At 44.8% G+C, this 66,611-nt stretch overlaps 3 protein-coding genes across 7 annotated transcripts in view; 1 reads left to right on the forward strand and 2 right to left on the reverse strand.

Annotated features, from left to right (window-relative positions):
- The window catches only part of LOC139559796 (rap guanine nucleotide exchange factor 4-like), a 43,330-nt gene extending 22,655 nt beyond the window's left edge, over positions 1 to 20,675 (reverse strand). For 2 of the 3 annotated variants that reach the window (XM_071376152.1, XM_071376151.1), the window contains exons 1-2: positions 4,367 to 4,600; positions 3,004 to 3,150 (exon numbers count right to left, since the gene is read on the reverse strand). In XM_071376152.1, coding sequence (XP_071232253.1) covers positions 3,004 to 3,150; positions 4,367 to 4,585 — 366 coding nt within the window. In that variant the 5' untranslated portion in view covers positions 4,586 to 4,600. Of the gene's footprint in view, positions 1 to 3,003; positions 3,151 to 4,366; positions 4,601 to 4,643; positions 4,787 to 20,514 lie in introns of those variants that run through there. The other variant, XM_071376154.1, reaches the window with a different exon arrangement.
- Positions 20,676 to 26,038: 5,363 nt separating this feature from the next.
- On the forward strand, positions 26,039 to 41,584 carry LOC139560071 (neurabin-1-like). Of its 2 annotated transcripts, none has more exons than XM_071376562.1 (19): positions 26,039 to 26,271; positions 26,614 to 28,772; positions 31,895 to 32,027; positions 32,183 to 32,303; positions 32,408 to 32,512; positions 32,622 to 32,718; positions 35,669 to 35,812; positions 36,023 to 36,076; positions 36,567 to 36,667; positions 36,804 to 36,932; positions 37,052 to 37,148; positions 37,229 to 37,301; positions 37,394 to 37,530; positions 37,680 to 37,930; positions 39,078 to 39,152; positions 39,291 to 39,492; positions 39,753 to 39,863; positions 40,126 to 40,314; positions 40,564 to 41,584. In XM_071376562.1, the coding sequence occupies exons 2-19, from the start codon at positions 26,757 to 26,759 to the stop codon at positions 40,786 to 40,788; spliced, it is 4,260 nt and encodes a 1,419-aa protein (XP_071232663.1). In that variant the 5' UTR covers positions 26,039 to 26,271; positions 26,614 to 26,756; the 3' UTR covers positions 40,789 to 41,584. The 2 variants fall into 2 exon arrangements, with proteins under 2 accessions (XP_071232663.1, XP_071232664.1); XM_071376563.1 differs by having other exon boundaries at positions 39,081 to 39,152.
- On the reverse strand, positions 41,229 to 60,717 carry LOC139560074 (integrin alpha-6-like). 2 transcript variants are annotated; one of them, XM_071376565.1, is made up of 25 exons: positions 60,284 to 60,717; positions 50,090 to 50,217; positions 49,877 to 49,956; positions 49,496 to 49,757; positions 48,801 to 48,932; positions 47,987 to 48,200; positions 47,557 to 47,750; positions 47,235 to 47,457; positions 47,012 to 47,101; positions 46,862 to 46,923; positions 46,561 to 46,730; positions 46,204 to 46,341; positions 45,935 to 46,050; positions 45,689 to 45,848; positions 45,500 to 45,583; positions 45,342 to 45,421; positions 45,174 to 45,251; positions 44,924 to 45,026; positions 44,613 to 44,789; positions 44,375 to 44,476; positions 44,169 to 44,279; positions 43,667 to 43,765; positions 43,453 to 43,578; positions 43,138 to 43,236; positions 41,229 to 42,394 (listed from the first exon to the last, which is right to left on the reverse strand). In XM_071376565.1, the coding sequence occupies exons 1-24, from the start codon at positions 60,463 to 60,465 to the stop codon at positions 43,162 to 43,164; spliced, it is 3,186 nt and encodes a 1,061-aa protein (XP_071232666.1). In that variant the 5' UTR covers positions 60,466 to 60,717; the 3' UTR covers positions 41,229 to 42,394; positions 43,138 to 43,161. The 2 variants fall into 2 exon arrangements, with proteins under 2 accessions (XP_071232666.1, XP_071232665.1); XM_071376564.1 differs by lacking the exon at positions 43,138 to 43,236.
- Positions 60,718 to 66,611: the final 5,894 nt, after the last annotated feature.

The raw sequence follows: 66,611 nt of genomic DNA on the forward strand, positions 1-66,611 counted from the left end.
ATAGCTTGAAAATTCCAGAAAATGATTTAAAGGTTTTAGAAGCTTCTGATAGGCTAATTGACATCATTTGAGTCAATTGGAAGTGTACCTGTGGATGCATTTCAAGGCCTACCTTCAAACTCAGTGCCTCTTTGCTTGACATCATGGGAAAAGCAAAAGAAATCAGCCAAGACCTCAAAAAAAATTGTAGACCTCCACAAGTCTGGTTCATCCTTGGGAGCAATTTCCAAACGCCTGAAGGTACCACGTTCATCTGCACAAACAATAATACGCAAGTATAAACACCATGGGACCACGCAGCCATCATACCACTCAGGAAGGAGACGCGTTCTGTCTCCTAGAGATGAACGTACTTTAGTGCGAAAAGTGCAAATCAATTCCAGAACAACAGCAAAGGACCTTGTGAAGATGCTGGAGGAAACAGGTACAAAAGTATCTATATCCACAGTAAAATGAGTCCTATATCGACATTACCATGAAAGGGTGCTCAGCAAGGAAGAAGCCACTGCTCCAAAACCGCCATAAAAAAGCCAGCCTACGGTTTGCAACTGCACATGGGGACGAAGAAATAAATAATTTCTCTACTATTATTCTGACATTTCACATTCTTAAAATAAAGTGGTGACCTAAGACAGGGAATTTTTACTAGAATTAAATGTCAGGAATTGTGAAAAACTGAGTTTAAAGGTATTTGGCTAAGGTGTATGTAAACTTCCGACTTCAAATGTATACTGAGTCAATGTGGGGGGGTACAGGTTATTCGAGGTAATTTGTACATGTAGGTAGGGGTAAAGTGACTATGCATACTGCAGATAATAAACAGCGAGTAGCAGCAGTGTAAAAACAAAGGGAGGCCATTTGATTCATTGTTCAGCAGTCTTATGGCTTGGGGGTTGTAGCAGTTAAGGATCCTTCTGGTCCTAGACTTGGCGCTCTGGTACCATTTGCCGTGCAGTAGCAGAGAGAACAGTTTGACTCAGATGACCATAGTCTTTGTCAATTTTTTGGGCCTTCCTCTGACAACGCCTAGTATATAAGTCCTGAATGGCAGGAAGCTTGGCCCTGGTGATGTACTGGGCTGTAAGCACTACCCTCTGTAGTGCCTTATGGTCGGATGCCGAGCAGTTGCCATACCATGCGGTGATGCAACCGGTCAGGATGCTCTCGATGGTGCAGCTGTAGAACTTTGAGGATCTGGGGAGCCATGCCAAATCTTTTCAGTCTCCCAAAGGCATTGTTGTGCCTGCTTCACGACTGTCTTGGTGTGTTCGGACCATGATAGTTTGTTGGCGATGTGGACACCAATGGTCTTGAAACTCTCGACCCGCTTCACTACAGCCCCATCGATGTGAATGGGGGCGTGTTCGGCCCTCCTTTTCCTGTAGTCCACGATCAGCTCCTTTGTCTTGCTCACGTTGAGAGAGAGAGGTTGTTGTCCTGGCACCACACTGCCAGGTCTCTGACCTCTTCCCTATAGGCTGTTGTCAGTGATCAGGCCTACCACTGTTGTGTCGTGTTGGAGTCGTGCTTGGCCACGCGGTGGTGGGTGAAAAGGGAGTACAGGAGGGGACTAAGCACACACCCCTGAGGGGCCCCCGTGTTCAGGATCAGCGTGGCAGATCATCTGTGGATCTGTTGGGGCGGTATGCAAATTGGAGTGGCTCTAGGGTTTCCGGGATGACGGTGTTGATGTGAGCCATGACCAGCCTTTCAAAGAATTTCATGGCTACCGACGTGAGTCGTAGTGGTAGTCATTTAGGTAGGTTACCTTCGCTTTCTTGGGCACAGGGACTATGGTGGTCTGCTTGAAACATGTAGGTATTACAGACTCAGTCAGGGAGTGGTTGAAAATATCAGTGAAGACACTTGCCAGTTGGTCAGCGCATGCTCTGAGTACACATCCTGGGAACCATCTGGCCCTGCGGCCTTGGGAATTTTGACCTGTTTAAAGGTCTTACTCACATTGGCTACGGAGAGCGTGATCGCACAATTGTCCGGAACAGCTGGTGCTCTCATGCATGCTTCAGTGTTGCTTGCCTCCGGCGCCATTATCATTCTAGTGTGTAAATTCTAAGAAACATGTTCTCAGGTAAATAGCACTGAAAAAGTACTGTAACAAATAATGATTACATTTATCATTAAGTGAATGGCTAACCTTTCCTCTGCCGCCTCTTATTCCACAAGACAGAAGTTGACACACTTTGGGGTGACTATGTGGGGTTGAGATGAATAGTATGTCTGTTAAAAGTGGTGGCCCTGTCCAGCCATGTCTCTGGACCCCTGTAGTAATACTATTGTATCATCTGTCAAATAGTGTGACTCTCAGTCTGTGTGACCTGGCCCTGGGGATGTGTTATGACAGATCTAGCTTTCAGACACTTTGTGGTTTCCTCTCCTTTAACCAGCGTGATATGCTACTTCAAGACAATGGCAGCAGTAAGAGACTGGCACCAAGGCTAATATCCCACACTGTTACACTGTATGAATCCTAATCTCCTCCTGTGTCAAACACACACACACACACACTTGACATGAGATCAAAACACTGAGGTTTTTATGTCCATTGTAAGAGCTACAGCCTCAGTCACGCTCTCTCTGATCTATCTCTAGACTCCTAAAATAGACACCGGAGAAGAGAGAGAGCTGAGAGAGGGAGAGCTGAAGAAAGACAGCCAGGGGGAGAGTGCACTTAACACAGAGACAAAAACACTCTTAACCCACTAGTGCTATACTTCCTACACATCCTACTCCGCCGCTCAACTGCTGGACACGTTAAAGACCCCCCCCCCCCATGCTCAAAAACACTCACATGAGGACTGGTTCAGTTGTAGCATGTATCATCCCAATGCCCCCAGGCAGTGAAAATGACAGCAGGTTCCACAAGCTCACACAAACAGGACTGTACTGAAGGCCTGGTATTAACAGTGGACAGCCCTCTTGTGGCCAGAGCATGAACCACTTCACAATTTGAATTGTGTGTCTCTCTCTCTTCCTCTCTCTCACCTCCCATAGACTCTTGAACTCTCTCTGTTCAATGCGGAGCAGTTCACTGGTCTCTCTGCTGACGATGGTGGCGTGGCGAGGAGTATTATCCAGAATCGACTCTCCAAACGCCGTGCCGATTCCCAGCGTGCAGATAGTGACAGCATCCTTAGGCACACACAGGCAGAACACACTCAATTTCATTAACTAGTTAGACTGCATTTACACAGGCAGCCCAAATCTGATATTGTTGCCACTAATTGGTCTTTTGACCAATCAGGTCAGATCTTTTGCCTATAATTGAGCAAAAGATCAGAACTGTGCAAATGCAGCCTCACACAGAGACAGAAGCTTGTTCAATCCAGACCCACTTCCTATCTAAGGCTGTGTTTACAGAGGCAAATTATTGGCAAAAGAGCTGATCTGACTGGTCAAAAGACCAATTAGTGGAAAAATATCAGAATTGGAATGGCCGTGTAAACGCAGCCTAAGAGTCAATGATATAAGGCTAGTAGTTCAAATCATACTAGTGGTTAGAACGTGTTATTCTAGATTCCTGTCTAGCATGGCCACATAGAACGTGTTGTTCTTCTGGCCTTTCTAGCATGGCCAGATAGTGACCCAGATACAGCGGATACTCTGAACGTGGTCTCTCTGTGAGAGAGCTGGCGGGTTACCATATTTTAATATATTCATGTGTGAAGGGTTCTCGGGTTGGATTTTCTCGTTAAGAACTCACCTCAGGGAAGACCATAATCTGACCACTCGGACAAGGTCACACACACACACAGTCACATGCAGACACACACAAGCACAGTCACATGCACACACGTACTCACTTTCCTGCACGTGTGCACACACTCTCTCCCTCATGTCTAATATGATAGGAGGGGACTTATCTTCCTACTGTCCCAAATGACATTTCAGAAATGGCCATCAGAACTAGGCCAGGCTACGCCAATAGACATGAACATGGCAAACGGGTACAGGGACTTGTAACTGGACATTTAGTTCCATCTCAAATTTTAACAGCCAATCCTGCACGCTCTATCTATTCTGTCTGTCCGTCGCTCGGTCTCACTATAGCATCTCTGAACCCTCCACACAGTAACTAGCTCAATCCTCAGAGGAGCGTTTGAGAGGCAGCGGCTTCGCTCAGAGCTAAAAACCGGAGCGCGCTAGCTGCTAGCCCAGCGTGCATATTTTAACATGGGAGTATTGTAGGCAATGCACTCCAAAACATTCATCAAGGCTGTAATGGGACTACACAAGGAGCAACACGAGACGAACAGCGCAGAGAACTCAGTAGGGAGAACATAACCTTCAAGAGAGGAGGAACCCCGAATAGAGCTGTAGTCAAATGTATCAAGCAGAACTGATTTACCTGGTGGTTGGCTGTTTCCGACACCTTGACGTCCAGAGAGCCAGACAGAACAGCATACCAGCTGGTCCCGATGTCACCCTGGCGGAACACTGCACAGAGCATACCACCATCACATAACAGCTTATAAGCCTTCATAAAACGATCAACAGTGAAGTGACGAGTCATAGTAAAGCTGAAAGCCAACGAAGTACAGGGCGAGGCCTTTACCCAGGGGTTCATACCACTGAGTGAGTGTGTCAGTGTGTGAGTGTGTGTGTGTGTGTGTGCGTATACTTCCAGGTGATGCCTTTCTCCAGGTATTCGTAGAAGGCACAGGAGCAGATCTGCAGCAGCAAGGAGGGGTGGAACCTCTGGAAGGCTTTAACCCCTTTTAGTCTGGTCAGAATAATATCCACATCCTCTCCGGAACGCTCTGCAGGCCTACAGAGAGAGATTGGGGATGTAAGTGTGTGTGTGTGTATGTGTGTGTGTGCTTTGTTCTGTGTTTCTCTGCTGTTCTGTTCTCTGTGAATAGCTGTAGGCGTTTTGAGCTTGGGACCCCTGCAGTGTGGATGTAAGAGCCCATTAATACTGTTATTTCTGAGACACTTAAACAAACACACACACACACACACACACACACACACACACACACACACACACACACACACACACACACACACACACACACACACACACACACACACACACACACACACACACACACACACACACACACACACACACCTCTGATGTAAGCTTAAAAGACACAGGTCTCTGATGTGTTGAAACACTGCCGAGTCAATCATACAGAGAAAACGCGGGTGTCTGTTCACATCGCTTTCTCTCTCCCATCCCCCTCTTTCACCAGCTCTCTCTCACACACACACACACGTTTGGCCGTAGATGGCGAGCCACCATTCAAACCCTATGACCTACAGCTCTTCTCTGACACTGGTGACTCAATGGTGAGTGTGAGTAGCCTACTGAATGGCTAATACATAGACCTGCTCGTACAAATACTAGGCTTTCTATCTCTCCCCTTCATTTCCTTTCTCCTAGCCCTTGGCTTATTTCTTTGTCTCTAATCTACCTTATTTTCTTTCCATCCATCATTCTTCATTCCAACAAGCTCTCACAGTCTCACATCAGAATTACATGTTCATCCATGTTTCCCAAACGTCAAATTTCAAGGTTGTTCAAAATGTCAACATGTTTAAGGTTACGTTTAGGCATTGACTCCAAATGGTTACGGTACGGGTTAGGGTTTGGGAAAGGCTTCAAATAAAGATTTCAAAAACAACAAAATCGCTGGATTCAAACATGCAGCCTTTGGTGGAACCAGAGGTAGATGCTTACAGAAACCTACTTGACGGTAACAGCACTCACTGTTGCCCCTAGTGGCCGGTTTCCACGTCATCTCCCGACGTCCTCAGACATAGATGGACGTTGAATACAGACTTGTATCACGGGTTACCTGCCTGCTCCATTCATAATTCTCCTTTTTTCCTCAGACCTTTTCTGTACAATAACATTTGTCTGTTAGCGGGACACATTCTGTCTGAAGGCCAGAGCCCCGAGGTTGTAAATCGCTCTCGTTTTCTCTGACTCCTCACTGCTCCTCTCCTGTCCACTCTGACTCATCTCCCTGGTCCTCCTCCTTTTTCACCATCCTCATCATTCCATATCTCTTTGCCACTGTAGGGTTAATCTGTTAGACAGGTGGAACGGTTAGAGAATCATACAAGAGCAACCCAACCATTTGAATGTTCCTCAGCATTGACCCAGATGTCTAGAAGACAAAGAGAATACAGGTGACAGACTGAGGTCACCTCCCATCTGTCCAACTGTCTTCTAAAATCTCTCTCTCTCGTACCCCTCGCTCTCCAGCTCTCTCTCCCAGCATCATACAACATATCCAGTAGAATGAGTTTCTTTCCAAAGCTGATGTGGTCTGAGAGCAGCTCACGCCACCTTCCACCTGTAAGTCACATGATTCATTCTCCTGTTACCCTCTCATCTCTTCTTTATATTATCCCTCTCCCTCTGTCTATAGTGATCTCAGTTCTCCACCTCATTTTACAGCTAAACCATTACGACACACACACACACACACACACCTCTGACTAAAGCTGAGCCACAGTGAGAGATGGCTGACCTATTCCTGCAGTGGTACAGATGAGAGAAGACAGGACAGGAGAGAGCAGAGAGCTCTAGAAGCTTCTCTTACTGTATACTACAGCACAAGAGTTCCAAAGTCTCTGTTCATTACTGTATCAAAATATATACTTTGGTTTTCCAAACTAATAGTTTTCTATTTTTATCATTTCAACCAAATACAGCTAGTGCCATTTTACATATTTTTTTACAAGCAGGAGCTGCACTTGAGAGGACATTTGCAGTTCCAACAATCAAGTGGCCTCCACGCCACTGTTTCGGTAAACAACTGAGCGATGGGGCTGGATAAATTTACATTTACATTTAAGTCATTTAGCAGACGCTCTTATCCAGAGCGACTTACAAATTGGTGCATTCACCTTATGATATCCAGTGGAACAACCACTTTACAATAGTGCATCTAACTCTTTTAAGGGGGAGGGGGGGGTTAGGAGGATTACTTTATCCTATCCTAAATTTAACCACTCAAACTCAGACAGAGCTGTGGATACAAAGACTGACCATGATTGATATAAAAAAAATGTAACCATGTTTTGAGGCTATGGATCAACACAGTAAAACAACCTAATATTTGTGGTTCTGACGGTGTATGACAGTTGAACTAAGCTCCTCAGGCATTTACAGTGCATTCGTAAAGTATTCAGACCCCTTCACTTTTTCCACATTTTGTTACGTTACAGCCTTCTTTTAAAATGGATTAAATAAAATTGTTCAATCTACACACAATACCCCATAATGACAAATCAAAAAACTTTTATATTTTTTCTGTTTGGAAAATTATAACAAATAAAAAATTGAAATAGACCCTTTACTCAGGACTTTGTTGAAGCACCATTGGCAGTGATTACAACCCTGAGTCTTCTTGGCACACCTGTATTTGGGGAGTTTCTCCCATTTTTCTCTGCAGTTCATCTCAAGCTCTGTCAGGTTGGATGGGGAGTGTCGCTGCACAGCTATTTTCAGGTCTCTCCAGAGATGTTCGATCGGGTTCAAGTCCGGGCTCTGGCTGTGCCTCTCAAGGACATTCAGAGACTTGTCCCAAAGCCACTCCTGCGTTGTCTTGGCTGTGTGCTTAGTGTTGTCCTGTTAGAAGATAAACCTTCTCCCACAGTCTGAGGTCCTGAGCGCTCTGGAGTAGGTTTTCATCAAGGATCTGTCTGTACTTTTCTCTGTTTATCTTTCCCTCGATCCTGACTAGTCTACCTGCCACTGAAAAACATCCCTACAGCATGATGCTGCCACCACCATGCTTCACCGTAGGGATGGTGCCAGGTTTCTCCAGACTTGACGCTTGGCATTCAGGTCAAATAGTTCAATCTTGGTTTTATCAGCCCAGAGAATCTTGTTTCTCATGGTCGGAGAGTCCTTTAGGTGCCTTTTGGCAAACTCCAAGCGGGCTGTCATGTGCCTTTTACTGAGGAGTGGCTTCAGTCTGGCCACGCTACCATAAAGGCCTGATTGGTGGAGTGCTGCAGATGATTGTCCTTATGGAAGGTTCTCCCATTTCCAGAGGAACTCTAGAGCTCTGTCAGTGACCATCGGGTTCTTGGTCTCCTCCCTGACCAAGGCCCTTCTCCCCCGATTCCTCAGTTTGGCCGGGCGGCCAGCTTTAGGAAGAGTCTTAGTGGTTCCAAACTTTTTACACTTAAGAATGAGGAGACCACTGTGTTCTTGGAGACCTTCAATGCTGCAGACATGTTTTGGTACCCTTCCCCAGATCTGTGCCTCGATACAATCCTGTCTCGGTGCTTATATTGACAGCCTTTCCAAATCATTTCCAATCAATTGAATTTACCACAGGTGGACTCCAATCAAGTTGTAGAAGCATCAAGGATGATCAATGGAAACAGGATGCACCGGAGCTCAATTTAAGTCTCATAGCAAAGGATCTGAATACTTATGTAAATAAGGTTTCAGTTTTTTATTTTTAATACATTTGCAAAAATGTCTAAAAACCTGGTTTTTGCTTGGTCATTATGGGGTATTGTGTGTAGATTGATGAGGGGGGGAAAAAACAATTTAATATATTTTAGAATAAGGTTGTAACGTAACAAAATGTGGAAAATGTCAAGGGGTCTGAATACTTTCTGAATGCACCGTATAAGTTCTATCCTTCATTGTAACGATGTGCGCTGAGATCATTGTAACGATGTGCGCTGAGATCATTGTAACGATGTGCGCTGAGATCATTGTAACGATGTGCACTGAGATCATTGTAACGATGTGTGCTGAGAGTCAGGAAGTTCAGGGAGTGAGTGTTTCAATAAATAAACGCAACAAAATACAAAACACAAACATGAAACTGAAACAATGACGCCCGGGGAAGGAACCAAAGGGAGTGAAATGTATCGGGAAGGTAATCAGGGAGGTGAGAGAGTCCAGGTGAGTCTGATGACGTAACGATGGTGACAGGTGTGTGCCATAACGAGCAGCCTGGCGACCTAGAGGCCGGAGGGAGCACACGTGACATTCATGAATCAATGGGTATACAGTAGATCAATTATTTAACAGTCCAAAATGGATGAAGCAATCACAGATTGACCCTTTTTTATTCTGAGATAAATGTCATGTTTTCACCTCCATTGATGTTGTGTTGTGTTTCTGTCACCTTCTGTATTACAGATCAGTTCTAATCTAATGAAGTTAAACTTAAAGCCTGTTAATAACTGAGGTCAGATCAGATTTCATGTAAAAGCCTACACTTATTATCATCCACACACACACACACACACACGTGATGAGTGGGATGACACATAACCACATCACCTGCAGTCCCCACGGTTATATCTGTGGGGCGGGCAGGTTTAGGGTCATTAAATATTGTGTGGATGAAGGGCAGGTGGGTGGCGGGAGGGATGAATAAAGGGAAAACAATACCTTAAAAATCCATAACGGTATAATTATTGTGCAATTTATATCTAAAAGGCTGCATTGAGGTTTTTCCTTTCATTATTCTAGGCTATCTGGCATTAGTGTGTAACCCTCAAGCCCTAACTGTACTCAAGAAATCCAATTAGCATGCTTAAAAAATTAAATAAATAATGGCCATAAAAATAAATCGGTCAATTTAAGCTAGAGATATGTTTTTTGCATTGGATGCGTCTTAAATCCACCTCATTTGCCGATGTCGCACTTCCGCATCTGCGGTCAAAGGTGACAGCGCTAGAGCAGTGTTTTGTCAGACCATGAGACATCCCAAAAGTTGGTATTCTCACAAAATCGTCTGTAGCGTCAGAACGGTTTGGCCTTCAAATTGACCCCTCCATCGAAAGATGAGACTCTCACGAACACGAGTGTTCTCCATTTTACTCTACAACCACAAGCATCTTGGGACTGGTCTGAAGTCAGATATGGGGAACTGTATATACAGTACCAGTCAAAAGTTTGGGCACACCTACTCATTCAAGGGTTTTTCTTTATTTTTTACTATATTGCAGAAAAATAGTGAAGTCATCAAAACTATGAAATAAATCATATGGAATCATGTAGTAACCAGAAAAGTGTTAAACAAATCAAAATATATTTTATATTTTTCAAAATAGACACCCTTTGCCTTGACAGCTTTGCACAATCTTGGCATTCTCTCAACCAGCTTCACAAGGAATGCTTTTCCAATAGTCTTGGAGTTCCCACATGCTGAGCACTTGTTGGCTGATTTTCCTTCACTCCACGGTCCATCTCATTGCAAACCACCGCAATTGGGTTGAGGTTGGGTGATTGTGGAGGCCAGGTCATCTGTTGCAGCACCCCACTCTCCTTCTTGGCCAAATACCCCTTGCACAGCCTGGAGGTGTGTTTTGGGTCATTGTCCTGTTGAAAAACAAATGATAGTGGGACTATGCGCAAACCAGATAGGATGGCGTATTGCTTCAGTAGCCCTGCAGGTTAAACATGCCTTGAATTCTAAATAAATCAGTGTCACCAGCAAAGCACCCCCACATCATCACACCTCCTCCATGCTTCACGGTGAGAACCACACGTGGAGATCATCCGTTCACCTAATCTGCGTCTCACAAAGACACAGCGGTTGGAAGCAAGAAACTCAAATTTGCAAAAACCATTGCTCGTGTTTCTTGGCCCAAGCAAGTCTCTTCTTCTTATTGGTGTCATTTAGTAGTGGTTCCTTAATAGCAATTTGACCCTGAAGGCCTGATTCACGCAGTCTCCTCTGAACAGTTGATGTTGAGATTTGTCTGTTACTTGAACTCTGTGAAGAATTTATTTGGCCTGCAATCGGAGGTGCAGTTAACTCAAGTGAATGTATCCTCTGCAGCAGAGGTAACTCTGGGTCTTCTTTTCCTATGGCGGTCCTCATGAGAGCCAATTTCATCATAGCGCTTGATGGTTTTAGCGACTGCACTGACATTTTCCGGATTGACTGACCTTCAAAGTCTTAAAGTAATGATGGACACTATTTTCTCTTTGCTTATTTAAGCTGTTCTTGCCATAAAATGGACTTGGTATTTTACCAAATAGGGCTATCTTCTGTACATCACACCTACCTTGTCACAACACAACGGATTGGCTCAAATTCATTAAGGAAAGAAATTCCACAAATCAACTTTTTACAAGGCACACCTGTTAATTGAAATGCATTCCAGATGACTACCTCATGAAGCTGGTTGAGAGAATGCCAAGAGTGTGCAAAACTGTCATCAAGGCAAAGGGTGGCTACTTTGCAAAATCTCAAATATAAAATATATTTTGATTTATTTAACACTTTTTTGGTTACTCCATGATTCCATATGTGTTTTTTCATAGTTGTCGAAAATAGTACAAATAAAGAAAAACCCTTGAATGATATATATACAGTTGAAGTCGGAAGTTTACATACACTTAGGTTGGAGTCATTAAAACTCATTTTTCAAACACTCCACAAATTTCTTGTTAACAAACTATAGTTTTGGCAAGTTGGTTAGGACATCTACGTTGTGCATGACACAAGTAATGTTTCCAACAATTGTTTACTGACAGATTATTTCACTTATAGCTCATTGTATCACAATTCCAGTGGGTCAGAAGTTTGCATACACTAAGTTGACTGTGCCTTTAAACAGCTTGGAAAATTTCAGAAAATTATGTCATGGCTTTAAGAAGCTTCTGATAGGCTAAATGACATCATTTGAGTCAATTGGAGGTGTACCTGTGAATGTATTTCAAGGCCTACCTTCAAACTCACTGCCTCTTTGCTTGACATCATGCGAAAATCAAAAGTAATCAGACAAGACCTCAGAAAAAAAAATTGTAGACCTCCACAAGTCTGGTTCATCCTTGGGAGCAATTTCCAAACGCCTGAAGGTACCACGTTCATCTGCACAAACAATAGTGCGCAAGTATAACCACCATGGGACCACGCAGCAGTCATACCGCTCAGGAAAGAGATGCGTTCTGTCTCCTAGAGATGAACGTACTTTGGTGCGAAAACTGCAAATCAATCCCAGAACAACAGCAAAGGACCTTGTGAAGATGCTGGAGAAACGGTTACAAAAGTATCTATATCCACAGTAAAACTTCTATATCAACGTAACCTGAAAGGCCGCTCAGCAAGGAAGAAGCCACTGCTCCAAAACCGCCATAAAAAGCCAGACTACGGTTTGCAACTGCACATGGGGACAAAGATCATACTTTTTGGAGAAATGTCCTCTGGCCTGATGAAACAAAAATAGAACTGTTTGACCATAATGTCCATCGTTATGTTTGGAGGAAAAATTGGGAGGCTTGCAAGCCGAAGAACACCATCCCAACCGTGAAGCACGGGGGTGGCAGCATCATATTGTGGGGGTGCTTTGCTGCAGGAGGAACTGGTGCACTTCACACAATAGATGGCATCATGAGGTAGGAAAATTCTGAGAATATATTGAAGCAACATCTCAAGACATCAGTCAGGAAGTAAAAGCTTGGACACAAATGGGTCTTCCAAATGGACAATGACCCCAAGCATACTTCCACAGTTGTGGCAAAATGGCTTAAGGACAACAAAGTTAAGGTATTGGAGTGGCCATCACAAAGCCCTGACCTCAAATCATACAGAAAATTTGTGGGCAGAACTGAAAAAGCATGTGCGAGCAAGGAGGCCTACAAACCTGACTCAGTTACACCAGCTCTGTCAGGAGGAATGGGCCAAAATTCACCCAACTTATTGTGGGAAGCTTGTGGAACGCTACCCGAACCATTTGACCCAAGTTAAACAATTTAAAGGCAATGTTACTAAATACTAATTGAGTGTATGTAAACTTCTGACCCACTGGGAATGTGATAAAAGAAATAAAAGCGGAAATAAATAACTCTCTCTACTATTATTCTAACATTTCACATTCTTAAAATAAAGTGGTGATCCTAACTGACCTAAAACAGGGAATGTTTACTAGGATTAAGTGTCAGGAGTATGTCAACTTCCGACTTAAACTGTATGTGTATATACACACACACACACACACACACACAGCAAAAAAAAGAAACGTCCCTTTTTCAGGACCCTGTCTTTTAAAGATCATTCGTAAAAATCCAAATAACTTCACAGATCTTCATTGTAAAGGGTTTAAACACTGTTTCCCATGCCTGTTAAATGAACCATAAACTATTAATGAACATGCACCTGGGGAACGGTCGTTAAGACACTAACAGCTTACAGACGGTAGGCAATTAAGGTCACAGTTATAAAAAGTTAGTAGAAAGGCCTCTTTAGTGTCCTGACTCTGAAAAACACCAGAAGAAAGATGCCCAGGGTCCCTGCTCATCTGCGTGAACGTGCCTTAGGCATGCTGCAAGGAGGCACGAGGACTGTGGCCGGGGCAATAAATTGCAATGTCCGTACAGTGAGACGCCAAAGACAGCGCTACAGGGAGACCACGTGTAACACCTGCACAGGATCGGTACATCCGAAAATCACACCAGCGGGACAGGTACAGGATGGCAACAACAACTGCCCGAGTTACACCAGGAACGCACAATCCCTCCATCAGTGCTCAGACTGTCCGCCGCAATAGGCTGAGAGAGGACTGAGGGCTTGAAGGCCTGTTGTAAGCCAGGCCCTCAACAGACATCACCGGCAACAACGTTGCCTATGGGCACAAACCCACCGTCGCTGGACCAGACAGGACTGGCAAAAAGTGCTCTTCACTGACGAATTGCGGTTTTGTCTCACCAGAGGTGATGGTCGGATTTGCGTTTATCATCGAAGGAATGAGCGTTATACCGAGGCCTGTTCTCTGGAGCGAGATCGATTTGGAGGTGGAGGGTCCGTCATGGTCTGGGGCAGTGTCACAGCATCATCGGACTGAGCTTGTTGTCATTGCAGGCAATCTCAACGCTGTGCGTTACAGGGAAGACATCCTCCTCCCTCATGTGGTACCCTTCCTGCAGGCTCATCCTGACATGACCCTCCAGCATGACAATGCCACCAGCCATACTGCTTGTTCTGTGCGTGATTTCCTGCAAGACAGGAATGTCAGTGTTCTGCCATGGCCAGCGAAGAGCCTGGATTTCAATCCCATTGAGCACGTCTGGGACCTGTTGGATCGGAGGGTGAGGGCTAGGGCCATTCCCCCCAGAAATGTTCGGGAACTTGCAGGTGCCTTGGTGGAAGCGTGGGGTAACATCTCACAGCAAGAACTGGCAAATCTGGTGCAGTCCATGAGGAGATGCACTGCAGTACTTAATGCAGCTGGTGGCCACACCAGATACTGACTGTTACTTTTGATTTTGACCCCCCCATTTGTTCAGGGACACATTATTCCATTTCTGTTAGTCACATGTCTGTGGAACTTGTTCAGTTTATGTCTCAGTTGTTGAATATTGCTATGTTCATACAAATATTTACACGTCAAGTTTGCTGAAAATAAAACGCAGTTGACAGTGAGAGGACGTTTCTTTTTTTTGCTGAGTTTGTTTCCTGATCTTTCATATATTTCACAGATATAGGACAGTCACTTCAGAACAAACTTCCCTTAGATCTTTGGGGGGGACCATCTGTTACATGTAATAAATCTATTATTCAATGCGTTTGTATGGGCTAATAGCAATAAGGCCAAATTAAATGTATCAAATCTTTTTTTTATCCTTCAAGGGGTCATAAAATACAAAATCAAATAGCAAAATGATCCTTGGTAGGACCTTCTTAAAACAATTCCATATAGCTTAGTAGAACCCCCCCCGGCTTAGATTGTAGAGGGTTTTAACTTAAGAGAAAAGCTGCAAAACGGAGAGTTTAAAATAAAGAGAAGGGAGGGACAGAAAATGTATGTTTTGGAAAGAGTTGGTGAAGTGGTAAAAGAGGATGGGCTAATAGCAGTGCCAGCTGTGTTATGTGTGATGAGGATTGTAAGGCGCTATACAAAGTCGACAGCCACAAGATAGGGACTTCATATAGGCCTACGGCACGTCAAGGGAACTGCCTACTGTTCAGATGGGATAACTGGAAATCTGGACTCTGACAGTAGGTCTATAACCTCTCACATAGCCTTAATATTAACTCCTGCAAGGCATTTCTTGCAGTAAAATTATACACCGAATGTAGGTAAAATTTTGACTTGGGAACAGGAGTGGAGAAATATAATGTATTTATTTCAGCATCTTGAGAGAATGCAAATGTGAAGTTGGATACCGTCTGTAGAGGTGCCTTCTTTATCAGCATCATAAGAGCTGATAGTATTTCAACCACAACATAAAATATGCATCCAAGCCGAACTGAAATATTATCAGAAACATGTTAGGTCATTTTCACATCTTTCTATTTCGATACAACTGGTCAAACTGATGTTATTTGGAAATTTTGCAAAGAAAATCTTTCCCTTTTTGGGGGGGTTGAATTAAGCCAATTGCATTTTATTCCCGGTCCCTACAGTAAACGTCTTTGCACCGCGAAAGAAGCAGAGATGATAGGAAACTTGACCGTTGTCAACTAGACTAAAGCAGTCATTCTATTGATTTATGACATTCTGATGAGAAATGGTTTATTTAGTCTTCTAGGGCAACATATAATGAAAGAAGAGAAGCTGCATGTAGGCCTACCTAATTAGACAAGTTGACTAACAACTAGCCTACCAAAATGTCGGAAATTATTACAGTGCATTCGGAAAGTATTCAGACCCCTTGACTTTTTCCACATTTTGGTACGTTACAGCCTTATTCTAAAATGGATTAAATCGTTTTTTTGTTCTCATCAATATACACACACACACACAATACCCCATAATGACAAAGCAAAAACAGGTTTTTCGAAATGTTCGCAAATGTATTAAAAATACAAAACAGAAACCTTAATTACATAAGTACTCAGACCCTTTACTCAGTACTTTGTTGAAGAACCTTTGGCAGCGATTACAGGCTTGAGTCTTCTTGGGTATGACGCTACAAGCTTGGCACACCTGTATTTGGGGAGTTTCTCCCATTCTTCTCTGCAGATTCTCTCAAGCTCTGTCAGGTTGTATGGGGAGCTATTGCACAGCTATTTTCAGGTCTCTCCAGAGATGTTAGATCTGGTTCAAGTCCGGGCTCTGGCTATTTAATCCATTATAGAATAAGCCTGTAATATATCAAAATGTGGAAAAAGGGAAGGGGTCTGAATACTTTCGAATGCACTGTATAGCAGAAATATCTATATCAAGCAAAAACAAACAAATTTGGCACCCCGTCAAAAAATATTTCCGCCGTCTCTGACTGTAGCCTACAGCTAATTTTCTGTATTAGCGGTTTAGGGCTGGGTGCAGGCATCAAATGTTCCCTTTATCAGATATAGTCGGGCGGTTGTGGATGGGTTATTAGCAATTGCAGGAGAGTGTGGGTGAACAAACAGCTGACCAGCGCACCACTAACACACACACACTTAAAGTAGCTGTCCGTAACAGACAGCTGATTTAGCATTGCTGCCTGGGCTTATTGATTTGTACATTGCGCGTGCGTCCGTCCAGCATGTCTACTGTAACCTCATCTCCACCACCAGGAGAGATGCAGATAGGAGGTTGCGATGCAGCCTAACATGGCTTCCTTTCCTTCATCTACATTGACCAACTCCCCTGTCAGCATTCCAAGGAAAGGATGGCACTTTACTCTTAGGATGACGCCTCGTGATGCCTATTAGAAACATCGCTTTTTCTAACTGCATCACACAGAACGGAGAGAGCGAGAAAGAGAGAGCAATGAGCTCAAGTTGCCAATGGTTACCTGTGGCTGTGTCATTATAATGAGGATAGATATAGGAATGGACTGTTGCGATGTGCTCGCGCACAGTACAGCCTTGATCAAATGGGTTCTTTATTTTATCCTCCATCCATACAGATGGAATTTAAAACATCAAACATAACATCAAAACACTCCCCAGCTGTCCTAATGGATAATACAGTATTCTATACTCTGACCAGAGATCCTATTATACAGTGCCTACGGAAAGTATTCAGACCCCTTTAGTATTCAGACTTTTCCCACCTATTGTTACGTTACAGCCTTATTCTAAAATGGTTTAAAAAAAAATACTCAGCAATCTACACACAATACTCCATAATGACAAAGTGGAAACAGGGTTTTCATTTATTTTGGAAATTAAAAAAAATATTAAAACAGAAAACACCCTATTTACATAAGTATTCACACCCTTCGCTATGCGACTCGAAATTGAGCTCAGGTTTATCCTGTGTCCATTGATCATCCTTGAGATGTTTCTACAACTTGATTGGAGTCCACCTGTGGTAAATGCAATTGATTGGACATGATGTGGAAAGGCACACACCTGTCTATATAAGGTCCCATAGTTGACAGTGCATGTCAGAGTAAAAACCAAGCCATGAGGTCGAAGGAATTGTCCGTAGAGCTCCGAGACAGGATTGTGTCGAGGCACAGATCTGGGGAAGGGTACCAAAAGATTTCTGCAGAATTGAAGATCCACAAGAACACAGTGGATCTTCTTAAATGGAAGAAGTTTGGAACCAACAAGACTCTTCCTAAAGCTGGCCGCCCAGCCAAACCGAGCAATCGGGGGAGAAGGGTCTTGGTCAGGGAGGAGACCAAGAACCCGATGGTCACTCAGACAGAGCTCTAGAGTTCCTCTGGAAATGGGAGAACCTTCCAGAAGGACAACTATCTCTGTGGCACTACACCAATCAGGCCTTTTACTCCTCAGTAAAAGGCACATGACAGCCCGCTTAGAGTTTGCCAAAAGGCACCTCAAGACTCTCAGACCATGAGAATAAAGATTCTCTGGACTGATGAAACCAAGATGAAACTTTTTGGCCTGAATGCCAAGCGTCACATCTGGAGGAAACCTAGCACCATCCCTATGGTGAAGCATGGTGGTGGCATCATGCTGTGGAGATGTTTTTCAGCGGCAGGGACTGGGAGACTTGTCAGGATCGAGGCAAAGACGAACGGCGCAAAGTACAAAGAGATCCTTGATGACAATCTGCTCCAGAGCACTCAGGACCTCAGACTGGATTCACCGTCCAACAGGACAACCACTCTAAGCACCCGGCCAAGACAACGCAAGTGTGGCTTCAGGACAATAGCTCTGCAGCAACGCTCTCCATCCAAACTGACAGAGAGGATTGAGAGGTTTGCTTCAACAAAGTACTGAGTAAAGGGTCTGAATACTTATGTAAATCTGATATCAGTTTTTTTGCTGAAATTCCTAAACCTGGTTTTGCTTTGTCATTATTGGGTATTGTGTGTAGATTGAGGGGGGGGGGGAAAACAATTTAATCCATTTTAGAATAAGGCTGTAACGTAACAAAATGTAGAAAAAGTCAAAGGGTCTGAATACTTTCCGAAGGCACTGTATACCCTCAAAGTGCCAGAATGGTATGAAAATGGCAGCATTTTAGTCAGGGAGTAATCCAAACAAGTCTAATTTGAAATGAATGGCAGTGAAGGCATAGGTGACTGTATTTCCTATTAAGGGGTTAAAAGCATTTCCTAATTTTACTTAAAGGAAAATGTAAGACGTAATATTTCAGAAATTGTGTTGACAATATTTTGTCAACCTAAAATATTGTCATAATTATAAATACAGTTTACACAGGTTTTATACCCATTTTCTGTATAAATAGCCTCTAAAATATATGTAAAGACACTAAATGTCTGTTTGTTTTCTTGGAAAGCTGTGTGTTATAATTAAGCAATAAGGCACGAGGGGGTGTGGTATATGGCCAATATACCACGGCTAAGGGCTGTTATTAGGCACGACGCTAAAACGCTAAAACATGAGGTGATGGTGGCGGATGAATGGCACGACATTGGGCTTAAGGATCTCATCATGGTATCTCTATGCATTCAAATTGCCATCAATAAAATGCAATTGTGTTTGTTGTCTCAAGCTTATGCCTGCCCACACCATAACCCCATCGCCACCATGGGGCACTCTGTTCACAACGTCGACATCAGCAAACCGCTCACCCACACAACGCCATAAACTCGGTCTGCAATCTGCCAGGTACAGTTAAAACCGGGATTAATCCGTGAAAAGCACACTTCTACAGAATGCCAGTGGCCATCGAAGGTGAGCGTTTGCCCACTGAAGTCGTTTACGAAGCTGAACTGCAGTCAGGCCAAGACCCTGATGAGGGCAACGAGCACGCAGATGAGCTTCCCTGAGATGGTTTCTGACCATTTGTGCAGAAATTCAGTTGTGCAAACCCACAGTTTCATCAGCTGTCCGGGTGGCTGGTCTCAGACGATCCCGCAGGTGAAGAAGCCGGATGTGGAGGTCCTGGGCTGGCATAGTTGCACGTGGTTTGTGGTTGTGAGGCCGGTTGGACATACTGTAAAATTCTCTATAATGACATTGAAGGTGGCTTATGGTAGAGAAATGAACATTAAATTATCTGGCAACAACTCTGATGGAAATTCTTGCAGTCAGCAATGCCAATTGCACGCTCCCTCAAATTGAGACATCTGTGTCATTGTGTAGTGTGACAAAACTGCACAGTTTAGAGTGTATTTGTATTGTCCCGAGCACAAGGTGTACCTGTGTAATGATCATGCAGTTTAATCAGCATCTTGATATGCCACACCTGTCAGGTGGATGAATTATCTTAGCAAAGGAGAAATGGTCACTAACAGGGATGTAAGCAAATTTGTGCACATAATTTGAGAGATGAGCTTTTTGTGCGAATGGAACATTTCTGGTATATTTTATTTCAGCTCATGAAACATGGGGCCATCAGTTTACATGTTGCGTTTATTTTTGTTCAGTGTAGTAAACTTGCTAGCTACTTCAGTGGATGTTTAACACATTTCTAGCAGTAAATGTGTTCAATTATAGCCACGGTATAAAAGGGATAACCAACTAGGTGCTCTATGCATTCTCCGGAAAATAATACAAATACCATGGAAGATTAGTGTGTTTGATGAGTGATTACCGTTACATTTATTCCAGTCATTACTATGGACCCATCCTCCCCAATTACGTTGCCACCCACCTCCTTTGGTGTGTGTGTTGAATGGCTGGCAGCAGACAGTCCACATAGGCAGCTGGCTGACAAATGACTCTTCAAAGAGGAGACTCTGGCGCGAGCTTGTTTCACGCCTGAAATAAACCAAGCCTATGCACTATTCTTTGTAGGCTAATACAATCTGCACAAGCTACAGTAAAGTTCTGTCTAAATCTAATGCATAACCTGACTTATGCGTGTAGGCAGCGTTGGCAATAAAATGTGACAACGTTGCGGTGGTGAAGAGGATAAATCAGTGAACCAGAAGACCATCAACGCCTTTGTCGACGACTACCAAAAAGGACAAACACACAAGGGTAACCACAATGAATAGTAGCCTAGAAATTGGCTTAGATTTTTTTTTATCGCAACGGAATAGATGAAGATGTCAATGACGTCTGATACGCAATAACACATCTCTCGCTCACCCACGCATGCAGAGATGACCGATTACGATTTGTCACGTTGACGCTGATGAATGAATCGAACACGAATTCTTTGGGGGTTTTTCTCCTGGCGTTTAGACTGCCACGAGGATGCCATGACCGAGACGCTGGAATGTTTTCTACGCACCTTTTATCCAGACAGCCGACCCATTCCGCCGAAGGAGACGAGTTGGGGGATGTTTCCACCGCGACCATCTTTCCCGAGAAATGGGGTGTGATTGAGAAACCGGGAGATGCTACAGGAGGGCGGCTTCAGCGTGGTTATCGGTGCGGCGCCGTTAATAAACTGAGCTCGCGCTCGCGCACTGGCTCTCTTATCATAGATTGAGGTTTGACAACATGCCCCTAGCCTTTTAGAAAAAAAGGTTAGAAGTAGAACCAAAAAGGGTCCTATGAATTTGCTTTATATATGGCAGCCCTAAAAGTTCTATATTAGAACCATTTGACCAGAACCCTAGTGCGTCTTCTTCACTGAACCAAATAGAACCCTAAAGGGTTCTTCTTCACCTACTGAACCAAATGTGTTTCATATATTTATGGCTAGGCTAGCCTACTACTATAAAATAGTAATAGTACTAGCTAAGAAGATAATATAATACACAAAAGAATACCAACATCGTTTTGAGATTGTATTGTCCTTACAGTCATGCAGACTCAAACCCAAACAGTTTAGGTACAGCCCACATCAATATTGGTACCAACCTTCAGAGGGTTTATGCCTTCTTCATGGAACAGCTAGCCTACTGCTATTGTATGGGATATTGTCTGGCTGGTTTCTGAGAAGAAAAAATAGAGGAGCCAAAATATGGGTCAATCTTATATCTGCAAGAATGAAGACTAAATAATATGTATAGGCCTACCCAGACAACCTGGTTCAATTTGGGTCCCGAGACAAAACCAGTTGAGAACCATTGTTGTTATCAGCAGCAGCCGAAAGAAGGATCCTCTGACTCCACACTGAAATAACAAGATACAATGCGCTAATCGCGAATATGTCAGGCTGGGACTGTAGCTCTATTTGGCATATTCAATCATTGAAATTAATATTTATTTGTAAGACCAGTTGCCTAGCTTGTAAAATGGCTAATTAGAGATGGCTTTTTCCTCGCTAGCTAACAAATGGTAGCCTATAAAGTTCAAACCACCTTATTTATCTAGCTTATAGTTTGTCATATGATTATGGCTTCAGATTGTGTGCTTATTGGTATTTACAACTGTTTTCTTGAGTCATCATCATGCTTGATAAACATGGCAGTTGTTTTTTGAATTGTAGCTAGAAATCTGAGGTTCTATCTCTAGAGGATTTAAACATTTTCTGGAAAAGGTTTTGACATTTTGCCCGAAGAACCCACATGAACCCTGTTTTCTAAGAGTGTACCCGAGAACCCTCTCGAGAACCCAAGGCATTCTGCCCTATCCCAAGAGTTCTCAGCTATAAGCACTCCTTGCCGGTGGGACAATGTGATCTACAATCCCGAAACAGTTTTAACATTTTGAAACATCAATAATCGTCACTTGTGATACAGTTTTCGAAACATATGGAACTTATATTTCATAGAAATAATATTTTAAATAAAAAATATACACTTGCTGTAGCGGGTTTACACAGATCCGTGCGGCTGTGTGCCTTCAGCCGACGAACTACACGCTTGCTACACAGGTGTTTGAGCACGCTAGATAGCTAGTTAGCACAGGTGGTCGCCTCTGTCTTGTCTGTAACGTAAAACAAGTGCCGTAACGTGAAGATATGGCCGTGTGGGAACACTAACCCTATAGTTCATATTCTCGTACTGTAGTATCTTGTGTACTATCTGTGTAGTATTTATCGCTGAAAGATACGTTCCTTATGTTTCCAATACCGTACTGCAAGCGTTATATGTTCAAATAAAGTGTTAACGTTAAGAACGAGCGTCGGGGCTCTTAACAAAACTCCCCCGGCCAGAAGATACCTTCATGAATAGACGCTAAAGGTAGTTAGTGAATGGGCTAACTCTACCCAGTCAGCATTAACAAGACGAGTGAAAGTGATTTGCTGAATAATTGGCTATAATAAAAAATATATACACTACGGTTGAAAATCCAAAAAGGTTTAGAGAATATTTTTTTCTGAAATGTGTAAGAGATTTGTTAAGAATGCAGGTCCTTGACCAAAAAACTCCCTGCATGTGTTTATAATAGGCATAATGACTGGATGTTGTCTTCACTTATTCTGTCCTTTCAGACCAGAACTGAGGAAAGAAGAGGAAGAGAGGAGGAGGAGTAGAAAGAAAAATCAATCAACCATCAGATCGTTAGGGCCTCCCCAGTGGTCAAGAATCAATCACTCAACAGCATCATCAGCAGATAGAATGGCATGTGAAGTGGAACAGACAATATGTTTTTATGAACAGTATACTGTTCAAGATATTGCACACAGAACACTATTAAATAAAGAATTTAGAGAAATAATTAATAGAACACAGAGTTACAGAAAGAGAATGAACAGAAATTAAAATCTAATTCTAACACAAGCACACACACAGACACACTCTAACAACATACATGTTGTATTGTTTGTATTTTATTTTATTGTTTGTACATCATTGGATTTAACATTTGTGTGACTGTCCTTGTCTAACAGTGTTTGTTACTTGTCATGTTTTGTGGAAGAGTAGCTGCTGCTTCTGCAAAAGCTTATGGGGATCCAAATCAACAAATAACTGTCATTCTATTTTGTGTCAAGCTTCTCGGGTTCGGTAGAACAGAAGAGATACAGCTGTGATAGGCTGTCACCACGACAACTGGTGCCACTGCAGCAGGAGGGAGGGGGGAAACAGGAAGTGTTTGAGCTTCAGCAAGCGCTAAAAGATACTCCCTACAGGCACGTGGAGAGTGAGAGATTTTTTACACTAAAAAAATACCTTGATTGGCCCAGTAGTTTCATCATTTCAGGCACAAATTTTACTTCATTGTAACAGAACTAAAAAGAGAGGGAGAAAGAGGGACAGAGAAACAGCGAGGGAAAGAGACAGGGTGGTAATGGAGATGGAGAGAAAAGGGTGGGAAGAGGGATAAAAGGAGATGAGAGGGATGGGAGAAAGAGAGGGAGGGAGAGCTCTCCACTGGCTTGCAGTGCAGTCTCCGGGAGGGAGGGGAAGGAGAGGGGTTGTCCACTTATGAAAGATGAAGAGAGGAGGGCGACAAGGGAAGTGCTGCTGTGTGCAGGGATGGGGGGGAAACACACATGAACAGACTGTTAGCTGGGATTCCCATACTAGTGAGAGGTATTAGAATCCCTGTAGGGTACCTGTTGAGTAAGAAGTGTGTGTGTGTGTGTGTGGTTCGAGTGCCAGCTGTCTGAAGAAGAGGTTTAACCCAGTGTAACTCATGTGTTTTAACCCAGTGTAACTCATGTGTTCTCTTCAACATCACAGGAAGCCAAGGCTGCAGGACATTAATATGGCAGAGAGGGGGACTGTGTGTCTGCATACGTCACATGTGCATGTGTATGTGACAGACAGACTAGATGAGAGAGAGAGGAATGTTGTATCCCAACCCCTACCCAATAAACACAAGATATTTAAGCAATATGTTAAATTACTTCACCTTGCCTTCTGATAGGCTGGGTGGAATTTTACCCTTTGTTTTTACACCTTCAGGTATGCAATCATTTCAGATCTAGGAGTGCCTACACTCTTAGAAAAAGGTTCTGTCTAGAATCTAAAGGGTTTTTCAGATGACCCTTTCGGGTTCCAGCCAGGTAGAACCCTTTTGGGTTCCGTTCATAACCCTTCCACAGAGAGTTCTTCAAAGGGTTCTTCCATGGGGACAGCTGAAGAACCCTTATGGAACCCTTTTTCTAAGTGTAAAGCAGGGGCACTTCTGAACAGTAGATGGCAATGTTGCTGTACGTGTCTCAGTGCCATAGACCCCAGAAATGATAAGTGATTGTGTGTTTGCCATAATAAATAGTGTTTTTGAATGTTCTGCTGATAAAATAATCTCAACTGTGCGACCCCTGGTGGATGTGATAAACTCTCAATATGGCCATCTATAGATATCCATCTGGGTCACAATTGGCTGCCAAAACTCAGCCTCACAGCTGACACGCACACACACTGCTGTTATTATGGTTGGCTTCCCCTCCTGGTTTGTCTGAGATCAAAGTTGGCCTGGAAACAGTTAAGGCAGAAGGAAGCAAACTGGGGGCAGATTTGCAGAAGGTCATGAACCAATACGAATCGTCTTCGTTTGACTGTATCTTCCCATCCTATATCTCTCAATTGCAGTCTGAATGGGATTGTGGAGAACAATGCTACTCTGTCCCTCATTTTTAGTCTTTCTGTCTCTTATCTTTCTCCTCCTTAGTCTCCTCCCTCTCTCACTCCTCTCCCCCACCTCACGCTCTCTCACTTCCCTTCCTCTCACTCCTTACATTTACATTTGAGTCATTTAGCAGACTTTCTTATCCACAGGGACTTACATTCATCTTCAGATAGCTAAGTGAGACAACCACATATCACAGTTGTAGGAAGTACATTTTTCTCAAAGAACTTACCAGCAGTCAGTTCTCTCACACTCCTCTCCCTCTATCCTTCTCCCCCCATTATCCCTCTCTGCCTCTCCCCCCCCCCCCCCCTCGCTCTCTCTCCCGCTGTACAGTAGTTGTATGATTGGGCGATATTTATATCATCTAGGTCCCAGTGCCACCTGGGAGAATGATCCATATCCAGGTCACAACTCACCATAGCCCCAATACTCTATAGCCCAGTCTGCTCTGCTCTGTTCCACTCTTCTCTGCCTGCCAGAAGGAGAGGCAGGGCTGGATGGCTACAGGTAAGCTGCTCCACTTTAAGCTCCTTTTGTGAATGGTGAATATACTTTACTGTACAGTACTTTTCAATGTGGAAGTGAATAACACTTGGGGAACTAATATGTAGCCTGACGGGAATTCATTTATTGATCGACTAATAGTTTGATTGATAGGCTAATAGCTGTTTCCACTTTAATTCTCCATGTGCTCAGCAGCAAAGCAGTCAGCCTGGGTGCCTCTCTTTGTCTAATTAGTGGGACCAGAAAATTATAAATAGCGTTGTTTAGTTCATATCCCCTTTAAGTCACCTCTGTCGCTAACAATATGGCTAAGAGTCTGGACAGCCAGTTACTCTGTGTGGCTATCAACCAACCAAACAGGACAAACAGCACCAGTATGGCATGCTGATGCATGCTTAGACTGAATACCCTATACAGGCCACTGTGGTATACTACCAGTCACCAGAAGGGCTCCTCATATGGGGTGTTATGGTTCATTATTAGCATAATAAAATAATTAGTAGGCCTATCATTACCCCCAAGAGACTATCTCCCTAGTGTGGGTTACATTCATTATCATCACCCACCCTCTCTTTCTCTCTCTCTATGATTGTCAGTGTTCACACTGAGGTAGTTTACACAGGATTACAGTGAGATAATCCACTTTCAGTATTTAGTGACATGAGCCGCCATCTGTCCTCTGTTAGCATACTGAGAGCACAGGCTTATGCCAGGCAAAACCCTTCTCAAAGACGTTTCTATAGGATGGAGACAGGACTGGAGAGGCAGAAAAATCTAGCAACCTGAATATGATATGAGAGCAGTCTTTCGTGCACGCGCACTTTCACTTGACGGTCTCTGGCAGCGCGCCAGGTGGTAAGTGAAGGGCGCGCGCGTTGTCGGCGCAAGGTGTGGGGATTTGCAAAGTTTGGCATTTCTACAATGAACCGTGGACAATTCAATCAGAGTTTGTAAATCCGTGGACGCAGGGATAATACTGGTTCATATAAATGCTGTTCAACTTGAATAGCGATATGAATCAAATTGACCTGCTTTTGAATGCGTTGTAGTTGTATTTCAGCTTTGCAAACAGGTAAGAACCAATAGAACTATATTATTTTCGGGTTATAAGATTGAAGTTAACAAACAGCACCCTACTGTAGGCTAATTGTCGTTTTATTACTTTGTTTTGTTTTGATTGTTAGTTAGTAAGTAGTTAACCTCTTCCCCAGGCTAATTGCGCATGGGCAGAAGTGTCTGGTGAACAATATTATTAGTAGGTAGGCCTAGTTGGAAGTAGACTATGAAAAACAAACATTAAATTATAATTTGATGTGAAATACAGATTTTTTCCCCTGCACTTTTAGGCCAAAAGCACCACTGCCATTCCATGATTGTAATTTCCTCTGTTAAGTGACTCATGTCTCTCTCCTAGTGTGTTTTTCTGTAGACAGTGGACGGAGTCCTAAAGCTTGTTTGGAAACAGAGCGGTACCTTCTAACCCTATCTAATAAGGGAGACATGCAAACTTGACTCCTTCATTGAGCTTCATACCTCTCCACCAGCCTCCAGGCCCAGATGATGCGGACAAACAATAAAGGCCGGAGCGCCTCCCCCCACAGGAACGCCTACAAGTCTGACTTCCACTCCATCAACTACTCCTTGGACACTGTGGCCAGGCCTAGACCTACTTCCCTGGGCCTCTCTATCCCTTCACCTGGCCCCATGGCAGTCCCTCACACCAGGACCAGCAGTGCCAGTGGCCCTGGTGAGTGTTCTAGGGGTAGGACCCTCAGTCCTAGAGGGACCAAGATCAGAGACAACATCTTCCTCCAGATGGACAGCCAACAGCACCTCCTCCACCCCTTGTCTCAGGCCCTACCCAAATGCCCTCTCAGCTACAGCTCTGTCCGGAGCAGTGTGACCAGCATGTCCAGTGTAGAATCATCTATGCTAGATAAACCGTCCAAGGCTGAGGAGATAGAGATAGACAGAGCGGCTCTAGCTCAAAAGTTCTCTGTGACCCGGAAGCTGTTTGAGACGGTCAGCGGGGGTGAAAGTTTAAAGGTCAGCCCTGGCAGAGATAGCAGGTGGTCTGTGGATGGGAGGGGGGAGGACGGGGGCATGGGGAGAGCAAGGAGCAGGTCAGAAAGAGAGGAGCTGACATCCACGTCAGAAAGCGAAGGAGAGGGGGAGAGGAGGAAAGAGAGGGAGGACAGAAAACCCATCAACGTACACACACACATTTCTCTATCCGACGTAGAACTCCACACTTCATCACTGGACACCAGCTTGTCTACACACATTCACCCAGTTAATGGTCACTCCAGTGAGTCTTTTTCCCCTGATGGCCCAAGTCCTACGGCTGACCCCTCAGACAGCAGCAGTGTGTGTGGTGGAATTGTGTTAGATGGGAGTGTGTGTGAGGACGCTGTGTGCTCCCATGTATTCAACCCACCTAGCCCAGCACCCAGCACCCCCCACTCTCAGCCTCCATCCCATTCTTATGACTCCCCTAGTCCTCTCACCCCAGTCTCCCCCTGTTCTGACCAGACTGACTTCTATGGCCCTAGTAGTCCTAATGCTGACAACAGGACTTTGTCTGAGGGGAATGACCCTAATGATCTTTACATGACCCTTGGTGACCCTTTGACCCCCACAGAGGGGTCAGGGGCTAGGACTGTGAGGGCGGAGCTAGTGGAGGTGAAGAACGAGTCGTCTGAGAGCGAAGGGAACGAGGGGGAGGAGGATGAGGACACCTTAAAGAAAGAAGAGGAGACCATGAAGAAAGAGGAGGAAAGCAAGAGGGAGGAGAGCAATGTGAATAACCTGGTGGATAACGTGTTTAACCTGGTAGATGATGTGTTTGAAGAATCCAGAGTGGAACCTAGAATGGTAGAACAGAGAATGGTTGAACCTACAGTGCAACCTAAAATGGTGGAACAGGGAACAGTAGAACCCAGAATGGTTGAACCCTCGTTAAGAGAGTGTGTGGAGGGATTCCCTGACAGTTCTGAGGTGAGAGAGAAGGAATCGGGGAGAGACATGTACCAGCAGGAGACAGAATGGAGGGAGGGGCAACTGGCGGGAGAAAGCAGACAGTTTAGAGAAGAGGGGACGACAGGAAAGAGTGAGATGGATAACGAGAAGGTAGGGACGGAAGAAAGAGATGAGGCAGGAGAGCAGGAGAACGTTGAGGCTAGAGGAAGCATGTGTAATGAGAGCAGAGAGGAGGAAGGGAACGAGGAGGCCGGATTAGAGGTAAGAGAGGATAGAGGGATAGACGTCAGGGTAAAGGAGGAAGTGCGAGAGGAAGAAGAGAGGAAGTGCAGATGGAGAGTGGGGGTGAAGGATGAGGACGAAGGGAGAGGGTGCGCCGAGAGAGGAGAGGAGAAGAATGGATCTGCCATCATCCTTGGGATTGAGAACGAGGCCTTCGCGAAAGATGGGGAATGGGACTCCACAAGATGTCTGACCCCAGATCCAGAGGAGCAGCTCTCTACCGAATATGAAGAGATTCCCGGTCTTCCTCATGAGGATAATGAGGATTCTGCTAAGACAAGGAAGGTCAAATTCTCTACAGCACCAATCAAGGTAACCCCCCCCCCCCACCCCACCCACGCCACACCCAATCGCATTGTTAGAAGAACACACAAAAACTCACTCACCCAATTGGGTTTGATAAAGAGGTACCCGATTTTGATTCGGAGAGTAAGTATGGCTCAATCCCTTAGTTGTGGTAAAATGAAAAGCATGGGTAGAATCGCTGAAGAGTGAAGGGTTTATGAATAGATGGAGAATAATTTGAACCCTACAGTCATATTTATAACCCATCAGGTTGAGGAGACACAGGCAAGAATTCATGCTCCGTCATGTATTCAGTTCAGAACAGCTGTGATGTAAGAGCAAGTCGACGTTTATTGGTTGTGTACACAGATTTGCAGATGTTATCACAGGGGCAGCTAAATGCTTGTGTTTCTCCCTCCAACAGTGCAGTAATAATACCTACTGTAGCAATACAAAACATTACACACATAATCTAAAAAGAAAGAAATTAAGAAATGCAGTGCATTCGGGAAGAATTCAGATCTCTCGACTTTTCCCACATTTTATTACGTTACAGCTTTATTCTAAAGTTGATTAAATAGTTGTTTCCCTCATTTATCTACACACAATACCCCCATTAAAAACAGGTTTTCAGAATTTTGCAACTTTACTTTTGCAACTTTTTTGCAACTTTTACTCAGTACTTTGTTGAAGCACCTTTGGCAGCAATTACAGCCCCGAGTCTTCTTAAGTATGACGCTACAAGCTTGGCACACCTGTATTTGGGAAGTTTCTCCCATTCCTCTCTGCAGATCCTCCCAAGCTCTGTCAGGTTGTATGGGGAACATTGCTGCACATTTCAGGTCTCTCCAGAGATGTTAGATTGGGTTCAAGTTCGGGCTCTGGCTGGGCCACTCAAGGACATTCAGAGACTTGTCTCAAAGCCAATCCTGCATTGTCATGGCTGTGTGCTTAAGATCAAAGTCCTGTTCGAAGGTGAACCTTCGCCCCCCAGTCTGAGGTCCTGAGCGCTATGGAGCAGGTTTTCATCAAGGATCTCTCTGTACTTTGCTCCGTTCATCTTTGCATCGATCCTGACTAGTCTCCCAGTCCTTGGGGACCTTGAATGCTGAAGAAATGTTTTGGTACCCTTCCCCAGATTTGTGCCTCGACACAATCTTGTCTCGGAGCTCTACGGACAGTTCCTTTGATCTCATGGCTTGGTTTTTGCTCTGCCATGCATTGTCAACTGTGGGACCTTTTATATAGACAGGTGTTTGCCTATCCAAATCATGTCCAATCAATTGAGTTGTAGAAACATGATCAATGGAAACAGGATGCACCTGAGATCAATTTAGAGTGTCATGGTTTGAATACTTATGCAAATAAGGTATTTCTGTTTTTTATTAATACATTTGCAAAAAAATTAACCCCAAAAACTTTTTGCTTTGTCATTATGGGGTATTGTGTGTAGATTGATTAGGGGGGAAATGATTTAATTTTAGGATGAGGCTGTAACGTAACAAAATGTGGAAAAAGTCAAGGGGAAAACAGGTTTTCAGAAATGTTTGCAAATGTATAAAAAATTATTGAAAAACCAAGCCATGAGGTCGAAGGGACTGTCCGTAGAGCTCCGAGACAGGATTGTGTCAAGGCTAAGATCTGGGGAAGGGTACCAAAAAATGTCTGCAGAGTTGAAGGTCCCCAAGAACACAGTGAATCTTCATAAATGGAAGATGTTTGGAACCACCAAGAGCTGGCCGCCAGGCCAAACTGAGCAATCGATGGAGAAGGGCCTTGGTGAGGGAGATGACCAAGAACCCAATGGTCCCTCTGACAGAGCTCCAGAATTCCTCTGTGGAGATGGATCTCTGCAGCACTCCACCAATCAGGCCTTTATAGTAGTTGCCAAATGGAAGCCACTCCTCAGTAAAAGGCACATGAAATCCCGCTTGGAGTTTGCCTAAAGGTACCTAAAGAATTCAGACCATGAGAAACAAGATTCTCTTGTCTGATTTCAACCATTCTCTGTTCTACCAACTCTTTGGCCTGAATCCTGAGCGCTCAGGACCTCAGACTGTGGCGAAGGTTCACCTTCCAACAGGACAACGACCCTAAGCACACAGCCAAGACAACGTAGGAGTGGCTTGGGACAAGTCTCTGAATGTCCTTGAGTGACCCAGTCAGAGCCCGGACTTGACCACTATCGAACATCTCTGGAAAGACCTGAAAATAGCTGTGCAGTGACGCTCTCCATCCAACCTGACAAAGTTGAGAGGATCTGCAGAGAAGAATGGGAGAAACTCCCCAAATACAGGTGTGAAAAGCTTGTCGCAAGAGAGTGCAAAGGGTGCATACTTTGAAGAATCATTTTTTTATATATATATTAAACTTTTTTTGGTTACTACATGATTCCATATGTGTTATATCATAGTGTTGATGTCTTCACTATTATTCTACAATGTAGAAAATAGTAAAAATAAAGAAAAACCCTTTAATGAGTAGGTGTGTCCAAACTTTTGACTGGTACTGTATATAAAAATGGTGTTTATGAATAGAAAAGGTGTGTACAGCAGTAGTTGTATAGGATGAGCCATGATTCGAATACAGTATAGAACATCCAACTACCCTACTGTATGTGACTCCACATTAGTATTTTCAGTGTGAGGGATTCCAGTCAGGATCTAAAATCTCCCAGACATCTCAGGCCCTGTAGCTGCCAAGTCTTCTGAGAGCCTTACTGAGTATGCCACTGTTGGCACACATTTCACCAGGTCAGTGCGTATTTAGGATTTAATTACTGGCAAATGAAGTCCCATAACTGTTTTGAGGACCATTTTGTCTAAGACATTCCCTGCCTCTGAGATTGAACTGCAGTACATGGATTTGCAATGACTCAGCATTGTGTGTGTGTGTGTGTAAAGCTTAGCGTGTTAAGACTAAGCGTCTGCTACAGCTTGTGTTTCCATCTCACACCCCAGTCATATTGGAGGATCTGACAACATAAACACTATGGTGTGGCATCAATAGGTCCAGCTGGCAGAGAGCGGGTAGACAATCTGGGGGACCCAGAAAACCAAAGACTGGCATACACACACACACACACACACACACACACACACACACACTAAACTTGACTATGAAAGATATGTGTGTGTGTGTACTCTCAGATGTTCCTTACCTACTCTAATGCGGACTATGACAGGCGTAACGATGACATTGACCCTGTGTCTGCCTCTGCTGAATATGAACTGGAGAAGAGAGTGGACAAGATGGACCTCTTCCCTGTCCAGATAGAGAAAGGTTGGTCCCCTCTCTCCTCGGCTATCTCTCTCTCCCTCTATCCTTTACCTCTTCCATTCCTTTTTATATTCCTCTCTCCTCGCTCACACCCTTTATCAGCCCATCTCTCTCTCTCTCTCTCCTTTTGTTTTTACACCTACTCTTTTTGTCTATAGGAGATGAGGGTTTGGGTATCAGTATAATAGGGATGGGGGTAGGGGCTGACCAGGGTCTGGAGAAGCTGGGCATCTTCGTTAAGACCGTCACAGAGAACGGAGCTACACAACAGGATGGACGGTGAGAATCTGATCTAAGGTTAACGATGCCTTTCTAATGGTAAGATGCGAGTGTAATACTGTAAGCCGATCCTAGATCTGTGTATATCTCTGTGTGTGTGTCAGTATCCAGGTGAATGACCAGATAGTGGAGGTGGATGGGGTCAGTCTGGTCGGAGTCACACAGCTGTTTGCTGCCACTATGCTGAAGAAAACCATTGGCACTGTCAGGTATATATATACAAATACACACACACACACACATACACATATGCTTTCTATGCCAATTTGTTGTACCACTTTACACAGGCTGAGGATTTGTCATTGTCTCTCACTGCAGGTTTTTGATAGGCCGGGAGAAGCAGGGGGAGGAGAGTGAGGTGGCTCGTCTGATCACTCAGAGTCTGGAGCAGGACAAGAGACCACCTACAGTGGAGGTAGGTGTGAGACTGTATACCATGCCTTCAGAAAGTATCCACACCCCTTTACTTTTCCACATTTTGTTGTTACAAAGTGGGATTCAAATGGATTTAATTGTCGTTTTTTTTGTCAGTGATCTACACAAAACACTAAATACACTATATATACAAAAGTATGTGGACACCCCGTCAAATTAGTGGATTCGGCTATCACAGCCACACCCATTGCTGACAGGTGTATAAAACCGAGCACACAGCCAAGAAATCTCCATAGACAAACATTGGTAGTAGAATGTCCTTACTGAACAGCTTAGTGACTTTCAATGTGGCACCAACATAGGATGCCACCTTTCCAACAAGTCAGTTTGTCAAGTTTCAGGGTTCGGCCAAGGCCCCTAAGTTCCAGTGAAGGGAAATCTTAACGCTACAGCATACATTGACATTCTAGATGATTCTGTGCTTCCAACTTTGTGGCAACAGTTTGGGGAAAGCCCTTTCCTGTTTCAGCATGACAATGCCCCCATGCACAAAGTGAGGTCCATACAGAAATGGTTTGTCAATTGGTGTGGAAGAACTTGACTGGCCTGCACAGAGCCCTGAGCTCAACCCCATTGAGCCAGGCCTAAACGCCCAACATCAGTACCCGACCTCACTAATGCTTTTGTGGAAAGACTTCCCAGAAGAGTGGAGGCTGTTATAACAGCAAAGGGGGGACCAACTCCATATTAATGCCCATGATTTTGGAATGAGATTTTCGACGTGCAAGTGTCCATATTCTTTTGGTCATGTAGTGTACATCTTGATTAGATATGTATCCAACCCCCTATGTCGATACATGTTAGAATCAACTTTGGCAGCGATTACAGCTGTGAATCTTTCTGGGTAAGTCTCTAAGAGCTTTGCACACCTGGGTTGTACAATATTTGCACATTATTCTTAAATTCTTCAAGCTCTGTCAAGTTGGTTATTGATCATTGCTAGACAGAAATGTTCAGCTGTTTTGCTAGACAGACAATTTAAGTCAACATTAACTAGAACACTAGAACATTGGTAAGCAACTCCAGTGTATATTTGGCCTTTTGGTATATTTGGTCTTTTGGGTTATTGTCCTGCTGAAAGGTGAATTTGTCTCCCAGTGTCTGTTGGAAGCAGACTGAACCAAGTTTTCTTTTATGATTTTGTTTATTTTTATCCAACAAAACTCGCTAGTCCTTGCCGATGACAAGCATACCCATAACATGATGCAGTCACCACCATGCTTGAAAATATGACGAGTGGTATTCAGTGTTGTGTTGGATTTGCCCCAAACATAATGCTTTGTGTTTTTTTTCTTTAGTGTCTTATTGAAAACAGGATGCATGTTTTGGAAGAAAAAAATCTGTACAGGCATCCTTCTTTTCACTCTGTCATTTAGCTTAGTATTTTTGAGTAATTTACAATGCTGTTGTTCCATCCTCCATTTTCTCCTATGACAGCCATTAAACTCTGTAACTGTTTTAATGTCACCGTTGGCCTCATGGTGAAATCCCTGAGTGGTTTCCTTCCTCTCTGGCAGCTGAGTTAGGATGGACGCCTGTATCTTTGTAGTGACTGGGTGTATTGATACACCAGTCAAAGTGTAATTCATAACTTCACCATGCTCAAAGGGATATAGGTAAAAAAAAAATATCTACAAATAGGTACCCTTCTTTGAGGCATTGGAAAACCTCGCTGTACTTACATTTACATTTAAGTCATTTAGCAGACGCTCTTATCCAGAGCGACTTACAAATTGGTGCATTCACCTTATGATATCCAGTGGAACAACCACTTTACAATAGTGCATCTAACTTTTTTAAGGGGGGGGGGGGGGGGTTAGAAGGATTACTTTATCCTATCCTAGGTATTCCTTAAAGAGGTGGGGTTTCAGGTGTCTCCGGAAGGTGGTGATTGACTCCGCTGACCTGGCGTCGTGAGGGAGTTTGTCCCACCATTGGGGTGCCAGAGCAGCGAACACTTTGTGGTTGAATGTGTTTGAAATTCACTGCTCGACTAAGGGACCTAACAGATAATTGTGTGGGGTACAGAGATGAGGTAGTCATTAGAAAATTATGTTAAACACTATTATTGCACACAGAGTGAGTCCATGCAACTTATGTGACTTATTAAGCTCATTTTTACTCCTGAACTTATTTAGGCTTGCCATGACAAAGGGATTGATTACATATTGACTCACGACATTTCAGAGTTTCATTTGCAATTACATTTTTTTAAAATTAAACATAATTCCACTTTGACATTATGGGGTATTTTGTGTAGGCCAGTGACACGACATCTCAATTTAATCCATTTAAAATTCAGGCTCGGCCTCCCGGGTGGCGCAGTGGTCTAGAGCACTGCATCGCAGTGCTATGCTGCGCCACCAGAGTCTGGGTTCGCGCCCAGGCTCTGTCGCAGCCGGCCGCGACCGGGAGGTCCGTGGGGCGACGCACAATTGGCTTAGCGTCGTCCGGGTTAGGGAGGGTTTGGCCGGTAGGGATATCCTTGTCTCATCGCGCTCCAGCGACTCCTGTGGCGGGCCGGGCGCAGTGCGCGCTAACCGAGGGGGCGGGTGCACGGTGTTTCCTCCGACACATTGGTGCGGCTGGCTTCCGGGTTGGAGGCGCGCTGTGTTAAGAAGCAGTGCGGCTAGGTTGGGTTGTGCTTCGGAGGACGCATGACTTTCGACCTTCGTCTCTCCCGAGCCCGTACGGGAGTTGTAGCGATGAGACAAGATAGTAATTACTAGCGATTGGATACCACAAAAATTGGGGAGAAAAGGGGATAAAATAAAAAAAAAGAAGAAAAAAATAAATAAATAAAAATAAAATTCAGGCTGTAACACAACAAAATGTGGGAAAAGTCCAGGGGTTTGAACACTTTCTGAAGGCACTGTACATAAGCATTCCTTATTGGTTGTACCTGTGTGTGGGTGTTTTATGCATCTCAGTTGCTAAATGGAGGTGATGATGGTGCTCTGGGGCTGAGCACAGTGGATGAGAGAGAGGAAGATCTCCTTACAGAGGACGAAGAGGAGGAAGAGGAAGACCTAACCAGCCTGGACTCAGCCCAGCTCTGCCTTAAATACAAACAGGTGTGTCAGTCAGATGTGTTGAAGTCCAGTATTTTGTGTGTATGTGCGCGCACTCTGGTGAAAACGTACTCTGTTAACCCCTCAGAAGGCATTACGTTCCTGGTCCCAGAACAGATGCTAGTGTCTAGAGATGTGAGGGGATCGAATAGTGTTATTAAGTTGCATTGTGTTGTGCGAAGTGTTTTCAAGTGTGTACTGGTCTCGCTTCAGCTCCAATTAAAGCTCAGGACCAGATCAGACCAACTCTGCCTAGCCCAGGAGAAGGTAGGTCACACTGACAAGACTGTCCAAACGCATGCTAACACACACACACACACACACACACACACACTCCTCCCTCTCAGAACATACTCATTTAGCTCTCTATGAGACGTCCCTGTCTACAGTCTGAGTTATTAGTACAGACGCCATGTTCCAATAACCTTGAAAATAGACATTCTTCTTGTCCTTCTTCCCTGTGTTTTCACTGATCGGATCTGACATGACAGCATCGGTTAATAAAGCGATCTAATGTAGGCCCCTACTTTTTTACCTGTGCAATTGTTTGGATTTAGTGATGATTTAGGAAAAAGGAAGGCTGCATCTTCAAGGTATTGGAACTGGGCTGAAGTGGATTGTTTTTTCTGGGTGCTTAGTAGAGTGGGTAGGGGATGTGTCTAAGGGGAGTGTCTACTGTCTAGGGATGAGGGCTAGATGAATGGGAGGCTCATGGTATGGGGCTAGGGAACTGGTTACCCACCTGTTTGTCCTCCAGCTGAGGGTTTGTGAGGAGCAGCGGGCCTTGTGGGAGAGTCGTCAGGATGAACTGGAGCAGAGTGTCCAGGGTGGAGAGGAGAAGGCTGACCAACTAGAGAAGTAATCATCAATTACACTGATCTACCAGTCACTCATTTAGTGTGATGGTGATGGAAAATGATGACGGCGGTGATATAAATGCTAATTATGATGAACATGATGATTGTGATGAGGAAGAATGTGATTGTTCTTCTAGGTACTGGCAGGAGGCCCAGGCTCTGTGCAGGATTGTGAACCAGCGATTGGCTGACACTCAGAGCCAATTCGACAGCCTAGAGGTCAAATACAGCAAGGCCAAGAGACTGCTGAGGGAATTCCAACACAGGTGAGCTCTGGGTAATATAGTCAACAGTGAAAATGCCCCTGTGAGCCAATTAGGAACTTTCACTGCCTGTTTAGAAAGTATATTTCTCTGTGTCTGATGGTCCTTCTGTCCCTGTGCAGAGAGAAGGAGAGTGAGAGGAGAGAGGAGGAGCTGCGGCGAGAGATGGAGGAGACCGAGAGGAGGCACAGAGATACTGTGGATAGACTACAGAGACAGGTGATACTGGAGGAGATAATGTAAACTGTTGTGTACATCTACTACCTGAGTGAGAAGTGTTTTTCTTTTCCTCTGTTCAGATAGGTCCCCTGGAGCGAGGGGAGGCGGTCCCTGAGATCGACAACCAATCGCTGGACACCTCATTTACCTCAAGTAAGACACTGCCCCTCAGGTAGCATGTGTCTGTGTGTGCGAGCATGTGTGTATCTTTGTGTATTGAGCCTCTCAGACTGTGTTTTTATCAGGTGCAGACTGGAGCATTGCGGTGCCTGAGACGGGGCGGTTGGACACCAGCGCTCACAGGGCCAGAGCACAGCTCGCCCAGAAAACCAAGAGACACCCTCCCTCACGAGACAAACTCAGAGAGTCCTTCAGGAGACCGGTCAGACATATATATATATATATCACACACACACACACACACACACACACACACACACACACACACACACACACACACACACACACACACACACACACACACACACACACACTCCATTGACACACGGAATGTTCTATCACTCCCTGTAGGGTGAGGAAGACCAGATTCAGGCCTGTGACGGGAAGAGCCAATCTCTGACTGCGAGCACACCCCGAGAGGCGGGACGTTCATTCTCGGCAGGAGGTGACCTTGTCCACTCCAGCACCACCTCTCTGTCTGCCCTCACACCCCAGTCCCATCCCCCATCCTCTCTTCTCACCCCCCAGCCAGGCCAGTCTCCCTCTAAAGAGGACAGCTCCTCTACCATACACAAATCAAAGAGAAGATTCCCTGACTTCAGGTAGGTTGCTCACCAGATCCTTGTGTAGTTGTATGTTTACATGTTTACATACCCTACATTACTCATCTCATATGTATATACTGTACTCGATACCATCTACTGCGTCTTGCCTATGCCGTTCTGTACCATCACTCATTCATATATCTTTATGTACATATTCTTCATCCCTTTACACTTGTGTGTGTATAAGGTAGCTGTTGTGAAATTGTTAGGTTAGATTACTCGTTGGTTATTACTGCATTGTCGGGAACTAGAAGCACAAGCATTTCGCTACACTCGCATTAACATCTGCATGTGACAAATAAAATTTGATTTGGTGTACAGCAAGCTCATTCTCAAACCAACCCCTAACCCCTTTCCCCTAGGCACTTCTGAGCAGATAAGATACTTTTGTATGTATATTCGGCTATTTCAGCCACACCCGTTGCTGACAGGTGTATAAAATCGAGCACACCGCCATGCAATCTCCATAGACAAACATTTGCAGTAGAATAGCTTTACTGAAGACCTCCGTGACTTTCAACGTGGCACCGTCATAGGATGCCACCTTTCCAACAAGTCAGTTTGTCAAATTTCTGCCCTGCCAGAGTTGCCCCAGTCAACTGTAAGTGCTGTTATTGTGAAGTCGAAATGTCTAGGAGCAACAACGGCTCAGCCGCGAAGTGGTAGGCCACACAAGCTCACAGAACAGGACGCCTGTGCACAAAGCAATGTCCATACAGAAATGGTTTGTCGATCTGTGTGAAACAACTTCACTAGCCTGCACAGAGCCCTGACCTCAACCCCATTGAACACCTTTGGGATGAATTGGAACGCTGACTGCGAGCCAGAGAGGTTAGAGGACAGAGTAGTGCCTTTCCTCGCCTAATCGCCCAAAAATCAGTGCCTGACCTCACTAATGCTCTTGTGGCTGAATGGAAGCCAGTCCCCGCAGTAATGTTCCAATATCTAATGGAAATCCTTCCCAGAAGAGTGGAGGCTGTTATAAGCAGCAAAGGAGGGTACCAACTCCATATTAACGCCCATGATTTTGGAATGAGATGTTCGACGAGCAGGTGTCCACATACTTATGGTCATGTAGTGTATGTATGCGAAATGTGGTAATAGTTCCACGTTGTCCTCTGACCTCTGTTCTTCTGCCCTCTAGCAGCCTCCGCAAGTCTCTGAGCAGAGGGAGGAAGGGTGAGAAGGAGAAGAACGAGAGAAGGTCCCTGGACCACAGGTAAAACAAATAGTATACACACTATGGAACTAGCAGAGAAAACGGGGTCCAGTCAATACTATTTACACACACATTACATTTCTTCTTCCAGTGTTTCTGCTGTCCCTCTATTTGACTGTTGTCTTTCTCTGTCCCCAGGGGTTCGTGTGGTGACCTGGTAGATAACTCCAGCAGTGGTGTATCTCCCTCAGGCTCTGTCACTTCCATGCCCTCCTGCCTGTCCTTCTCCTGGTTCGGGGAGCGAGGGCGGGAGAGACTGAAGAAGGAGAGAGAGAAGCTTAGGTCGGTCTCCAGCAGCAGTCTACCCTACATGACCACCGGGGGCAGTAGAGACTGCCAGGTGAGAGGGGAGGTGCGCATTCGCACACCTGGCCTGTCATCTCCGACTACCCTGGACTTCAAATTTCATTTTGGCTCAAAGCACTTGTCCAACTCAATAATGTATGTGGCTTATGATTTTTGCATGCTTATTTCACCTGGGGCCTTTCATTTTGTACTGTACTCGCTCTTGACTGTGTGCGGTTGGTTGTGTGTGCAAGCGTGCACTTTACTGTGTGTGTGTGTGTGTGTGTGTGTCACACATGTCTTTGCTCATTCTAGAGACTGAGTGTCGCAGACGCAGGGAGTACCAGCTCTGCTCTCCTGTCAGGGGTGCTATCAGATCTGTCTCTCTCTGGGCGCTCTCAAACTCTCACCTTCTCCTCCTCAGAGGTGAGTCTCTCCATCTCTCGCATGGTCTCCCTCTATTTCTCACTCCGTCCTCTCTCCCCTTCTCTCTGTCTTATTGCCCTTCTCTCTCTGACCTGATTTCTGCTCTAGTTTTCTACCATTCCCTGATTATTTTCTCCTCGGCTCATATGGCTGGATTGTGGTTTATTTCCCCCCCCCGAACGACCCAGAATGTGATGGAATATTAAGGTGTTAGTTTGACACAAACCCAAAACAGTTCAAAACAATCTGTCTCTCTCTGTAGACTCTGGACGGTGACTCTGTCCTAGTTGGTAACAATAATCAATGGCAAAGCCGACCCCTGGACCAATGGACCAATCAGCAGGTCTGTCTGTGGTTGATTGGCATTAGCATGGACCAATATGCAGCCGAGTTCACAGCCAACGGTGTGGATGGGCTGCAACTCCTCAATCTGGACAACAACAAACTCAAAGTAGGTTTGTTCTACAGGGAGTCGAGGGCTGTCTTAATACTGTTAGACATCATCGTCTCCTCACCTTCTGTCTTCAGTGTTCTGATAAATGAAAGGACTGACTGGGCTTCCCTGATCAGTGACCAGCTAGGAAAGGGGGCTAGTGAAGAGTATTGTGACGCGTCCCTTAGATTAATGATTTCATTCCATTAGGATCAGCCCATAGTTTCACATAAATTAAAGTCTCCCTCCCCCTCTTTCTTTCTCTAGGCTCTGGGGGTGTGCAGTCAGAGTGACCGTGCTGCTCTGAAGAGAAGGCTGAAGGAGATGAGGAAGACTCTGGAGAGAGAGAAGGAGAGAGTGAAGGGAATGGAGAGAGAGGACAAGGAAAGGGAGAAGAGGAGCAAGGAGAGTGAAAGAAAGGAGATGAGGGAGAAGGCGGGAAGGGAGGACAGATGTGGTGGTAAAAAGGTCAGAACAGAGTCACTCTGCTGAAGTCTGCACTCTGACCTCTGACCCCTAAACCCCAAAACGATCTTCAATCACAACTTTTTATCTGAGAAGTCCTACTTCTATTAGGCTCATCTCATGCATTCCAGTCTTCAGACAAGCTGCTTTAGTCTATATTATAGTCTCTCTATCAGCAAAGACGTGTCTTACTGTAAGTCTTCACCGCGACTGGTGAAATATACTTTTTATTTATTTTAAGTGTGTTGTTGCTATGTATAGACGTTTCTATATGCATGTTGTACAGTTGATGACATTAAGCACTATATTGTATTTTAAGCTGTGAATGTTTTACGTGCATTAATAAATCATGTTTCAAACTTAGACTTAACTTCTGACTGTAAAGACCGCATTTTTAAGGTTAGGTTATTTAGGTTACATTTCATTTCCATGATGTAATAAAGTGCACAAAAGAAAAAAGATGGATGTGACTTTGTACAGGATGTAAAAACATTTATTTAGCAAATCATGGCAATTTTTCACACTTTTACTTTACATTGTCAACAGCTGTCACTGGACAAATCCTCCACGTTAAGCATTGAATGGGCCCTGTTTAAATACTTCTACAACAAAACAAAAGCATAATTTCTTCACTTCCTTGAAATGAACACTGATTTAACGTGACCGGTTAGAAGAACCACAATATGTAGTTTCTCCACTCACTCACTCTGCTTCACTGGTCCATCTCAACAATCGAATACTTAAAGTTCACAACGTTCTCTCTGAGCAGTTATGGATGGTGACGTTAGTACATGGATATAAATAATATAGAAAGATTGAATGGGAAAGCTGTTAATTTAGCTCCTGCTTTAACTTGATGAAAAATGGCCCCAGTTAAACATGAGAAATGTGTATAACTGTCCTTACACCCAAATGGTTTTGAGATTATTTGTGATTTGAGGCATCCATCCTTCCATATCTTGGAGAAGAAAAAACTCATTCTGAAAAATGATTTGGCCAGTGGAGTACTTTGTAGGTAACAATCTCCTCATACAATAAATACACATTCTTCAAAATATACAAAACATATAAAACACTCTAGCCTATTCCATAAGTGTACATTTACAAAACAACGTCCAGAGCTTTGAAAGAGACGGCCGGGATTCTTGACCCAGAATGTTAAAGAACACTCAGAATGTTAAAGAACAAATCTTCTCCTTCTGTCCAGTGATCAACATGGATGTCACTATCGAGATAAAATTCAATCGGACAAGGTACTACTTAATTGATCCCCAAAAAGGGACAATTTGATGAAGTGTTATTTCACCGTATCTAACCTGCTGTTGTACTGTATCGTCGCCGTCTGTCCTTAAAGTACACAAATAAAGCTTTTCTACAATCCTTTTTTTTATTTTAGTCATTTTTTGGTGTCCACACTGTGGTGCGGGGCCTTGGAATAAGTCAGATCAATGTCTGTGGGAACAGGAGCTCCAGCGTTCCACCATTGTTAAGAGTAACTCTCGTTCTCACTCCAGCTCGTTATCCAGGCTTTCTTTTCCAGGCTTCCCAGTTGGTCTTTCTCCTCCTTCTGTATCCGCACCGCATTATAACTGGGAACGCTGTCGTCGTACTTGGAGCGTCTGAAAAACCCACACTGTCGGCGGCAACAAACAAACAAACAAAAAAACAGCACATAGAAAATCAGTAACTAGCAGTTTTGAGCCTCTCGACAACATGAAAGGGATAGTTCACCCTCACATCAAACTATGAAAAGTCTAAACAATGTTTGATTTTGGGGTGTACTATCCCTTTAAGGGCAGAGATGTGAGTGAGGCTCTTGAACAGTAGGAGGCGATACAGAGCCATCGGTGGTCCTACATGCAGAAAGCTGTAATGTAGCAACGCCCCTATAAACCAGGCTGAGAGAGAACCACTTCAGAGCCATCAGACAGGAAGTGCTTGAAGTTCCAATGGCGACCACAGAAGCAGAAACCAGAGACAGAGAGAGATGAAGACCGCAAGAACCAACCCAGAAGGTCTTTGGAGCGATAGGAGAACAGTTCATATACATGGCATAATGATTTTTCAACCAAAGTAAGCATTCATCCCACATGGCCATGCATGTAAACCGTCCGTAACTCAACAACAGCTAGAAAGAAGGACAATTCCAAGCAGAAACTAGAAGTGCTTTTCTACAGCAACCTGTCAGCTGAGCTCTTTAACATCCCATCCGTTCCCTCGTCATAGCCATTGCATTTGATTTCGTAGCTCTGAGCCCCTTTACTGCTTGTTCATTAGCGAAAGCGTTTCCCCCCCTTCAGCGATAGTTAGTCTGCCACTGTGTCCGTCCATCCTCTGTGACCCCGGGCATGTATAGGTGGGTATAGATGCGTTTACCCCAGAGACAGCGTCTCTCCCTCTTTACGCGTCAGAAGACGTCAATCTCTCTTTGTCAGAGGGGGGCACATCCTCTTTCTTTTTCCCGAAGAAACCACACTGAAGAGAAGCAATTGCATTAGTGTGTGTGTGTGTGTGTGTGTGTGTGTGTGTGTGTGTGTGTGTGTGTGTGTGTGTGTGTGTGTGTGTGTGTGTGTGTGTGTGTGTGTGTGTGTGTGTGTGTGTGTGTGTGTGTGTGTGTGTGTGTGTGTGTGTGTGTATTCATACTGTATATACTGTGAACAGTGACATTTATCCGTGCTCTTCTAGTCTTACCTTCCACAGCAGGAAGACCAGCAGGCCGAGCAGCAGCAGCCCTAACAAGATGGCTACCAGGATGATCCACCATGGGAGTCCTCCGTACTGAGCCGCACGACGCTCTGGGAACACCGTCACTCTCACCTGAGAAAAGACAACGTCAACGGAAAGGCAAAAGACAGGGGAAATGTGGGGGTTTTTTTGTGTTCGAAATGTGAAACTGGTCAAGTACCTGTGTCTCAGCGTTCCTCAGGACCATGTTTTTAGCAGCGCCGTCCACTCTGAGAGAGGCTTTCACTATCACGTCCAGATAGTTCAGCTTGGAGTACTCCTGTTGGGAAACGCAGAGGGAGGTGAGAGTGGACGGGAACACGAGGTGCAGTCAAATAGCAGAGGGAGGTGAGAGTGGACGGGAACACGAGGTGCAGTCAAATAGCAGAGGGAGGTGAGAGTGGACGGGAACACGAGGTGCAGTCAAATAGCAGAGGGAGGTGAGAGTGGACGGGAACACGAGGTGCAGTCAAATAGCAGAGGGAGGTGAGAGTGGACGGGAACACGAGGTGCAGTCAAATAGCAGAGGGAGGTGAGAGTGGACGGGAACACGAGGTGCAGTCAAATAGCAGAGGGAGGTGAGAGTGGACGGGAACACGAGGTGCAGTCAAATAGCAGAGGGAGGTGAGAGTGGACGGGAACACGAGGTGCAGTCAAATAGCAGAGGGAGGTGCGTGTCGTACCTCCAGGAATGTGCTGTTCCAGAGGCGAGATCTGAGCAGGATGACTGCATTACTGTCCAGGCCCTGAAGGGGGCAGCGAATCTCCACACACTTTGCCCCGTCCTCACACGACTGTAACACACACAAGCCACGTTACAGTAGAGCTCGTATACGACTAATAACACAACATTTAAACGTTGAGCAACTGGGAGAGAAGGCTGTGTTACCAGAGTAGTGTATTTCCTCTTGTCAGTCAGTCGTGCGATGGTTCCCTCCTGAGGTCCGTCTGTCTCCACTATGGCCCGTCTTCTCCTGGTGCTGCTCGGCTCCTAAACAGAGTGTGACACAAGGTCATTCCCTTGGTGAGAACAACAGAGATCATTGTATTGGGACTGTTAGTTTGTTTGCCTTGGGACCGGAAAGGTCCAAGGAGGTTGGAGTTTGATCGTTGCGAAGTTTCCTGACCTCTTTGACGGTGAGTGAGTTGATCTCTCTCTCGGGGGAGCAGGTGACCTGTTCCAGACCTCTGGAGTCGATCTTCACGAGGTACAGGAGCCACTTCCCCTCCACCGTCTCCTTTGGCCAATTGACGATCAGGGCGGCGCTGCCATAAGTCTTCAGGGGCTTCCCCAGGTTAATCACCTGTCAATCAAAAGGCAGTCAGAGGACAGGTGAGTTCAGTTTATAGTGGAATACAAACGCACCTGTTTGATATGAACTTGCCTGCATGATAATGATGTGATTATTCCGGAAAAGAACCAAACGAATAGGCTTACCCTGAACTCGTACTCGATGGGGCTGCCGATGTCTCCTTCGGACTTCATGGCGCTCTCACCTTTGACCTCTCCAGTAAAGTAGACCTGGGAGGGCTTGGCCACTCTGGGAAAACAAGAAAAACAGCGTGAACACAAACATCGTCATGCTCACGCTCCGATGCTGGGAGGTGCGGCAACACATTTGGTTCTCGCGTGTAAAAGCACATGAAAGCGCGTTAAGGTAAGCAGCTGGCAAATCATATCGTTGTACCCTGTGAGGGACAGCAGCAGCTCGATCACCACTTTGGCCTTGGCCTTGACTCTGGCCACGTTTTGCTGCTCACTCGTCCTGAAAGGTCAGAGGTCAAATCAGCACCGTTGGTCAAATGTAGCCGTGCAGTATCTCATCGTAGAGGGAGGCGGGGCAGCGTATACTCACGTCTCCAGCTTCAGGTCTATCTCCAGCTCTGTGGTGTTCAGAGAGATGCCTGCTGTACTCAGGATTATGTAGAACGTCGCCTAAAACACACAGACGGACACGTCAGCGTGCGCACGCGCGTTTATCTGGTGATGGTGATCGGCCTCGGCGTCTCTCACCTCTGAGCCTCGCTTGAAGGGGTTCCCCAGCTCACAGTCTGCCTGAGAGCCGTTCGTATTGGTCACACAGATCACCTGCTTGTCCTGCAATCGACAACAGCCAGTCACAACTCTGTAACCGGTCTGAAGAACGGAAGAGGGGAAGGAGAGAGAGAGGGCGTGTGACAGAAGAGGAGAGGTGTCACTCACCGCGTTGGGTGCAGAGCGGGAGGCAGAGTAGGAGAGCGAGGGGGGGAAGGAGGCAACCAACGCCGCCTCATGGGCATCATCTCCATTCTGATTGGTCACCGTGATCTCCAGGGCGATGTCCTTCTGGTCGCTAAGGGAGACTACTGGCACCCCATCCTCCCTGCAAGGACACCGGCAGATTATGTCAGCGTTGATTCCATTCACCCAGGTGTTGGTTAGTGACACAGGTTTAGGTGTTCCACTCACACAGGTAGTGGATGGAAGACGTCCTTGTTGGGTTCTCTGTAGCAGAAGCGATGCTGGAGCTGTACGTTGCTCTGGCACACATTATCACTGCCACAGCCCTCCTTCAGGAAGCTCACCTACACACACAGGGAACAGCATGCCGATCAGACAGACTCACACTAGACCAGAGGGAACGGGCTTTGGAGCAGGCCACGGTTGTAAAACCCTTGTCACATAGGCCGATCCGAAGCTGGCCAATAGGAGACCGTGTTACGGTTGCTATTGGTCACCTCAGCGCGGGCCGTGATAGGCTCGTTGGAGTCGAGGATGGGCGGGAGTTCTGGGAGCGCTCTTCTTTTCCTTTTGGAGTTCTTTATCTCCACGGTAACGTCGATGGGGATTCCCCTGAGCTTGTCCTTAATGTTCTCCTGTAGGTGACAGACACACAGAGTACAGGTAAGAGATACGTGGTACTGGCTTATATATCACTGGCAAAGGATAGAGGAGACTGACTCTTGTCCATATTTTACCCGCAAGGTTGGTGAAAGACCGTCTTGAGATATCTATCTCTTTCCTCCCCTCTTGCTACCCCTTCCTCTTTCTTACTGTTAGCAGTGTCACGAGTCGTGCGAGTTGGGATCTAGTACCTGTAGCGTGAGCTTGGCGGTGACACACTCCTTCTTGCCCTGTCCACTGAGGATGAGAACACCGGTGGACTGGTAGTCGTTGACGTCGCTGGACCGCGTGGAGAAGGTCACTCTGGGAGGGAGACCCTTCTTCCGACGCTCCGCCTCCGCCTCAAAGGAGTACGCCACCGCTGAGGAGGGGAGAGAGAAAGAGAGAGAGTGAGAGAGAGCAGAGAAAGTGAGGGACAGTTACTATTGCATACTGATCTAAAGGCCTAAAAAGCCCACTGAAGAAATCATAACACAAAAGGTGTTGTCTTACTCAGTCTGGGGTTGTAGGATTTAGGGTTGGCAGTGTAGGAGAAGCAGGCCTCTACCTCCAAGCTGAAAACACATCAAGTCATTTGTATTTGTGAATATGGCTTAAATGGTTTCTCATTGTCCATATTCTGCAGATAAACAGCACACTCACCAGATGCTGTTGCCACAGTTTTTCTTAGTCAGATCGATCTCCTTTGGCGTTGTCTTGACAACCTTCTGGATGCTGATGACCGGCCGAGTCCTGGAGTGACGTCACAGAGTCAAAGGTTTAAAGGTCAAGAAAGTGGCCCCCCAAAAAAGAAGGTATTAACAAATGGAATGTAGAAATGTAGAAACAAAACATTGTGGGGTAGAGGACTGATTGCCATGGTTACCTGTAGACGAACACAGAGTCGGAGAGAGATCCTACGGCCAGGTCAGGGTACGAGTTCCTGTCCAGGTCCATGTTACCAGCTAGAGAATAACCAAACAACTTTGTCTCCGATGGCACCCCTGACAACACCTGTGCAGGTTTGATGTTGATGCCCTGAGCTGAGCCGTGATAGATGAACACCTTCCCTGACCCACTGTCATAATAGGGTGCTCCCACAGCGATGTCTGGCAGAGAGAGAGAGAGAGAGTCAGGATTACACACCGTCTACACACACACACAAAGGCAAAGACAGATTTATCAATACACACACACGCGTCCCTTACCCTGATAGCCATCCAGGTTGAGATCTCCCAGGTTTTCTACGGCCAGTCCAAACATGGAGTCCCGAGGTCCGTCTATCCTGGTGGGCGTGACCTTACTCCAGTCTCCGCCCTTGTTAATGTAGACATAAATGGCTCCGCCTACCTCCCCGTCCTTCTCAAAAAACTGCGGGGCTCCCACCACGATGTCCTCCCACCTAGAGCCAGAGAGACCGAGAGGGAGCAAGAAATGACTCGGGGGAAACAGAGCGAGATCGTCTCAGCACGGAACTAGTCGCCTCAACTCCAAGATCATCCGAGAGGCTCGAGCCAAATGACATCCTCCCACGTGGAGAGAAACTGCTTTTGACGGGAAGGTGGACATGGGAAGGGCAGCGTATAGATTTGCCTCGTTGACGATCGGGAGAAAGAACGAGAGATAAGCGAGACGTACCCGTCGCCGGTCAGATCCACCACAGCGAGGTCGTAGCCGAACGACGAGGCCAGCCCCTCCCCTTCCAGGATGTGCTCTGGTGACAACATGGTGGACGCTTCGGTCTCCTTCTTTAGCAACACCACTGCCCCGCTGTGATTGGCTCTCGGGGCACCGGCAACCACGGTCAGCTGACCCTTCTTAGTGATGGCCTTCCCCGAGTCCAGAGAGAAGCCTGAGAGGAGAGACATATTTAATCAATCAATCAATCAATCAATTAATTCGTCAGTCAGTGTACACCCGACTCATTCCCAGAACATGAATGATCTCATCCATATGCCGAACTCGGGCCAAAGCTAGGTGTTGTACAGATTCACAGTTCTCTCTATCATGTGGACATGTTCAAGCCCAGTTGGTTGGAAGTTGAGGTGATTTATAGATCACCTCGACGTCATTGTAAATAAGAACGTGTTCTCAACTGACTTGCCTAGTTAAAGGTTCAATAAAATATAGATGTATTTTTTAAATCGACATAACACCCAGCTCAGGCTGATCCTCATGACGAGCACGTTTCACCGCCCATGATGATAACTAGTGCACAGAGTCAATCGATTGGTAATGGAGAGCATGATGTCATCGCGCAGGAAGTAATACAAACCTAAGTAGCTATTGGCCCGTTACGTCGGTCTCCATAGCAATCTGAGGAGGAAGTGACTCGTACACAAACTGTTTCAACACTGGAGCTGGACACGGTGGTCGTGAAGAACACACCTGGACACACATAGCGGAGGGCGAGAGAGAGGAATGAGGGACGAAAGCGTTTAGATCTACCTACCCAAGTAACTGTTAGCGGGCACGGGGACCAGGTCTGGGTCTAACCGGTTCTCATCGCCCACCTCATAGGGCCCGTCGTCATAGAAACCCATCTCCAACAGAGTGTTGTTCTTCTGCTCTACTCTCACCACACCTGGAGAGATGGAGGGATGGGGGGGGGGGGTGAGGAAGTGAAGGGGAACATGGAGATGATAAGATGAGGAGAAAAATCTCAACACAAGCAAATAATGAATGGAAAAACATTAACTTAAAAACATGACAAAAACAATACATGAAACATCCTCATGAGCTGAATTGTTTGGGGGGAAAGTTATGAACACGATGACATGACACGATGACATGACACGATGACATTATCATTGTGGTTTTGCTACCACTAGAGGTCACAGCAGTTCATAGATTTGAGCATCAGCTGATGAGAGAGGAAGGGGCCATGTAGACTGTGCTAATCTAGTCTGCCTAACCCTGACCCTGGCCTAACCCTGACCTTATCCCCTAACCTTACACTGACCCCTAACCCCGACCTCTAGCCCCTGAGCCGGACCTCATAGATCTAAAAGGGTGAGATAGGTGTACGCAACATGGTCCATCTACCCCTCTGGTAGGCGTTTCCCGTATTATCGACGCCAGTCTGATCCTTTCAGATAAATGACAAGTGTTTGATTTCAGGCATACACACTCTCACTCTCCACCTGCCTTTCCAGTTGTACGCTCCAGGAGCACCAAAGACCAGGTAGTGGTAGTCCCTAGTGAAGGTGGCAGACAGACCCTGTTGGCATGAGCCAAACCTCTCATGGCCGCGTGCCCGCCCCTCACAGAACCTCCAGTTCCCTCCGTCCTCATCAGACTCGGTACCGATGGTCAGGTCCTGGCTCAGCACGTAACACCGCCCTGTGATGTCACGAGACTCCTGGGCTGTGTTCACAAACAGACGCCGCTGGTAGCGGTGGGCACACGTCTGGAGAGAGAGAGAGAGCAGAGGGATTGGTTAACAGAGCTGTCAGTCAGGTCAATAATTTAAACGCACGCACTCATGTGTACGCGCACGTACGCACGCACGCACGCTCACACACTTACCACAATCTTTCCTCCCGGCCCCTGGCTGTTTACTGTTACACCCATCCATTGGTTCTCCTTACTCTCGGTGTTCACGTCCTCTGCACACACAGAAATCATCAAATGCTGATCAACTGCTGATTATCTAGTGATTGCTAGCAGACGATTCCCTTATAAGGACTTGTGTGGACAGACGGCGACCGAAAATGCGTGTGTGTTTAGAGGTGAGCTCACCATCGTCGTCGAACTGCACTCGGCTACAGCTGGAGGAAGTGGAAGCGGTGTCACAGTTGTAGAGTCCTCCTGTGATCTTTGCCTTCTGACCTCTCAGAGCTTTGGCCCTTGGAGCACCAACCAGCAACCTGTAACACACACCACAAGGCCATGTTTGAATACAGGACACACACACACACACACACACACACACACACACACACACACACACACACACACACACACACACACACACACACACACACACACACACACACACACACACACACACACACACACACACACACACACACACACACACCAATATTACAACATGACTGGTACACACATCACTCCCTGTACTTGTCCGATCCACATTTTACACAGCTGTCATCATTCAAACCACCACCATACACCCATTATAAGAGGAAGCTACAGTCGTTGAGCCAGTAGATCTGGGCCAATGTGGAGTCCTACACTTTGACACCTGCGATAATCTTAACCAGCCTGTCAGCAGCCCTCGCCACTCTCCTCTCCCTTTCCCTCTGAGTCACACATCATCTCCCTTTCAACAGAGAACATCAGAGAGTGTCTCACACACACACATGCACACACTCAATCAAACTGCTGTTCCCATGATCTGCGCCCCCCCCCAGCACCCCTCAGACAAAGAGCGCTTTCATGATTGGACAGAACTGCGACTCAGCGATAACATTCATCCACAAAGGGTGGGCACACACACAAGAAAAAGTGGAATGGAGACACACACATGCACACAAGAGATTGGACACACACACTCCAGGGAGGGGCCACATTCACTGGATGTCTGTATGGATCACAGACAAGAGGGGCTCTTAGAGAGGGGTCACAGCCACCACACCCCAGTACCCACGATGCATTACTCAAGGTTTCCCACAGCAGCATATCAAGCATACCATCACTGTGTGTGTGTGTGTGTGTGTGTGTGTGTGTGTGTGTGTGTGTGTGTGTGTGTGTGTGTGTGTGTGTGTGTGTGTGTGTGTGTGTGTGTGTGTGTGTGTGTGTGTGTGTGTGTGCGTGCGTGCGTGCGCGCGCGCGCGCGCGTGCGTGTGTGTTCTTGATGACAATCGTCAGTCATGAAATGAACTGAAGCTTTGTAAGGAGTTCAATGCATAGAAATGCTTAATGCCTCGTCGTACAAATCACGTGGTTTTAGCGCAGGCCTGTTTTACCTTGTATCTATTTATAAACCTTGCTGTGATTTTGGGATAGGCCCTTTATCATGTTCATGGATTTCAGTTTGCATTGATTGCTATGTGGGTCTCAATGCACTTGAACTTGACCTTGAAAAACTCTCATCCAAGTGTCTTTCATCAAAATGTTTTAAAAAAGCCATACTAGATTGATTTCTTTGGTTTAAGTACTCGATGAGATTAAGAAAACCCCACCTGTTTTGAACACAACTCGTATTCATACCTATGTGGGTGAACAGAGGTGTGTTTGGGGTCAAGGGGCCTTTATAATGTGATTAACTCATTAACTTTTTAGGGATATGGGGCAGCATTTTCACTTTGGATGAATAGCGTGCCCAAATTGAACTGCCTTCTACTCTGTCCCAGATGCTAATATATGCATATTTTTATTACTATTGGATAGAAAACACTCTGACGTTTCTAAAACTGTTTGAATTATGTCTGTGAGTATAACAGAACTCATATGGAAGGCAAACTTCCAAACAGGAAGTGGAAATTCTGAGGCTGGTGTTTTTTCTACTCATCGCCTATTCAAATCCCAGGAAGATATGGATTTGTTTGCACTTCCTACGCCTTCCACTAGATGTCAACAGTCGGTAGAACGTTGAATGACGTTTATACTGTGATGTGGGACCGGATGGGAGGTGTTTCAGTCAGTGGTCTGGCAGATTGCCAGTTCCTGGTCATGCGCATTCCTCATGATATCGCCTTGCGTTCCATAACTTTTACAGACACGAAGGAATGCTCCGGTTGGAACGTTATTGGATATATATGATAACAACATCCTGAAGATTGATTATCTACTTAGTTTGACAAGTTTATTCGAACGGGGATATAACTTTTTGAAGTTTTCGTCCGACGTTATGAGGGATTGCACGAGCGTTTGGATATGTGTACTAAACGTGCTAGCAAAAGTAGCTACTTGGACATAAATAATTGACATTATCGAACAAAACAACAATTTATTGTCGAATTAGGATTCCTGTGAATGCATTCTGATGAAGATAATCAAAGGTAAGGGAATATTTATGATGTAATTTCGTATTTTTGACTCCAACATGGCGGAGAAATTTTATTTATATTTGAGCGCCGTCTCAGATTATTGCATGGTGTGCTTTTTCCGTATAGTTTAAAAAAAATCTGACACAGCGGTTGCATTAAGAACAAGTGTATCTTTAATTATATGTAAAACATGTATCTTTCATCAAAGTGTATGATGAGTATTTCTGTTATTTGACGTGGCTCTGCAATTTCTCTGGATATTTTGGAGGCATTTCTGAACATGGCGCCAATGTAAACTAAGATTTTTGGATATAAATATGCACATTATCGAACAAAAAATACATGTATTGTGTAACATGATGTCCTATGAGTGTCATCTGATGAAGATCATCAAAGATTAGTGATTCATTTTATCTCTATTTCTGTTTTTGTGACTCCTATCTTTGGCTGGGAAAATGGCTGTGTGTTTTTTGAACTTGGTGGTGATCTAACATAATCATATGTTGTGTTTTCGCTGTAAAGCATTTTTTAAATCGGACATGATGGGTAGATTAACAAGATGTTTATCTTTCATTTGCTGTATTGGACTTGTTAATGTGTGAAAGTTACATATTTAAAAAATATATTTTTGAATTTCCCGCGCTGCCTTTTCAGCGGAATGTTGTGGGGGGGGTTCCGCTAGAGGAACGTGTGTCCTAGAAAGGTTAAGAGCGAGAAAGACAGAGATAGGAGAGAGATCACTCTGCTGAAACAGAGTTATGCTCAATCATGAGGCATCAAAGCCAAAGGAACTGAATAATGTTAAGAAATGCTATAGATGGAAGGAAAGTAGTGTGGAAATCTACCAAAAAACAATTAGGCAAAAACAAATTCAGTCCCTTCTAGACAATTTCCTGGACAAAAGGTTTCATTGTATTAGTGAAGGTGTAAACTTGGCAGTAAAAAACCTAAACAGTATATTTGACCTCTCAGCTTCCCTAACAAATCAAAACCTTTCAAGCAGACAACCTAAGAAAATGAACAACAAAGACAAATGGTTTAACAAAGAACGCAAAAACCTAAGAAAGAAATTGAGAAACCTATCCAACCAAAAAAAATAGAGACCCAGAAAACCTGAGTCTACGCCTTCAGTATGGTGAATCACTAAAACAATACAGAAATACACTACGGAAAAAGAAGGAACAGCAGGTCAGAAATCTGCTCAATGGAATTGAAGAATCCATAGAATCTAACCACTTCTGGGAAAATTGGAACACACTAAACAAACAACAACACGAAGAGTTATCGATCCAAAATGGAGATCTATGGATAAGCCAATTCTCCAATCTCTTTTGGCTCTACAACAAAAAACAAACAGCAAAAACATATACATGATCAAATACAAATCTGAAAATCAACTATTAAAGACTCCTGTCTTTACGGTTCCTACCAGAACCCACTGGATTCTCCAATTACATTGAATGAACTACATGACAAAATACAAACCCTCCAACCCAAAAAGGCCTGTAGTGTTGACGGTATCCTCAATGAAATGATCATATATACAGACCACATACTCCAATTGGCTATACTTAAACTCGTTAACGTCCTCCTCAGCTCTGGCATCTTCCCCAATATTTGGAACGAAGGACTTACGTTGAGGGCCTGTTCTGTTAAAATTTGTTTAATGCTTTTGTACTAAAATATCCGTCTTTAAGCCGAGGCATCGGGCTTGAGTTAGTTTCTTTAACAAACTCATATAAGATAGAAAAGTGAGCGTGCACATTAATAAGAGGCCTGCTATAACTGTGCTGTGTGTGTAGCATGACACTGTGATGTCTGGGCTCTTAGCCAAGAGCTGACAGAAACTCACTGGTTCCTCTTAAGTTAACTGGGGACAAAACATTTTGTTGATGATCTATTTCACTTGCTTTGGCAACGTACACATATGTTTCCCATGTCAATAAAGCCCCTCGAATTGAAATTGAATTGAGACAGGAAAAAGAGAGCGGGAGAGAGTCATGTGGGTGCTGACTCCTCTGGGCCTCAACGGAGACTTCCCAGAGTGGAGAGATCATGTAGAGGATAGAAGGGTGTGAGTGAAAATAAAGGAATGGAATCGTGCCCAGGTAATTAAACGACTGCTCCAACAATGATCTGATCCTTCGTGTTGCCCCCTGCTATACATACACTAACAGGAAGTAAGGAGAATAGGCGGAAGGAAAAGGTATCCCCTTAGCCACGCCCACACTGCAGTTTGGCAAACCCTGTGGTCACTTGGGTTCAGGCTACACTCAAGGTACAAGTTGCCACTTAACTACAGATCTAGGATCACATTACCCTCCTCAAAATCCTACCCTAAAACATTAGGGGATGAGAAAAGAGCTGACCCTGCATCAGGACCTACTCCTCAGACTACGCTGCGCGGCACATCATGGTTTATAACTACATAGATAAACAGAGTGCAATTACCCAGGTGTACACAGTGACTGCAGTAAAAGTATATGAAACAATGTTTGAATTGTACGTGGTCTCAATTGTTTATTAATGTCTGGGCAATGGAACGCCTGCGAGGCCCATTACCCAGTAGCCTGCCACTGGTAGTAAAACAGGGAGTGTGTGAGAGGGAGACAGGGAGTGTGAAGAGAGGGAGACAGGGAGTGTGAAGAGAGGTAGACAGGGAGTGTGCGAGAGGGAGACAGGGAGTGTGAAGAGAGGGAGACAGGGAGTGTGTGAGAGGGAGACAGGGAGTGTGAAGAGAGGGAGTGTGTATTGTTCTACTGATAATGGCTAACGACACAGCTGCTTTTCCAATCATTCACCACATGTACAGGAAGTAGAGAATCAAATCTACAGGAAGGACAAAGACAAAACATTCAGTGTGTGTGTGTGCGTGCGCGTTAGGTTAAGGGTTAGGGGTAGGGTTAGGGAAAATAGGACTTTTTAATGGTCAAACATTTTTACTCCCCAAAAAATAAAGCTGTGTGTGTGTATGAACAAACACAGCAAAGAGAAACAGTAGAAACAGCCATTCTCTCTCTCTCTCTTTTCACAAACACACAACGAGGCCAAACAGCCTACAGCCGAAAGAAACAGAGAAACACCAAATCGAGGAACGGCTTCTGTGTAAACAGCTCGCTGCCTATATGCACCAGCACATCTTGTTACCAAGCAACGATGGATCAACATCAGTGAAACTTTCAGAACATTTCAGTTCTAAATGGATCCCAGAACATTTTACAGAACCCTAATGAATTCCAGAACTCTTGACATTTTAACGCCAAGTTCTCTATGCTCCTTGCCAGGACTGATAGAAACCCGGGGTTGTGTTAATTAGAGTACACCGTAACAAAACGCGTTGTGCTTCTTATTGGACAACATCAGGTAGTCCCTCCCTGTTTCAGTCCGTTTCCTTCCATTTGGTGCCTAGTACCAGGTCTGTGTGGGAGACAGACAGCGTGGGTTGAGTAACTGACCGACTGATTTGGTGCCCAGCTGTAAAAGGTGATTTATGCTGTCAGCATTCCTCCGGACATCCCTCCACCACTCCTCAGCTTTGATGTTGGCGAACTTGAGCTAACCTGGATCAGCCGCCTGCAGGCGGGAGAGAACAGGCAGACGAAGAGGTGTGTTTGGGGGAGAGGTGTGTGTGTGCGTGCGCGCGTGTGTGTGGGAGATCATTTGTTCACATGCTGTACATGTATCGTAGTCCCCCCCCCAAAAAGAACTGTAGCAATAAAATATTGCATTCATTTCGCACTTTTTTCCCAGGACTCTGAAGAAACCTTTGAACGATAACCCTGACCTTCCCAATAAAATCAATCTCCTATCTATCCAGGATCTGAGAGATCAAAGATCTGTCGCACATAGGAACCTCACAGCTCTACACCCTAGACGTCTGTCTATGGAACATGCTGGAATCGATTCTCTCTCTCTCTCCCACACACGCGTTGTACCTCTCCCATACACGCTCACACAGACGCTCTCTCTACTTCTACCTCAGTCTCTTTGTCACAGCCTTCCCTCCTTCCCTCCTCTCTCGTTCTCTCAGTGACACTTTATTCCTTTCTCCCACACAGAGAGAAGAGCCAACTCTCTGCGGTTGTGACCGACTTTGGAACCTAACCCATATGCACACAACCCCTTGCTCTTCAGCGTGTACGTGAGACACACAGACACACCTGCCCCCCCCCCCCCCCCCCCCACCCCACCCCACAGACCCGTGCCAAACAGATCCCTCCATTGCCTGCAGGTATCAACAACAAGAAAAAACCACACACACACACCTGTGAGGCACGGGCTCAGTTTGGCAGAACTGTTCGGGCGTGGCACAGACGTATGACTCACCTTTCACACACACACCCTAGATTACCGGATACACCACCCAGACAGCACAGACAGTCTGGAATCCTGATCTACTGAGGTAGGCAGCGAAGAAGTGTAGCCTCTGGCAGCATTACATACTGCGTATATCATGATGACGCATGGCTGCCGAGTGTAGTGTCCTGTACACTGAAGGGTCCACTCGCCCAAGGTCAGTCAACGGTTACCATTGTGGATTTCAACTCCTGCAGTGCAGTGTGTGCATGTCTGTGCGTTAGTGTGTGTGTGTGCCTGTGTCTGTGTACACAGTATGTGTGAGTTTGCGCGTGCGTAGAGTTTGTTACCAACAATGTGCCGACTCACACGGACACAGTTACAAAAGACCAGGAAGGCCTCACAGCTTCTAATACACAGACTGCACTGCATCAGTCACCACTTTAACACCACACACACACATCTCTCACTGCTGAATAGGCACACACATACTCTGTGACGCTGTACAAATGTGCCCACACACACACAAAAACACATTATCACTTGGCTGTTCATGCATGAACTTATATCTAAGGCCAGGATTTGACCCATAATGTAGGTTAGGATTTGGGGACGTATGACTCAGACCTGCTGATTCAGTGTTAATGAGAGACATGTCCTGAGGGCATATGGAACAGAAACAGGCTTTTGGAGTGTGTGTTCCTGAAAGGTACAGTGGATTCGGAAAGTATTCAGACCGCTTGACTTTTTTCCACATTTTGTTCGGTTTAAAGGCTTATTTTCCCTCCTCAATCTACACGCAATACCCCATAATGACAAAGCAAAAACAGGTTTATCTAAATGTTTGCAAATTTATTTTAAAAAATGTAAAAACTTAAATATCACATTTAGATAAGTATTCAGACCCTTTACTCAGTACTTTGTTGAAGAACCTTTGGCAGCAATTACAACCTCAAGTCTTCTTGGGTATGAACCTACAAGCTTAGCACACCTGTATTTGGGAAGTTTCTCCCATTCTTCTTTGCAGATCCTCTCAAGCTCTGTCAGGTTGTATGGGGAGCGTCGCTGCACAGCTATTTTCAGGTCTCTCCAGAAATGTTTGATCGGGTTCAAGTCCGGGCTCTGGCTGGGTCAGTCAAAGACATTCAGACACTTGTCCCGAAGCCATTCCTGCGTTGTCTTGGCTGTGTGCTTAGGGTCTTTGTCCTGTTGGAAAGTGAACCTTCGCCCCAGTCTGAGGTCCTGAGCGCTCTGGAGCAAGTTCTCATCAAGGATCTCTCTGTACTTTCCTCCGTTCATCTTTCCCTCGATCCTGACTAGTCTCCCAGTCCATGCCACTGAAAAACATCCCCACAGCATGATGCTGCCATCACAGTGCTTCACCGTAGGGATAGTGCCAGGTTTCCTCCAGACTTAACGCTTTCTTGTTTCTCATGGTGCCTTTTGGTAAACTCCAAGCGTGCTGTCATGTGCCTTTTACTGAGGAGTGGCTTCCATCTGGCCACTCTACCATAAAGGCCTGATTGGTCGAGTGCTACAGAGATGGTTGTTCTTCTGGAAGGTTCTCCCAACTCCACAGAGGAACTCTGGAGCTCTTTCAGAGTGAGTTCTTGGTCACCTCTCTGACCAAGGCCCTTCTCCCCCGATTGCTCAGTTTGGCTGGGCGGCCAGCTCTAGGGAGAGTCTTGGTGGTTCCAAACTTCTTCCATTTAAGAATGATGGAGGCCACTGTGTTCTTGGGGACATTCAATGCTTCAGAAAATGTTTGGTACCCTTCCCCAGATCTGTGCCTCGACACAATCCTGTCTCGGAGCTCTACGGACAATTCCTTCGACCTCATGGCTTGGGTTTTGCTCTGACATGCACTGTCAATTATGGGACCTTATATAGACAGGTGTGTGCCTTTCCAAATCATGTCCAATCAATTGAATTTACCTCAGGTGGACTCCAATGAAGTTGTAGAAACATCTCAAGGATGATCAATGGAAACAGGATGAACCTGAGCTCAATTTCGAGTCTCTTAGCAAAGGGTCTGAATACTTATGTATATAAAAATCTGAAAACCTGTTCTCGCTTTGACATTATAGGGTACTGTGTGTAGATTGATGAGGGGGAAAAAACAATTGAATCCATTTTAGAATAAGGCTGTAACGTAAAAAAATGTGGAAAATGTCAAGGCTTCTGAATACTTTCCGAATGCACCGTGCATGGATTCAATTCAACATCCATTTTGATCACTCTATAAACATCTGTCAGGTTTTCTACAAGAGAGAACTCATTGAGGGAATCTCCGGGTATGAAATCTGAACTATAATCTCAACTGGAACATGTTTGTTTCTGTCTCTACCGCCTGACTGTTCACAGGGCTGACGACCACGTGCCTCTAATATAGACACAGACGAAAACTGGTACATCAAATTGTGTGTGTGTGTGTGTGTGTTCAGACAAGTTCAGGTCAGAACTAAGAACGCCCAACCATTACAGAAAGTTACAGACCTATAACTCTATAATGACTTCAACCCATTACATTCCACACCTTGTCAAAAGGGTAGAATCTATTCTACACACAAATCCATTCCAATGACTCGTTGTCCATCACAACAGGTCTAGAATCAGTATAGTCATTGAGCACATGATGTATAGAATGGGGTCTGGGGTGCGGACAGCTGATCCTAAGTCAGTAGTTAACCAGAGTGTTGAGGGCAGATGAGGGATAGTCCTGCTGTGCTAAAAGGAGCAGGGTGAAATTAGGCATGAGATTAATGGTAAGGTGTCACTTTTGTTTCCCATGGTAGACTGCACATTGTTGGGGGTGCTTTCACTTGGCCAAAAGCAGTTATCTTCGAGGTCAACTAGACTGCCTGGAAATGTTAAGGCTCAGCTGGTTTGAGGTTAAGGACAATGATGTACAGTATATGGCTATACTGCCTAGTTAAATAAAGGTTAAATAAAAAATGTTCAATGTTTTTAAATATATGCTTTCACACCATCTAACGCTACTGTGACCCTGACTAACACAATGGCACAGTCCCTGCAGCTTGCCACGCCCATAGCCTAGGGACAAGGCTAACTTTTACAGTATTTGACCCAAACGACAATGACATTCACCATCTACAGTATAGGCTCTCTTTCCTCGACTTTGAGTACACACGGCATAAGTTGCCCGCACATGACATGAGAGCTGAAAATAATAATAGGATGTTGAGTACCATAAATACAATTATCCTAACTAGATCTGTGGCCAAGTGAAAACTCCCCAAAAGTCAATTTATACCCGGAGCTAGTATAAATCTATAGAGCAGAGTAAGTGGTTTGGAATCATGAGACTTTTTTGTTTGTTGCCAAATTCATGACCTATAATGACATTGGAGTCGCGCACGGACAGGAACGAGCCTGCAAAGGGCAGTAACGCTGTAAAACTCACCAATAATTAACCCGTTACAAAAACATGCCGATCTGAAACGTTAACGAAATGTAAGGCCAAAACAACCGGAATCGGAGTTAATTAACTAGTGAAAATGATTCCCGAATAAAGGTAACAATGATGTTGAGACAATAAACTTTTGCGAAGAACCTGCGAGCCTTTGAAGTATAACGATAGCCTACAGTAGCAACAACCTGTTAGCGGTTAACTCCGCAACTTAAACTGAATAATAAATATTAATAAAAAAATAGGGAGACTTACATTCTTTTATCCAGCGGATTTAATTGCCAATGCATAGCCAGAGAGAAGCCGAAAAGGCTCCCTGGCTCTCCTTTCTTTTCAATGACGTTTTCTGTGTCCAGGTTGAAAGCCGAGACGTGCGTCCATTCCAGGTGAAGGAGAAGCGAAATATATGAGATAAACTGTATCAATCTCAAACCCATTGCGGCGAAAATGGTTTAATTCTTTGTGACTGAAAATGAACACCGTTATTTCTCCCGGCAACTCAGCCTGTTTGTCCGGGTTATAGAACTCACGAACGAGTGAAGTGATGTCTGACTTTATGCTGGCTCTCGGGCTTTGGGTGGGATGTTGCCCACTTGAAGCTCGTACCGCGCCCCTCCTACAACCCCACTTTCCCTCCCTCCCTATCTGTTCTCTTACCTCAGGTGTTGAGCAACATACAGAAGAAGGTAGCCTACTTTCAACGTGAGAAAAAAGCTATACAACTGTAGTTGGGGAGTGTTCGAAATTTACACAATTGTTACCCAGAGGAAAATGGAGGAGGGTCATGCTTTGAACATTTCAGTCAGGGGGAGGGTATAGTATTTGTATTGGCCTAGGCTATACAGAGAGCAATTATAGGAGAAGCACAGGGTTGAACCAGGGTCTGTAGTGATGCCTCTAGCACTGAGATGCAGTGCTTTAGACTGCTGCGCCACTCAGGAGCCCCATTACACTTTGTAATGGTAGGGCTATTCCAATCATAAGCCCTGTCCTGCCCTGCTCTTGCTTATGCAAACCCTTTTGTGCTGCCTAACCAATGGCTGTGCTGTGTACGGTGGTAAGGTGGTACTTCAGGAGGCGAGTCAAAGGCTTCTTCCTAAAATAGTGTTTTATTTGTCCTGTTCAGTTGGGAGAGAGTGTAGAGGAGGAGGACCGGCAGGAAGCTTGCTACTGCAATAATGGATTTGAATGAAAACAATATGTTTTCACGGAGATGGACAGCTCATGGGTGCTGAAAGTAGCCTAATTCGAGAAGGCCTAATTAATTTAAACAGTCTTCATTTTATTTTGACTTGAGGCTATTAAGAGGTAGACTTACCTGTTTGACAGACTAAATTATAGTCTACTATCCATAGACTTTGTCAGCCAATTCCATCAGTCATCATGCAGTCCTTAAATATCTCAGTGTCAGTAATCAGCTTGGCGCGTTAAGTTATAACCAGGGCTCCAATTGAGGGGGTATGTTAGGGAATTGTGTTTTTTGTTAAAACTTCTTATGGCTGCAATGCCGTTAACGGCATGATATGACAACAGCCAGTGAAAGTGTAGTGCGCCAAATTCAAACAACAGAAATCTCATAATTAAAATTCCTCAAACATACATGTATCTTATACCATTTTAAAGGTAATCTTGTTGTTAATCCCACCAAAGTGTCCGATTTCAAATAGGCTTTACAGCGAAAGCACCACAAACGATTATGTTAGGTCACCACAAAATCACAGAAAATCACAGTCATTTTCCCAGCCAAAGACAAGAGTCACAAAAAGCAGAAATAGAGATAAAATTAATCGCTAACCTTTGATGATCTTCATCAGATGACACTCATAGGACTTCATGTTACACAATACATATATGTTTTGTTCGATAAAGCTCATATTTATATCCAAAAACCTCAGTTTACATTGGCGCCATTTTCAGAAATGCCTCCAAAATATCCGGAGAAATTGCAGAGAGCCACGTCAAATAACATAAATACTCATCATAAACTTTAATGAAAGATACATGTTTTACATAGAATTAAAGATACACTTGTTCTTAATGCAACCGCTGTGTCAGATTTCAAAAAGCTTTACGGCAAAAGCACAATATTCAATAATCTGAGAACAGCGTTCAGCCACAAAAGCAAGCCATACAGTTACCCGCCAAATTGTGCAGTCAACAAAACTCATAAAATGCATTATACATTTTCACTTACCTTTGCTGATCTTCGTCGGAATGCACTCCCAGGACTCTCACTTCCACAAGAAATGTTTGTTTTGTTCGGTAATGTCCATCATTTATGTCCAAATAGCTATTTTTGTTAGCGTGTTTGGTAAACAAATCCAAAGTCAGAAAGCGCGTTCACTAAAAGCTGACGAAATGTCAAAAAGTTCCGTAACAGTCAGTAGAAACATGTCAAACGATGTATTGAATCAATCTTTAGAATGTTTTTAACATAAATCTTCAGTAACGTTCCAACCGGAGAATTACATTGACTTCAGATATGCGATGGAACAGAGCTCCCTCTCATGTGAACGCGCATGGTCAGGTCATGGTAGACCTGACTATTTCCTGTCTCCTTCGGCCCCACTTCACAGTAGAGGCATCAGACAAGGTTCTACAGACTGTTGACATCTAGTGGAAGCCGTAGGAAGTGGATACTCATCCATATCCCACTGTTTGTTCAATAGGGGCTGTGTTGAAAATCTACCAACCTCAGAATTTCCACTTCCTGTTTGGATTTTTTCTCAGGTTTTTGCCTGCCATATGAGTTCTGTTATACTCACAGACATCATTCAAACAGTTTTAGAAACTTCAGAGTGTTTTCTATCCAATACGAATAATAATATGCATATATTAGCAACTGGGACTGAGGAGCAGGCAGTTTACTATGGGCACCTCTGTGCAACTCTCATCTAAGCTACTCAATACTGTCCCTGCAGCCATAAGAAGTTAAAGAAAATGGCTAAAAGCATTGTTAGCTTAAGATTTTGAAAAGAAATTGACGGACCTGATTATATAAAGCGATCTATAACAACGCTTTAGTCCGCAATGCTTTATGCTAGAAACAAGCTGTAAAATGCCGGGGAAAGACGTGGCTCTGATGCATATGGGATATATTTGGTTTGTCACTATGGCATTCAGAGGCTGTGCTACAACCTATAGCCGAGGAGACAAAAAAAATACTTTACCTGGAAAGTAATGTGTGATTCTGTCACTTTTTAAATGATGTTCAACATTTCAACAAGCTATTATTTTATTTGTTTGTATTTAACCTTTATTTAACTAGGCAAGTCAGTTAAGAACTAATTCTTATTTACAATGACGGCCTACCAAAAGGCAAAAGGCCTCCTGCGGGGACGGGGGCTGGGATTAAAAAATATATACTATATACAGTGGGGAGAACAAGTATTTGATACACTGACAATTTTGCAGGTTTTCCTACTTACAAAGCATGTAGAGGTCTGTAATTTTTATCATAGGTACACTTCAACTGTGAGAGAAGGAATCTAAAACAAAAATCCAGAAAATCACATTGTATGATTTTTAAGTAATTAATTTGCATTTTATTGCATGACATAAGTATTTGATACATCAGAAAAGCAGAACTGAATATTTGGTACAGAAACCTTAGTTTGCAATTACAGAGATCATACGTTTCCTGTAGTTCTTGACCAGGTTTGCACACACTGCAGCAGGGATTTTGGCCCACTCCTCCATACAGACCTTCTCCAGATCCTTCAGGTTTCGGGGCTGTCGCTGGGCAATACGGACTTTCGGCTCCCTCCAAAGATTTTCTATTGGGTTCAGGTCTGGAGACTGGCTAGGCCACTCCAGGACCTTGAGATGCTTCTTACGGAGCCACTCCTTAGTTGCCCTGGCTGTGTGTTTCGGGTCGTTGTCATGCTGGAAGACCCAGCCACGACCCATCTTCAATGCTCTTACTGAGGGAAGGAGGTTGTTGGTCAAGATCTCGCGATACATGGCCCCATCCATCCTCCCCTCAATACGGTGCAGTCGTCCTGTCCCCTTTGCAGAAAAGCATCCCCAAAGAATGATGTTTCCACCTCCATGCTTCACGGTTGGGATGGTGTTCTTGGGGTTGTACTCATCCTTCTATTCCTCCAAACACGGCGAGTGGAGTTTAGAGCAAAAAGCTCTATTTTTGTCTCATCAGACCACATGACCTTCTCCCATTCCTCCTCTGGATCATCCAGATGGTCATTGGCAAACTTCAGACGGGCCTGGACATGCGCTGGCTTGAGCAGGGGGACCTTGCGTGCGCTGCAGAATTTTAATCCATGACGGCGTAGTGTGTTACTAATGGTTTTCTTTGAGACTGTGGTCCCAGCTCTCTTCAGGTCATTGACCAGGTCCTGCCGTGTAGTTCTGGGCTGATCCCTCACCTTCCTCATGATCATTGATGCCCCACGAGGTGAGATCTTGCATGGAGCCCCAGACCGAGGGTGATTGACCGTCATCTTGAACTTCTTCCATTTTCTAATAATTGCGCCAACAGTTGTTGCCTTCTCAGCAAGCTGCTTGCCTATTGTCCTGTAGCCCATCCCAGCCTTGTGCAGGTCTACAATTTTATCCCTGATGTCCTTACACAGCTCTCTGGTCTTGGCCATTGTGGAGAGGTTGGAGTCTGTTTGATTGAGCGTGTGGACAGGTGTCTTTTATACAGGTAACGAGTTCAAACAGGTGCAGTTAATACAGGTAATGAGTGGAGAACAGGAGGGCTTCTTAAAGAAAAACTAACAGGTCTGTGAGAGCCGGAATTCTTACTGGTTGGTAGGTGATCAAATACTTATGTCATGCAATAAAATGCAAATGAATTACTTAAAAATCATACAATGTGATTTTCTGGATTTTTGTTTTAGATTCCGTCTCTCACAGTTGAAGTGTACCTATGATAAAAATGACAGACCTCTACATGCTTTGTAAGTAGGAAAACCTGCAAAATCGGCAGTGTATCAAATACTTGTTCTCCCCACTGTATATATACAGTATATACTATATATATATACAGTATATACATTAAATGGCTTTTCTCGAATTCATTGATGATCAGGTACTTCAGTAGTAACTGGTTCTGTTGCGCTCAATTGTTACAGTTGATAGACAACTTTAGCTTTGTTCCGACCTTAGACTATTCTCTTTTTTAACAATAGTCTGTATAGAAATCAAATCGTGTCCGATGCTGCAGCATGCGCTCATTCGTTGTCTTGCTCTGTTGTGGTATTAAAAAAGATTCTGCTTGTCTCCAGTCATGTAAAAGGATGTGGAATTGCATGAAATGCGTTTATAAACGGCCATTTTTTCCTCCGAGCGCAAATAAGATGATAGATTGATGCAGTTATTTTATTACAATGGAGATCTGTTCACCCCTACCCTTGTCCATGGTGATCTGTGAATCCACAACCTTCAGGCTACTTTGCCATGTAATGCTTACAAAACGAAGAACCGTTTCTATAACTGTATATTTAAGGCTGTGGTCTGTCCTAGCAGTGAGGGTAAGTGGTGGGCATGTTCTCTGCTATCCACTTCAGGTTTTAATTATTATTGTGTTGTATAGGGGAGTGTCACTTGTTTTTTTACAAGCGTTCAGTGAGGGTTGGGTAAAAATATATTTTTCTGAAGGGAGGGCCATCCGTTTTCATTTCAGAGAGGTTCAATTTTCTTCATGTATCCCTCATTATAAATAACTCACAGTCCCTTTGTAGAATTGTAATGAATATAACAAAATTCGAATTGTATGATTCCACAGTCAGAGGCAAGATATAGTCCTAACAACTGATACAGGATGTGATTGTTTTCACACACCACACCACATCTGTTTGCAAGGCCTCATCACCAGAGAGTCGCATCAGCATTTGAATAATCAGTGTCATACCAGGAAGGGTTGCCATGGCTCCATTCCCAGTATGGTAATACTGGATGTAAAGTGTGTGTCTGGAGTCAGCAGGTCAATAACACAACATGAACACACACACACACACACACACACACACACACACACACACACACACACACACACACACACACACACACACACACACACACACACACACACACACACACACACACCCTCTGTGAAAGGATGGTGAGAGTGGGAAGCAGATGTTTTGCCTGTAGATCATTTGAAAATAAAGGAGAGCCGCACACAACGTTTCGACAGCCTACCTGGATATGACATTTTTGCATCTGAGCTCCTAGAGTGTGCGGCTCTCCTTTATTTTCAAGTTTTCTCCTCCGCTAGCCAGCACCTCGCCTAAATAGGTGTGCGTTTCTTTTTCTTCTAGATTGCCTGTAGATAATACCACCAGACACACAGGTGGATGGCACAAGTTTGATACTGGGCAAAGACAATCAGTCCACTTTTGACTGATATCTGATAGAGTGGATGACTAAAAGTGTTCAGGGGAAAATAGGTAGTTTGGGCACGAGGTTGGCACCAACCTGGCTAAAACATTCCAGCTCTTCACGGCTCCTTGGAGAGGAAACACACACACACACACACACATCCCATTCTATTTCCTTGTGATGCCAGGTCTAGGCCCTGGTGTGTGATGCCAGGGGAACTTAGAGACAATAGCATGAT

Source organism: Salvelinus alpinus, chromosome 30 (assembly GCF_045679555.1).
Source record: "Salvelinus alpinus chromosome 30, SLU_Salpinus.1, whole genome shotgun sequence".
Lineage (NCBI taxonomy): Eukaryota > Metazoa > Chordata > Actinopteri > Salmoniformes > Salmonidae > Salvelinus > Salvelinus alpinus.

What these genes read in the sequence shown, in the direction of transcription:
- LOC139560074 (XM_071376564.1), bottom strand. Translation starts at nt 60,465, where the DNA reads ATGGGTTTGAGATTGATACAGTTTATCTCATATATTTCGCTTCTCCTT. An exon ending in CAACCTGGATGGCTATCAGG is followed by an intron (nt 47,458 to 47,556) that starts GTAAGGGACGCG and finishes TCTCTCTGCCAG; the next exon opens with ACATCGCTGTGGGAGCACCC. An exon ending in ATCCTACAACCCCAGACTGA is followed by an intron (nt 46,731 to 46,861) that starts GTAAGACAACAC and finishes TCCCCTCCTCAG; the next exon opens with CGGTGGCGTACTCCTTTGAG.
- LOC139560071 (XM_071376562.1), top strand. Translation starts at nt 26,757, where the DNA reads ATGATGCGGACAAACAATAAAGGCCGGAGCGCCTCCCCCCACAGGAAC. An exon ending in CTGAGGGAATTCCAACACAG is followed by an intron (nt 36,933 to 37,051) that starts GTGAGCTCTGGG and finishes GTCCCTGTGCAG; the next exon opens with AGAGAAGGAGAGTGAGAGGA. An exon ending in AGAAGGTCCCTGGACCACAG is followed by an intron (nt 39,153 to 39,290) that starts GTAAAACAAATA and finishes CTCTGTCCCCAG; the next exon opens with GGGTTCGTGTGGTGACCTGG.